The sequence below is a fragment of the Nylanderia fulva genome, unplaced genomic scaffold, assembly GCF_048542155.1.
Source record: "Nylanderia fulva isolate GAGA-0341 unplaced genomic scaffold, ASM4854215v1 Scaffold31, whole genome shotgun sequence".
Lineage (NCBI taxonomy): Eukaryota > Metazoa > Arthropoda > Insecta > Hymenoptera > Formicidae > Nylanderia > Nylanderia fulva.
The window spans coordinates 2,628,400-2,698,244 of NW_028190379.1; the positions used below are offsets into that span (position 1 = coordinate 2,628,400).

At 31.0% G+C, this 69,845-nt stretch overlaps 2 protein-coding genes and 4 long non-coding RNA genes across 6 annotated transcripts; 3 read left to right on the forward strand and 3 right to left on the reverse strand.

The window, feature by feature from the left end:
- Positions 1 to 349: 349 nt before the first annotated feature.
- On the reverse strand, positions 350 to 6,833 carry LOC146722488 (uncharacterized). Its single transcript, XR_014925158.1, has 2 exons — positions 6,594 to 6,833; positions 350 to 3,208 (listed from the first exon to the last, which is right to left on the reverse strand). It is a non-coding gene; the product is annotated as an uncharacterized LOC146722488 (long non-coding RNA).
- A 1,323-nt stretch (positions 6,834 to 8,156) lies between these two features.
- LOC146722489 (uncharacterized) lies at positions 8,157 to 36,106 on the forward strand. Its single transcript, XR_014925142.1, has 3 exons — positions 8,157 to 8,371; positions 21,272 to 21,525; positions 35,586 to 36,106. It is a non-coding gene; the product is annotated as an uncharacterized LOC146722489 (long non-coding RNA).
- On the reverse strand, positions 33,510 to 37,888 carry LOC114933907 (uncharacterized). Its single transcript, XM_029306490.2, has 10 exons — positions 37,639 to 37,888; positions 37,088 to 37,153; positions 36,874 to 37,015; positions 36,518 to 36,754; positions 36,234 to 36,383; positions 35,608 to 35,716; positions 35,374 to 35,532; positions 35,091 to 35,287; positions 34,645 to 34,717; positions 33,510 to 34,570 (listed from the first exon to the last, which is right to left on the reverse strand). The coding sequence occupies exons 1-10, from the start codon at positions 37,737 to 37,739 to the stop codon at positions 34,425 to 34,427; spliced, it is 1,380 nt and encodes a 459-aa protein (XP_029162323.2). The 5' UTR covers positions 37,740 to 37,888; the 3' UTR covers positions 33,510 to 34,424.
- Positions 37,889 to 38,285: 397 nt separating this feature from the next.
- LOC146722490 (SAP domain-containing ribonucleoprotein) lies at positions 38,286 to 40,536 on the reverse strand. The gene is made up of 7 exons (XM_085484753.1): positions 40,356 to 40,536; positions 39,711 to 39,807; positions 39,573 to 39,634; positions 39,190 to 39,429; positions 38,923 to 39,051; positions 38,748 to 38,819; positions 38,286 to 38,646 (listed from the first exon to the last, which is right to left on the reverse strand). Exons 1-7 carry the CDS (start codon positions 40,404 to 40,406, stop codon positions 38,545 to 38,547), a joined length of 753 nt encoding a protein of 250 aa, XP_085340879.1. The 5' UTR covers positions 40,407 to 40,536; the 3' UTR covers positions 38,286 to 38,544.
- Positions 40,537 to 40,950: 414 nt separating this feature from the next.
- Positions 40,951 to 41,623, forward strand: LOC146722491 (uncharacterized). Its single transcript, XR_014925159.1, has 2 exons — positions 40,951 to 41,285; positions 41,431 to 41,623. It is a non-coding gene; the product is annotated as an uncharacterized LOC146722491 (long non-coding RNA).
- An 11,354-nt stretch (positions 41,624 to 52,977) lies between these two features.
- On the forward strand, positions 52,978 to 55,481 carry LOC146722492 (uncharacterized). The gene is made up of 2 exons (XR_014925162.1): positions 52,978 to 53,995; positions 54,090 to 55,481. It is a non-coding gene; the product is annotated as an uncharacterized LOC146722492 (long non-coding RNA).
- The last annotated feature ends 14,364 nt before the right edge of the window (positions 55,482 to 69,845 follow it).

Sequence of the window (69,845 nt, forward strand, 5' to 3'; positions counted from 1 at the left end):
TTCGTCGCACAAACATTGAAGTTTTCTATTAACAATTTATTTCATTATAATCCATCAACTAAAGAAACCGCGTTCCATGAATATATGGAATATATGGAATACATTTGTGAAACATGGAATCACATATATGGAATATATATGACACAAAATAAATCGGGAATATGAATAGATTACATAAATAACATATATAAGAGAATATAGATTATAATTATAAAGCTTCTTTATATTCTATAAATTTCATTCATATTGTAATTCTATAAATATTTTATAAATATTCATATTGTAATTCTATAATATATAAATTTGTAATTCATAAATCCTTTAAAATTACACCACGATAAACGGTAAATGACATATAATTCTCCTTTATTTGAATAATTAATAGCTATACTTATTTAAGAGAGAAAATATAAGATTAAATATATAATAATTCATTTCTTATTTAGGAAAGAAGATAAGATAAGATTCTTAGATAATAAATATGTACCAGTTACGTCAATCTTTTTTAAATTTGCTTCATCTTTGCAATAAAATTATTTTAATAATTCTAACAAAGTACAAGTTAAGATCTCCATTTTTATCCATTCATGATTTCCCTAGTAAATTGTAAATCCCTTTGTTATTTTTCAACTCGGCCAACATTTTGCAAAGTCTACAATTGTGGTGGTTAATATAAAAACCAATATTCGATGTGTGCGTATATATAATCTAGTTGCATCAATTGTAATCACGCTAGTGCATTAAAGAGTCGCGTTGAAGGTAAACAACGAGTTCTCTTTTTCTCTCGATAAATCGCTAGTTCGATTGGTAATAAAGCGTGGGACATGGTTGTTTGCATGCAAAAATCGCGCGTATCGTTCATGTAACGGGTGCAACTTGTTTCTCAAAAGCCGCTTTCATTCCGAATGAGAATTCCTTCGGAACAGAAGTTCACGGAACAACCCCTCGCAAGACTTTCGCATATTCATACATTATTGCGACTGCGTTGTACAATAAATAATTGATAATTTTGCACGTCATTTTTTTTTTATTCAAACAGCTATATAGTCGTCGAAATAAAAAAATATAGCGCTCGTATAATGAAATTTTACGAACTTGCAATTCCAATTGAAACTAACATATCGCGCCGGTTCAATGAAAAAAAATAAAAATATTTTACGAATCGCGCCAAATTTTTCATCGCATCATCGCTTTTTTCCCATTTTACCCCTGACGCCTCCGTCTCATGCATATTCCGGCGAAATCAGCCACGCAGCGGGAAATGTGAATTCGAGAGCGAGTTATTTTCAACGTGATATTTTAACGGGGTTTCGCCGGGGACAGACAAGCCGCGTAAAAAGTTAGTAAGGCATGAAACAAGAGATAAGAATAGCAAAAGAGCGGCATCACGGGTGCCGCACTCTGCGAGAGAAGTGAGCAGCGCAAAAATACGTAGTTCCTCCGAAGCAAAATATCATCGTTTAAAAATCACGTTTAAAAACGTAATCGTAGAAGTTCTGGAAAAGCACGAACTCGTTATGCGCACATCACCACGATGAGGATATTCGCGTGTAATTTTCATCGACATTACTATTTCGGCGCAACCGACGTATCTGATTTGAGGCGAGAAAATCGACTCTCGAAATAACGATCTTAACAATGCCACGTTCGTTCGCAATAATTTCACCCGTCGACAAACTCAATTTTGCCATTATAACGACTTTAACGTTCGGACACTGCTCAAAATTTCGGTTAAAAAGAGCTGAAATGAATTTAGGACGAGTTAATTTACTTTGCTCCAGCTCCGGCGCTCTATTTTTCAATCCAATTTATAATTGCGCGACTTAATGTATGTAAAATAATATGTAGAAATATATGTCAAATATTGAAACATTTGTTTGACAAATTTTAATTACGAAGGAAACAAATTGATAAAAGAAAGGCCAACTACCTTAATTCAGGATGTTAAACAAAATTTATTATTATATACGAATAGAAACATTAGTTTTACCTCTCTTAAATTTAACCTATCAACACGACTAAAATTAAGAACGGTTTAAATATAAAAATAAATCTGAAGGTAAATTCGACAGACGTCATGTCAATAGTAATAATAAATTTTATTTGACATAACTAATAATTGAAAGGCTAATACGAGTTACGATGTATAGATGGAATTAGACTGTTGATCTGTTAACATGTGAATCTCGAATAATCAGGGAACTTCGCAATTCCCTGAGTGGAAATATTGATAACTCTTTTATTTAATTACTTTGATCTAGTGATGATTGTTTTATTGATGTAAGATTTAAATATATAATGGCTGAAGAAGCACAAGTATGTGCGGAAACGTACCACATAATTGCTAATCAACAAGTTTAATTTATTTGGTTTCCATCCATACATCGTAGCTCGTATTAGCCTTTCAATTATTAGTTATTTTTTAATTTAACAAACCTGACTTTCACACTCATATTTATTTGACATCCTGAATTAAGGTAGCTCATTTTAATTGGCCTGCTTTTATCACTTTGTTGAATTCATACGAGCCGAAACTCTTATTATAAATTTAGTTACGAATGAAATATCTGTTTTCGAGTTTTATAACGGACTATTAATAATTTCATAGATAAATTTGGTTAATATGAGTCATTTACATATATTTTGAAAATGTATTTTAATCTAGTTTCGCCAGTCCAAAGTGACCAAACTGATTTACACTCGTGTCTGATTGAAATTCATAATGTTCCGAGAGACTGCTTACGCTATCACTTATAAAATAAACATTTGTATAACACGGGTGGTTAATAGCCCATTGAGCAGGAGCGAAAATGGTTTATAAAATATAAGATTTCCGTTCGAGAGAGCGCTTAATGTGTTTAATATTCAAGTCTGCGGCTTTGTTCATCCCTCTCTCTCTCTCCTTCGAAGTATTTGGCTAAAACCTCAAAATGCCCAGCCAATGTCCGCAGCAATATCTGCAATTCCCCGCGAACCTGTTTCCGGGTCACCCGGTGCACTCGGGGAGCGCGCACGCAGGAAATGTCGAATGCAATTCGAGGATTGTGCTTGTGAAAAAAAGCTCGCCGACGAATATTTGCGAAGCGCGTTTCCGTGTGCTTTTACGGTGATCAGCCCCGGCTCTCGTCGTGTCGCGTCAGGATGAAAAGCCGCGGTGTTAACTCTTTGCGTATTCGGGATAGGACACATCTGACCCGTGCGCTTTCTCCTAAAATAAAAAATTTAAAAAAAAATTTAATCCCATGTTATTTTAATCGCATGTACATTTTCCCAAATCTAATGGCGTATAGATTTGCCCGGCAAAAAATGGCAGATAAATAATAAAAAATAAATAAATGGTAATCAAAAACCAAGCAAATGAATTTTTCAGGATTTTCGCACACGTATACGTTTTTGGAAATTTTAATATAGAAAGATACGAGTTAAACGCACGTCAGTCACGCAAGTCGGAATTACAGCCGAGGTGTAGGATCGACGATGTATGCATGTATCCGAAGCACTTGATGAGAAGCAACAAACTTTGCCTTCTCTCTAAGCGACTCTCTCGCGACGCGTGACGCTCTCAACTTTCGCTGTCGGTGTCGGTTTAGCACACTTAGGGCGGCGCGCGTCTAATTGGCGGAGAAATACCAAATTCCTTGCTTCCGAGCTCATTTGCAGAAATAGCGTTGTGCCCGCAATTACCATAGTCTCGTTTTCATGCGTGCGTAATCCGTCATAGTTACTTTCGGATGCATGAAATGCGCACCGGTATTACACCGTAATTCGCTGATGCAGCTGCAATCGAACGAGACCGCACGTATTCATCCGACTCGATGTTCAATGTATTTGTAACGACGCATTTGAAATATTTTTTTTACGTCTTTTCTTCGAAGCATTTATGGTTAATGGCTCTCTCTCTCTATATATATCTCTCTATGCAAATAATTTAACCTTTATCATTTTTTACGTGGTATTTTAAATCCTGATGACGATCGATGAGCGCGCATTTTATTTTTATATTTATCTCGTAATCATATAGATAAAAAGTTGAAATATCGAACAATAATGAACCAACGTGAATCTCTACACTGAAAAAAATGTATGAAGTTCGAATAAGTATTTATTTTAATACTGCCAAATGAATCATTTATTTGAAACTAATATTAGTGATTTAATACGAAAAATATTTATTTGATATAAGAAAATTCTTTTTAAAACAAATAAATATTTATTTCTTTCAAATCAATGATTTATTTGGCAGCACATCCTTTCCTTTGCCTGGATTTTTTGCATGTAGGGAAATTGTTAAACGAGTATTTAGGTGTCTACGCAGAAATTTGTGCGCATGTATATAAACATCTCGTTAAACGAAACTCTTCCGGGCCTTGTTTATTAACAAATAAATTTTTTTTTGTCGTAAAGATTCTAAAAGTAAGTAACCATACTCATAATTTTTGGCACCAAACACAGGGACGACTATAATAAATTGTTAAACGAGTATTTAGGCGTCTACGCAGAAATTTGTGCGCATATATATAAACATCTCGTTAAACGAAACTCTTCCGGGCCTTGTTTATTAACAAATAAATTTTTTTCTGTCGTAAATAATCTAAAAGTAAGTAATCATACTCATAATTTTTGGCACCAAACACAGGGACGACTGTAATAATAACTACAATTTTATCGAACATTAGAGACTTTAAGAAATTGGTCGAGAATAAGAAAAATTATACAAGAGAACAATTATAGAAAAAAATACAATATTAAAACATTAATTTAATTAAATAAATAACAAATAACAGTATTTTGAGTCAATTCAATTTCCAAAATTGTTCACTAGAATTGTATAGTTATGTTTGATATATTTCTTTAGCATAGATGAGTTATAAATAAAAATGGAGTTAAATGATAAAAAATTGATTATATAAACTAAAGACATAATTTATGAGAAAAATTAAATTTTTTAATCTTTTATTAAATAACAAATTATCTTCAAAATTTAGAAAAATAGAAAGCACATTTCGAATACAATTCATTATTTTCTGATTTTGTATAAGTATATATAACTACAGTTATTATGTTATATAAGTTTTCAAGTGTTGATTAAAGTTTAATTAAAGTATATATATCGAAAAATTTTGATTTTATAATCGATATTTGGATTTGTGTCTTTGAAACACTGTTATTGAGAAATCAGTCATGACCGAGAAAAACAGAATAACATAACGAGAAAATATAAAATCTATTATGTTGTAACAAACGTTATTGAATATTGATGTGTATACTTCTATATATTTAAATTATGAATATTTCTTCATATTTTTCTTTTTTTTCTATAATATAAGGTTTCAATAATTAAAATATGTATTATTCAGAGCTATGTTTGGATTATAGAAAAGAACGAGAACTTAATTGAATTAAAGCAATATTTTTATATATATTTGATAAAACATTAACGACGAAGCATTTTTATAAATATAAATATAAATTTATCTCGAAAAATATTTTTCCAGCAATTTTTACCTCGCTTTACTTTCGCACCTGTTTGATTATGAATTTTTATACAATGAAAAATAAATTTATTGAATTCGAATAAATATTTATTTCAATACTGCCTAATAAAGCATTTGTTTGAAACTAATAATATTGATTTAATGAGAAAAATATTTATTTGATATAAGAAAATCCTTTTCAAAACAAACAAAATAAATATTTATTTTCTGAATTAAAATAATATATCTCCTAATATTTCTGCCGTCATATATGAAATTTGACACATGATTTTCCACATAATATTATGCACAGCTCTCGTTAAAGTATTAATCGATTAGATCGATTCGTCGCGTCTGTGGATGCCCACTATACCAAAAGATACAAAGCATAACTGCAATCTGCAACTGCAGTTCTTTAGATGTAATCTAATCATAAAACGATTAATTAATTAATTAATTGCGACGCTGATTTGTAATAACGCGATAATTAATATTAATTGTCATATCTCCGCAATAGAACTCTAATTTGCCATTTTTGCCCAAATTCACTACGTAATAATTAGCTCTCAAAGCCGCGTGCCCATAATGTCGCATGATCATTTTATGTAATATCCCCAAACCTAATTCATAGAACATATGTTCAAACCGCTAATTGATTTCAAGTTTTCAACAGCATTTACGCATAACATCATCTTCATATTAAATTAACAAAGCAATTATACAATCACATTTAAAATTAAAAAAAGACATTAATTTCATTTAAAATATATATGTATATATATAGAAAAGTGTAAAAAAGTAACACTTAAAAAATTCAAACATCAAGGCAATCTAATAAATTAAAAATTAAAAACACATATATCTGGGATATATATATTAATAATGAAAATTATAATTATAAAAAGACCAATTACATTTTCTCGCGCTGAAAAAAATGGACTCGAAATTGCGCGAATATATTTGGCTGGCTATCACATACAGAGAGAAAGAGAAAGGGAGATCTGCACAGAATTCTCAGGATACACAATCGCCGGATAGATAGAAAACAACGCATTCGCGGAACCAGTTTCATTTCCTTACTCATTTCACGCAATTTCGAATAATGAAATTAGCAAGTACCTGCGCTCTTGAGTTTTGTTTTCGCGACGGTGACACGTTACCTCGTTTCGTTCGTTACTCGAACCAATTATGCCGCACTTCTTGAGACGCTAATCACGAGAAAGTTGGCACAAGTGCCCGTTATCAACATCGGACGAGCGTGGCAGAGCGCAAGACGTGCGATAGAACTTTCCGCGTATCATTATTATATGGCAGGGCATCATTATCGCGAAATGCAATTTGCTGTTATGCCTTTTAGCGTCTCTCGTGAATGCGCCGGAGAGAGAGGATACGATCGCGAAAATTTTATTCAATATATTAAAAGCGCGACCTCCTCCCCGATAATGCCCGCACCTATATATATATATATATATATATATATATAACTATATAACGTGACATGTGCGATATGCATAATCCCATCATTTTAATAGCTGCGCCGTCACCTTCATTTCGTTCATTGTGACGCGAATCGGTCAGCACCCCATCATATTTCCTCGTCCTCTTCCCGGTTCCCCGTTTCTGTCCCACGATACTCCGATAAATACATTAGAGCATACGTGCCTGAAATTAATATTTAGTGGCGACAAAATGCGCTTATAGATGAAAATGTTATTTTCAAGCCGTAAATCGATTAAATTTTGCAGCCTGTTAATTAATGCGCGAAGATTGATATCGAGGTCGGTCAGACGGAACTTGTGCATATTTATTTTGTCGAATTACGAGATTAGAGATTTTTATTTAGATTTTCCTCGAAAATATAAATCAAATCTGCTAACTAATTATATTTAATCAATCTCACTCCGAGATATCAATGGAGAACAGATATATGTTTTTCTTCTCGGCTTTCTAACCGTCTGTTTCTACTTGGATTCATTCTTTCGCGTTGATTGATTGGATCGCATAAAATATTGCAGTCAGATCTCTTAAAAACAAGTTTTTTTAATGAGAAATTGCATATACTTCCTTGAGTAAATTTAAAATCTAAAACGGATGTGCTCATTGACAAATTCTCTGACAGCGTGGATTTTTTTCATATGTCTCTTAGCTTTTTTAAACGTGTATTAACTAATTGTAATTTTCGTTAAGTTTTTATATAATGTTCAATTTTTTTATATATTGTAGTTTGAAAAATTATTTTCAAATTTTTTAACATTTATCTCCTTCCCGTTTATACATATAAAAAAATTAATTTGCCATAATTTATAAAAAAGAATATATGTAAGTAATTCTTTCCTGGCGTTTATATCTCTGAAAAATGCAGAAGTAATCGAAATACAAATGCGGATGTGAACAAATAAAATCAATTTGATAAAAAAAGATTTGAAACTACGATCTTTTAATAATGCTTTTGATTTATGTCAGTTATATGAAGACTATCAATTTTTATTTTGTATTTGTAACGTGGTTGCTTTAATCTTTTAATCTTGATAAATAATGTCTCAGTTATTCAACATTCCCTCATTGCAAAAAAAATCGTTTAATATTTTGACAGCGTAGAGAAGCTATATATATATATACATGCATATGTGAATATAAGTCTCTCTTTCCTTCCCTCTTCAAGATAGTTAAGCGGCATCATCCGAGCGCTCATCGCGCTCAAAAAAAAGCACCGTCTCATCCGGGACACGTGTTTCTAATATCTCAAACTCTTTGACCCTCGCGTCTTAAGATATATTTATATATCTAGAATGTTTTATTACATTACTCATTTTATATCCTTGGTCCTAGTGTAAGGTTACGATGTGTTTTTCATCTGTCTCTCAGCATCTCTCGCAAGAACGAATCGATATGGAAACGTGAGTTTCATATCCCTCAAGAATAATTGTATTCGGAAATATCCGAAAATATTTTCAAATTTATTAAGTTATCACACATTGGCAAGGATATGCATACACTTAAGAATAATCGTTTTAATTTTTACAAATGACGAACTAAATATAAACAATTAAAAAATATATTAATTTTTACTTTTAATAATATACAATCTATGTACATATATATTTTTTATTTGTCAATTTTATAGTCAATTTAATATTTTTTTTATGTACACTATATAGAGAATACTTTGCTTTATTGTGTCATTAATAACTAACTTAAAAAAAAATAAAAGTTAATGTCCTTTCTCGTTATGCTCTCTTGTTGGAATCTCTCCTCGGATATTGTTATTAATTTCCGGTCTCGAAAACGTAAAGCATTCGTTAATGGCACACCACCATTATATAACACCCCGCGCATTAATAAGAAAAATTCCTTCTAATATTTTCGCACAATTATTTTAATCGAAAATATAATCAGAAAGTTAAAATCACAGTTCTGTACTTCAACCATTCGATAGCGGGAAGTGTAGCAAAAGTAATAAGGCCAATCTGCATAAAGAGGGAGGAAGGAAAACCATCTTGGTTGATATAAACGCATTAGCGACAATCACACAATCGAGACACGTGGGAGTTCGAGAGGTTGGCGAATAGAGAGAGGAAACTGCGACATATATCGGATATCGCAATCGCGAACGGGATCTTTACGAGGGCTCGACTTTCTCCATGAGATCGAGTCACGATTAGGACATTGTCGCCCGCCCTTCTTTGATGTCCCTGGAGAACGAGCCAGCCCGTCCCACGTAGAAGAGTTGGAATCAAAACGAGGGAGCGAGGAAAGTGTTGAGAAGAAAGAGGGGAAACGTGTTGAAAAATGTACAAGTAGTGAAGAAATTCATGGAACGAAGGGGCGAAACAGGGAATGGATGGAGACTTTTCGAGACCGGAAACTAATAACAATATCCGGGAATTCCCAGCAGGAATATAACCGAGCGAGAGCATTAATTTTTATTTTAAAAATGATCAGTTATTAACGATAGTAAGCAACGTATTTCATATATTTTACATGGAAAATTATTAAAAACATTGTTGAATAAAAATGTTATATATATAAATTAATATATAAATTTTCTTTAAACATTTTTTTACAATCAATATTTTCAAATTAATAGTTATATAGTCAGTGTTGCGCTTAGATGATTTTAAAATTAGCCGGATAAAGGTGAGATGAAAATATGTAAATTTATCTTAGATAAGATGAAAACGATTTTTCCTCAGCAAAAATGTCGAGACACCAATAATTTTCGAATTATAAGTAGTTGAAAATAAAGGCTTTTTTGGAAACTAAGCCTTGTGGAAATAAAATATTAACAGAACTACATTCTTCAGTTAATTTTAGATAGAGTTTGCTTTAATAGAATTTTAATATTGGGAGCATGCTAAAAATGATGGCCTCCCTTAACATTTTCACTAAGGAAAAATTGTCTTCATCAAATGATACCAGGAATCTGTCATTAAAAACTTTTCCGCCAGTTCTGTATAGTTGATCCGATGCAACGAAAGATTCGCTTGTTACCGAGTTATTCCCTTTCGCATCTATCCACCTTGCCATTTGGTGTTTAATGGATCACGGGTCGCGAATCGCGCGACCCTTATCCTTATAGAATATCAGCCAGCATCCACAAATCGCGCCTTAATCTACTCGAGGAAACGCCAAATATTAGTTAAAATATTAACAGAACTACATTCTTCAGTTAATTTTAGATAGAGTTTGCTTTAATAGAATTTTAATGTTGGGAGCATGCTAAAAACTATGGCCTCCCTTAACATTTTCACTAAGGAAAAATTGTCTTCATCAAATGATACCAGGAATCTGTCATTAAAAACTTTTCCGCCAGTTCTGTATAGTTGATCCGATGCAACGAAAGATTCGCTTGTTGCCGAGTTATTCCCTTTCGCATCTATCCACTTTGCCATTTGGTGTCTAATGGATCACGGGTCGCGAATCGCGCGACCCTTATCCTTATAGAATATCAGCCAGCATCCACAAATCGCGCCTTAATCTACTCGAGGAAACGCCAGGAGCTCTCGCTCTCGGCGCCGAGCTCTCGAGCTTACATATAGGGCGGAGAACGGTAGTTAGAAATCCGTCGAGGAGGACGAGAGAAGGCGGGGTCCCTCATCCGCGGGGACTAAGCCCGGGGTTTGATCCCTCACACGTAAAACTAAGTCTCGAAATAATTCAATAACAACATTAGTAGCAGGGCTACGCCTCCCGCGACCCCTCGACAGGGCCGGAACGTGCCGTACTCGTGTTTCTCCCTGTGTGTATAAGCCTAGAATTCGGATCCTGCGCGAAGAGGTGAATTAGTGCCAGCCGTTTCCCCGAGTCGGTCCGTCCTCTTCCTTCTCTCCCTGCCCGCTCGACTCTGCGAGATGGATCTGATGCTAATACCGGCCGACTAATTGCATCCTCGTATAGCGTAACCTCGACGAGGAACGCGACGCGACGCTCATTCCCTTCGAGAAGAGTCCCGGTGATCAAAGATCGCGGGATGCTTAGGGGAATACGAGACCTTAATTTTAATGACAGATTCTTGCGGGCCAATTTGCAATCTATTCTTCTCTCTTTCCCTTTTGATTAAAAAATTATGATATTGATGATTGTCGAGTTGTGAGAATGAACTCATTAAGAATAAAATTCTTGTGCGCGCGCGGATTCAGTTTTCGAGTTACAATGAAGTAATTATATAAATATATATATATATATATATATATATAAAATTCAATAACTTAATCTAGTAAATTAATTTGTGCGAATTAAGACAGTGAAACTCTCTAAGGATTCTTAATATAAATGGTAGTTTTCTTGGGGAGTGTCGTTCGACGGAAATAAATTACGAGGAATTTGAGGAATTTGGAACACCTTGTAGTATAGGTGACGTGTAATTTTGGGATGGAACGTTTACAATTCGCAAGGGCTGCTTATACCGGAGCGCTTGTTTCATTGTTGCCCAAAATATCTGGACAGATTTAGATTCTTCAATGAAAGCCAATTTTCTCTTAATTTAAATTTATAAGATTCTTTTCAACACATTATATTTAAAATAAAATAACTCATATATATATATATATATATATATATATATATATACTACAACTTGTAATATATAATTTAATATAAAATGTTTTAATAATTAAAACACAATGAAATATCCTTAAAATCAGATAAGATTTAAATACTTCATATAATATTTTTCCATAATTTTCCTTCTCCAATATTAAATAATTTTATATATGTATTTAGAGATAATCGACAATTTGTTTAATATGTAACACCATATTTAATATTAATTATTGAAATATAACATATGAAATATAAAAGATTATTTAATTAACTAAAATATCGATAATGTGTTACATTTAAATATTATTCTTTCATACTCCACATAAACATAGTATGTGGAAATGCATAATTATGCCCATTACGCACTTTTGAAACGCGAAAATGACCAATCATCTGTTACATCAAAATTGACTTGCATATTAATAACATGCCCCTGCGCGCATCCTCTCCTCGATAATGCATCATCGCATTAATGAAAGGGAGCGTCGTTTGCATCTTCTTTTCATAATATCCATTATCGATACCCCAGGCAGCAGTCGCATCGATCGTTATTAACGACCGAGGGCATTAATTTTCGCGATTCGAAAATTTTTCAGAAGCGCCGCGCACGCCGTTTTATAGAGATTGCACCCGAAATATCGGCGCGTGACGTAAATGCATGCATATTCGCGTAGAAATATGAACGGTAATACGGCCAACGCGCACGAGCAATCGCACCCGGGCTGGAATATCGCACTGGAATCCACCGACAAATGTAAGTATATTGTCAGCCACCGCGAACCGCAATAAATCCGGGAGAGATGCCTGAATTTCCACATAATACACATCCCCGAGCTATTCGCAACACACGGGGAGAAAGAGAGAGAGAGAAACATATCGGAATATAATATATCTCTTTCTCATCGTCATCGCGATGCATTCGCCTCGTGTTCATCGGCTGTGGAATTGTTCGTATCGATATCTCGCGCATAAATCCCGAGCTAGCTGCCCGACCGAGAGGATAATAAGGTCTCAAGCCGTAATTACACGGCGAGTTAATAAGCTCTATTGAAACGTCGCACGCGCCCTTTACTAGTGAGACAAATTGTGCGGAAGGATGCCGCTGTTCTAATTTAAACTCGGCGTGAAGAAATAATACAGATACGATCTATAGCCGTATAAATGTTGAGAATCGTGAATAATGTTAAGATTAAAATCCGATGTAATAAATCGTCGCAGATACGATCTTTTCTCTGTACGCATAAAAAGAAAAATTCTCTTCTTTCAAGACGCTTTCAAGCTATTACAATTGATTCATCAGCGTGATATGCGCTGTTCATCCTTATATATCATTTTTCGAGCTTTTTCGTTCTCGACTTTTCAACGAGAATGAAAAGTATTGTTAGTCGTAGCAAATTAATTTCAAGCATTATTGAATATTGGAATAAAAAGTTTATTGATTTCGTGTCTCGAATAATGTTAGAAAATTTAATCAAGAGATGTTGAAAAATAAAAATTATATCATAAGCTTTGTGATAACATTTACAGTATTATTTATTTATTCGCGATCAAAGTGACAAAAAAATCATACTTCATAAAGCTACACAGAGATCATTTTTTCTTAGAATTTACCTTGAAAATCATAGTCATGCGGGACAATATGCTATTGGAACAATTTTAAGAGTTTCTCTGATTAATATTTACTACAATAAAAAAAATTAATATCTATCACAATATAAGATATAAAATATGTTGGATTAATTTTACTGTGTACATATTAATATTTTGTATTGTGATAAATATTTCATCAGAGAGAAACTTATAAAATTCTTCCAATACCATAATGTTCCACAATTATCATGCTTTTCCGGGTAAATTCTAAGAAAAAATTCTCTCCATGTGCATAATCCGATTAATTTTTCAAAGACCGCGTTGAAAAATATTTTCGTCCAATTCGTCTCCCTAGGTCTCTAGATGTCTCATTCGACTTCAACAACTTTCCGACCAACAAAAAGAGGGAAGAAGGCGCCGACTAACCGCCTAATCGTGTTCTACACCAGCAGACGCACTTTTGATCCGCGCCGAGAGATCATTCCCATAAATATATCGTAGACTGGGCGGAGAGGAATAGCACATGGCTCCGAAAAGACACACGTCCTAGGCGGTCGACATCTGGTTTCGCAGTGTGACGATAGCCTCGTTAGTCGCCATCGTTCTCGGCCTCCCGTAATCTTATTATAGGCCGCGTGCTCTCCTTCTTTAGGATTTTATTCCATTGCTGGCGCATCTCGAACCGTGTCTGGTCCACTTGGAACCCGCGATTTACGATCATTATAAGCGTTTCCGCGCGATGCGTTTGTCCCCGACTCGGAAGCGGCAACGATGATGCAGTCGATATCCGGCAGAGACTGGCCACTCGTAATATCAAATTTTCAAGCATTATTAACGATGCTTTCACTGATGCGCTACTCATGGCGGTATACAGGATGTTTCAGAACTGGCGGAAAAAGTTTTTAATCAGATTTTCCTGGTATCATTTATTGGAGACGATTTTTCCTTAGTGAAAATGTTGAGGGAGGCCATTATTTTTAACATGTTTCCAATTTTTGCTATTATGTACCTATATGACTAAGTCTTATATTAAAATTCTATTAAAGCAAACTCTAAAATTAACTGAAGAATGTAGTTCTGTTAATATTTTATTTCCACGAGGCTTTCCAAAAAAGCCTTTATTTTCAACTGCTTATAATTCGAAAATTATTGGTGTCTTGACATTTTTGCTTCGAGGAAAAATCATCTCCGAATGATACCAGGAATCTGCCATAAAAACTTTTCCGCCAGTTCTGAAACATCCTGTATAAGTAATGCAGCAGTATATATCTACTAGTTACGATATAATATTAGAGAGAGAGAGAGAGAGAGAGAGAGAAAAGTAGATTACAAAATAAAGAGAAAAATTTATATCCGCTATATTAGTAGTCATCGCATACAGAAATAGATCTCGCAAGAATCTTTTGGAATAAATGTCTTGACTGCCTTTAACACAATTTTATTTTGTATTATTATTATTGAAATATCAATATTACTGGTGCATCAATATTATATTTTTATATTGTTATATTATTATTTAATTAACTAATTCGTCAATTTATTAGAAACACAATTTTTTAAATTTAACGCTTGTATATTAAACAGGTAAAGTCTTCTCTTATTCACTACGTTGTGTGTATTGTTCTTATGGCACAAAGTACTACGTATCTTCTTCTTTAGTTTGCTTCTGCTTCGTTAGAGAAAACTTCACAAGTGCTCACTCTCTCTCTCTCTCCTAGTTTTGACGTGGATTTTCCTTCATACGCAAGAAGTAAGGAAAATTATTTTAACCCACATCTCCTTTTGATATCAGCTTAGAAGAAGTCAGTTTGACATGGAATTTTTCGTTTGCATAAAAATGAGTGAAAATTAAGAAGAATAATTTCATAAATAATAATCCTTAAGGTTGCCAGTAATAATTAATAAAAAACCACTCCTCAATGTTTAAAGTCGACCAGACTGGCAATAATTTATTATAAATAATTATTTGAAATACAACAACAACGTTTCGGCTGTCATTGCAGCCCTTTTCAAGTACATCAAATTTAAAACAGTAAATCAACTTCTATGCAAACTACCGACAATGTTAACGCTTGTTTTGATGTAGTCTTACATTGTTCATCAAAACAAGCGTTAACATTGTCGGTAGTTTGCATAGAAGTTGATTTACTGTTTTAAATTTGATGTACTTGAAAAGGGCTGCAATGACAGCCGAAACGTTGTTGTTGTATTTCAAATAATTTTTTATAATAAATTATTGCCAGTCTGGTCGACTTTAAACATTGAGGAGTGGTTTTTTAAGAATAATTTCGTTGAAACTCCTTCATTAAAAATTCTACTTTTCCATCTTACTTATCCATATATTCTGTTCAAAGAAGAAGTTCAGTTATCATTGAATTTATTACGATAATATTTCTCTCTCTCTCTCTCTCTCTCTCTCTCTCTCTCTCTCTACCTGAATTATTTTGACGCTTCGTGACTGTATTCGTTTCGCATTACGCAAAAAAGGACCACTCTTCCTCTCTCTCTCTCAAAAAGCTTGCGATGAACGATTGCAACAAGCCGGGCAATTTGTACCGGCGGGCAAATACAATCACGATCGGCAAAATAAAAAAAAAGTGACAGAGAGAGAGAAAGGGAATGTAGAAAAAACACAAATCAACCACGTCTACCTCGTTCAAGCGTCGAATACGAAACAACGAACGAGTCGAAGCGCGCGCGAACGGCGGAGTAATTAGTCCGGGGCACTTACATAATTCAAAAAGCTCGAAAAAAGGTCTCGCCGCAATTTCCCCGGCTTTTTTTCTTCTCTTCTCCCTCTCTTCTATTCGGCACCATACGAGAACACTCAATCACTGTCCCGCAAATAAAGTATTTTAATGCGCGGTCGTTAGCATGCTAATAAACGGTCGGCTTGCATAATTCTCGGCGAGAATAAAGTGGAAGAATGAAGAGGGTAGAAGAGAGAGAGAGGGAGGAAAGGTGAAGGGACCGCGAGAGAGAAAGAGAGAGTCAATCTTCGGGCCCTCGGGCCCCCTTGCGATTAATTACCGCGCGGTCAGACCGTCACGGCCGATGAGAGTCATTAGTTTCTTCGGGAAATCTCAGCGCCGAAGCAGAGCCGGCCTGGAAAATCGCGGGGCCTGATGCAAACTTCAAGAGAGATCTCTCCCATTATTTTCAAAAATTTTATATATATTAAAGAATGAAGCAGGTACAATTTACTTTAACTTGTAAACTGTAGACGGAAAGAATTTATCCTGAAAATCATGGTAATCGTGGGACAATACAAAATATTAATATGTACATATTAAAATTTTGATCGAATATATTTTATATCTTATTGTGAAATATTATATTTTTTATTGTGACAAATATTAATCAGAGAAACTCTTATAAAATTCTTCCAATACTATATTGTCCCACGATCACCATCATTTTCTTTTCAGGGTAAAGTCTAAGAAAAAATTCTCTCTGTGTATATTCGACATATATTTTTTCGTCAGCAAGCCTTTGCTGAAATTAACTCGCAGTAAAAGAGAGAGACAATGTCAGGAAAATTTAAACCATGTCATTTTCAAATCTCGCCGAATGATAAAGAAATATAGACACAGTCGAAAAGTTTTTCGTTGGACGAAATGGACGCTCGATTCAAAACATGAACTGTGTATTTCAGAAATAGTCGAGTTTCCTCTCTCGACAATGTTAATCCTCCGATCCATATTTCAAAGTGACCGATCCATTTTTAATGGACGTAGATGGAAACGTCTATTCTTTTTTTTTTTCGTCGAGGTGATAAAACGACGAGCGAGTATGCGTATCTATATAGCGGGAGATTTTCAACGCGATCAAGCCGCAAGTAGTAGACGGAAAGAATTTTCTCTTAGAATTTAGCCTGAAAATCATAGGACAACATAGTATTAAAAGAATTTTATAAAAGTTCCTCTGATTAAATAATTTTTTCGTCAAAAGAATTTTATAAGAGTTTCTGCGATTAATATTTGCTACAATAAAAAATATTAATATCTATATCATATATTTTATATTTTATTGTGCTAGATATTAATAATTTTTATTGCATAGTAAATATTAATCAGAGAAACTCATAAAATTCTTTTGACAAAGAAATATTAATATATATATAGTAAATTTTACTATATGTACATATTAATATATTTTATTGTGCTAATAAAAATATTTAATCAGAGAAACTTTTCTAAAATATTTCCAATACCATATTGTCCCACGATTACCCCGATTTTCATCTAATTAATATTTACTACAGTAAACAATATTATAATATTTACGACATATTTTATATTTTATTGTGCTGAATATAAATATTTTTTATTGCGGTAAAAATATGAATCAAAGAAACTCTAATAAAATATTCTTCCAATACCATATTGTCCCACGATTAATTATCACGACTTTGAGGGAAAGTAAAATCTGAGAAAATTCTCCGTGTGCGCGTCGCTTCCGACCCTGATGCTGCATCCGAGAGGAGATGAGAGGCGCGCGAGATTCCGCGCGGGCATCATCGGACCGCGCGGTGCGGCTAGGCGCTGTAATTACAGCCGTTAGTTCGCGCATACATCAATTATCGATGACACGACGACACGAGTCCGCCGCTCCGGGGCACACAGCCTCCGCGATGGGAAACGCAGCCGCCACCGCCGCATCGCGCACTATATCATCCGCGCCAGCTTTCCCGAATCCGCGGGATGCTCGATATTAGTATCTGGCAGTAATTTGCACTCCGACTCTTCGACCGCCGAAGACGTGTTGACGGGTTAGGATATTGCTCGCATATCGCGGGATCAGCGCGCACGTATTATATATATATATATATATATATATATATATATATATATATAGATATAGATATACGTTTGTCCATATAACATTATATTCGGAACGTTCCCTCGCATAAACGCGTTATAAATTATCGACGATATATACTCTCGCTCTGGAGAAAACGCGGATGAAAATTTGATTTTCTCGATTTTTGATATGATAGATGATCGAAGATAGAAATGGAAAAGATGAGGAAGAGAAAGGAAGAGAATTGAATAATTTACCGTAGAGTATTTCTTTTCTCTTATAAGATTTATCGACCCGCCTTGTGTTCTTCTAAATACAATTATTTCTTTAAATATTTAAAGAGAGAGAGAGAGAAAAATATTCATTTATTCTTTTTCTATCTATACAATTAAATTTCAAAAAATGCAGTGTCTTAATATATTTTAAGCTATTTTATAAAATACTAAATTTATAAAATATTTATAATATTTGATAAAATACAAAATCATCACCATCTAAGAGGTACATTAAATTACAGATATTTAATCTTCTTTACTAAATAAATAAATGATCCTTTTTCTCATATCTGTCAGAGTGCACGTGGCTCAACGTGGATCAGGTAGCAGCGCGTGTTCGCCACTTTCAAAATATATACATACAGGTACAATGACAGGCAATCGGAATCCCCCTCGGATTACCCGAAACCGATGAAAAGCCCATTAGCTCAAGTAGAAATCAAGCCGGCGTGACTAAAAACGCGTTTAATGGCCGCCGGCACGGCACGGCGGTCTTTTCGTTGTCGAGTCATTAAGAGCCAATCTCTCGCTAGGCTCCTATTAATCATGCGCCATCGGAACACCAGCAGCCTCCACGATCGTTTCCGCGAGCGCACGCATACCTCGCCGCGAATTAATGATCGGTTATGTCGGTACGTGTTATTAAGCTACGAGAGAGCTGCTGGAACTCGAGTACAGATGCTTAATCGTCAACCGTGCACCGTGGTTAAATTTTGGTAACGTAACTACCTATCAAGGATCAAGATGATCCCGATATATGAAGGGTGTAATAACTCATCTTACGCAGAGGAGGCTAATGTTCGCTTTTTTATTTTATTTTAGCAAGCGCGCATGTATATTACTTATTTATTTTTTTAATTATTAACTTGTATATATATTTTGTAGCTTATACAAATTATTATTTAATAAATCCGCAGATTGTTACGCAGCTAACGAAACAGTCGTCGTGCTCCAATAATTTTTATCCGATACTTTTTTCCCACCAAGTAACGTAAAAACTATCGGAATCGAAAGGATTCAATATCGCGAGTACCTAAAGCATCGATATCTCGATGGAATATCGCGAAGTGTCGACGCTTTCGAGGTAGTCTTATATGGATTTTGACGCACGAACACGAGTCGTTTCTATAAATGGAATAGAAGCAACGTAACTTAATATTAAGTTAACCGGTCGGATATAATTCGGAAGGGAAATACAGTTAAGAGAGGAGCGATATCATCAGGAGGAAATAGAGAACATCCAGCCGGATAAAAGTGGCATAAATCTGCTGAATCGAGATATCGCGACTGCCGAGTAGCGAGGTCGTTATCCGGCTCTTTATTTTTCTCTCTCTCTCTTTCTTTCTTCCTCTTTCTCTTTCTGTTTCCTAATAGATCGTAGAAATCTTTAAACTTGAAATAGTCGTCTCAATTCGTTTGTAGATTACTGTATTACTTACCGCGTCTTGTATATATTTCATCTTAATTAATATAGTTTTTTTCGGACTACAAAATTTATTTACCAATGCACTTTATTATCCAAAGTGAGCTTGTAAATTTGTTAAGCGTATATTTGTTACATGCTTAATTTGAAAGAAATTTATAATCCAATCTTTCTTCCTTTACTCGAAAGTAATTCTCTTCAATGCGCTGCACAATGTGCAAGCATAAAAAAATCATTTTAAATATAAAATTTTCAGATATGAAAAATTAATAAAGTGTCAAGTGATAGTAAATTATTACTTACCGCGTCTTATATGTCATCTCAATTAATATAGCTTTTTTCGGACTACAAAATTGATTTACCAATATGCACTTTGTTATTCAAAGTGAGCTTGTCAATTTGTTGAACTTATATGTTACATGCTTGATTTGAAAGATATATTTATAACCCAATCTTTCTTGCTTTATTTAGAAAGTAATTCTCTTCAATACACTGCACGATGTGCAAGCATAAAAAATTCAGTCATCATTTTAATATAAAATTTTCAGATAGACATGAAAAATTAATAAAATATCAAGAGGTAGTAAATCCAAGCCACAGTATCGTAAAAAAGTTAGTTTTTCAACCATTCGCAATTTAATAACAAACCTGGATATCCCAGGATAGCATGTTTATATCGGAAACGCATTTTTTCCATCATAAAAAATAAAGCTCGGTATCAGATATTTACATTTAACGTCGCGAGTGCAACTACGAAACGAACTCTCCCTCTTGAAAATATCTGGAAAAGATCCATTCGCGCTTCTTCACACATGCCGAGGCATTGTCTCACGAAACGCATCATCCACTTCCTTTGCAGATGATATCGCGTCGTAAAAACAATTCCCCAGCATTGGTATCTGGCCGGAGCCAGCCGGCGATGCTCTCGGAACCCAAAAAATCCCTCGTTTCGTAGGAAAAGAGGGCTTAAATAAAGTCGCGCACGCCCCTTTTTTACGACTGATATATGTTGGCTCGGTCGTTAGCAATATCGTGATCAGGCTCTCGACTTACCCTATACGTTGAGCCGCTCGAAACATCCTCCGCCTAGGATATCCGTTGCACCTGGCGAACCGCTATGTGGGGTCGTTCTCTTCGTGGTTGTCAGAGGTGACGGAGATCTCTCGGCGAGATAGAACCAGCATCGTACTTCCGTGATTATGGACCTACACAAATGCGATAAAATTTTAAAAAGCCAGAAAATTATAATAAGGCGTGTGACAGTAGATGAATTTTTTTCTCTAATAAGAGAATTAATAAAATAAACATTTTTCTATTTAATTTATATATAAATATTTTTCTTATAATATATTTATATTCTCTCTACAACATATATAATTTATATAGGAAATTTTATAGAGTAATATAAATTTGTGTGTATGTGTGAATTTAAAGTTATGGTTAAAATTATTATTTATGTATGAAATTAATTAAGAAAAGAATGAAGAACTCGTATTTCCGATTTTCTTTAATGATATATTTTTAGTTACGTTTTTTCTTATGCTTCTACATATGTGCAAATTATATAAAGATAGCTGCAGTTTTGATATATGAGTTAATGAGATGAAAAAAAAGTGAATTGTTTTCATCTTTTATTAACATTTTTCGAATAATTTATGTTTCAGATTCAATTCCGAATCTTTCTAGCAAACTGATACGGCACTGGATGGGATTGTAACCGAGGCTGCAGCACATGGAACAAGGGCAACAAGGGTCGAAGAGTGATGCGCCGCTTGACCGTGGCCTATACGTAAAGCCGACGAAATTAATCGTGCACTAAAAGCTGGCGACCGGGAATTAACGTGTTAGTGCGTCCCAAATTCCGGAAAATATATCGTCGACACCTGCGAAACGAGCAAGGCAAAGCCAGGACGTTAAAGTGAGTTTTATTAGCCTAACACTATCTTTCTCGAACTCAACTTGTCGAGACAATAAAATTAGCTTCTCGTTTGGAAAAGTATGCAGCATATGTGATTGAAATTTTACTTGAATAATGATCATATCTTATATAGATACATAATAGTACAATATTGTGTAAAAAAATGCTACAGGATTTTTGAAAGAAATTTTGAAAAAAAATTGACAATATAAAATAATATCTTCCAAGTATAATCGAGAAAATTATTACACATCATTAATAAGAGAATATCGCGAATGAGTGTTTTAAATTTCGATTCAACAGTTTATCCCCATTAGTGGATAAAAGCTCCACAGTCGGTACACTCGTGTAGGCTTGCAGGGATAATAATATATGGTAAAAAAAAAAACAGATTCTTTTTATTTAATAAAGAAAAGAACAAAAAAAGTTTATTGCACTGACTCTAGTACTCCAACAAGATCAATACAAAATTAATATAGAAATAAAAAATATTCGTAAGCGCAATTATAAACTCCCTATACGCTTTAACAAAATCTCTTACTAATAATCTCGATCGGAGCCCGCTCATTCGTCTCGCGATCTCAATTTTCCTCTCTTCTCGTAACGCTTGCTCTCACTCGACTCTCAGACTACGACTGTGTCCCTTATCGCTCTGCGAACCTTTACCTGCTCTCCTATCAATTTTTCGCAAGTCATTCTAATTCGGCAGCGCCCCTGCCTAATCGCTGATTTCGGATAACTATATCCGAGGAATCTTTCGAAGAATCGATAAAACCTTCCTGCCTTATCGATCTTTTAAAGTACAATTTCAGGATATCTCTAGTTGCCGCTTACAGCTTCGGCCATTCTGACACTTAATAGTTCGTCCCGAACTATTATTATTATATATATATTTTTTTTTCATTATATACATTCTTCGCTTTGTTCGGTCGCTTTAATCGCAATTTTCGCCTATCTTTATCCATGGTTTAATTTTGTCTGCCGACAGAATCGTATTGAGCGGCTTTTGCGTGAGATTAAAACCAGGGATATCGCATACTACAAATCGGTTGTTCCTCAGAATTTTTTAAATTTGATAGGGCCCTTTATATTTTGCCGCTAATTTCTAATTTGACCCAGGTTTGTGTTGTAGAATCCTAATCATTACAAAATCTCCCTCCTTATATTTATTTGGTTTTTTGTGACTCGCATCATATCTAGCTTTATTATATTCTTGCACCGCTCGATTAACCAGTTTAGCAGTGTCTCTCAATTCTTCTCGTTCCTGCTCTATATTCCGGTCTATGTCCGCTAAATTATTAATAAATTCTCGGAGTTCTTTATCGGTGGTGTTTCGCTGATCGTATCCTAAAAGTAATTTACTCGGGGAAGTATTAATTGATTTATGAAAAGTATTATTTATTATAAATTGAGCTCGACCTAATCTATTAGCCCAGTCGGCCGGGTTATCAATTAATTTGGCTAAGGTGGATTTTAAGAATCTATTCACACGTTCTACCGCGCCATTCGCCCAGGGCGAAGCCACTGCCGTCATTGAATGTTTGATATTATTCTCGTTTATGAATTTTGCAAAACTATTCGCCGAAAAAGCTGTTCCTCTATCGCTAATTATTTTTTCCGGGGCGCCAAACAAATGTAATAGAGTCTGCAAGTGCAAGATGACTTGCTCAGATGTCGTCGACACACAAGGGAATAACCAAACGAACTTTGTATATGCATCGACAACTACTAAAATATACTTATATTTTTTCGAGGTTTCCTCTAATGGCCCAAAATGATCGAGGTGAAGCGTATGAAACGGTACGGGGGTTATCTCTACTAATTCCATTGATCCTTCGCGTTTCCCTGCAGCTAGCGAATTACTTAAACATTTAACGCAATTATCGATATATTGTCGCACCCTAATTTTCATTCCGGCAAACCAATAATTTTTTATTATTCCATGGATGGTTTTATCGATTCCAACATGCCCTAATTCGTCATGGTGAATTCGAATTATATTATTTACCATATTTTCCGGTATTACAAATAACTGGCGATCTTGATATTTTCTAAATATTAAACCATCAATTAATACAAAATATTTATTTTCTTTAAATTCTAGCTCTGTTGCCAACTCTTTTAGTTTGATGTCCGCCAATTGTTTGTAGAGAACCTCATCTTCTATCGTAATATTATTTATTAACATTACTTGGCGACTTAAGCTGTCCACGTGTATCATACGGTTAGAGATACGATGTGTTAATTCAAATTGATAGTTTTGGAGAAATATGCTCCATCTTGCTATTCGCGGATTTATATTAATTTTCTTCATTGCAAGCACGAGAGAGTTGCAATCTGTGACTATTTTAAATTTAATTCCCTGCAGATACATGTGAAATCGCTCGACAGCTTTAACAATGGCTAATGTTTCGAGTTCGAAACTATGATAATTTTTTTCACTATCATTAGTCGCCTTGCTATAATACGCGATCGGTCCGAAACATCCATCACTTTGTTTCTGTAACAGAATTGCTCCTAAACCGTGGCTGCTCGCATCGGTATGCAGCTCTGTTTCGGCCAATGGATTATATACACGTAAGGTCGGCGGGGAGGTCAATTCTTGTTTCAGGCACTCGAATGCCTCTTTACATTGAGCATCGAATATATACGGGGTGTCTTTTCGGACTAGAGCATGTAACGGCCGCGCTTTTATTGCAAAATCTTTAATAAATTTCCTAAAGTAACTGCATAATCCAAGAAATCTTTGAATTTCTTTTACATTACGTGGCTGTGGATATTCTAGAATAGCTGAAATGTGCCTTTTGCATAACGTAATTCCGTTCTGTGAGACTAAATAACCCAAATACTCTATTTCGCGTTTAAGAAAAAAGCATTTAAATATATTCAACTCCAAACCATATTTTTTAAGGGTAATTAAAACTTCCTGCAAAATAGTTAAATTTTCTTCGGCAGAATCGGTGCCTATCAATAAATCATCTATATAGACTAAAATTTTTCCCGCTCGAATCATGTCTTGAAATATATGTAAAATTCGTTTTTGAAACTCTGCGGGTGCCTCTGAATATCCAAACGGTAATTTTATATATTCGTACTGTCCGTTATGCGTCGCGAAAGCAAAATATTTGGTCGAGTCGGCGTGTATCGGAATCTGATGGAAACCGTCCTTCAGGTCTAATTTTGAAAAATATTTCTTACCGTACAAAGAGTCTAACTGATCGTCAATAATTGGGAATGGATATTTTTGTTGGTGAATTCTCTGATTTAGAGGTCGGAGATCCACGCACATACGTTTTTTCCCATCTCGTTTCGGAATTAATAAAACCCGCGCGCAATAAGGTGATATACTCGGCTTGATTATTTTTCGATTTAATAAATCGTCGATTATATTGTCTAGATCTTGTTTTTCATTGACCGACATTCGACGCGGCGCGTAACGAAATAATGAATCATCTTTCAAATAAACTTTAGCACAAAAATCATCTTTTACCATTTCCACCTCTAGATTATCCACATAACTAAAAATATTAAACAATCTTTCTTTTATTGCATGAGGTAAGTCCGCATCTAATTTTTCATTTATCTCATCTTGTACACAGCGCTTCTCAGTAACATCAATCGCAAAAATTGAATGTACACATTCTTCCTTATTGATCTCAAAAGTATAGCTTCCATTTCGATAAATTAACGTTAGATCAGCCTTTTGGAAAAATTGTCTACCTAAAAGCAAATCGTATTTCATCGTTCCGTCCTCTACTACCAAAAAATCTAAATTAAACCAATTTTCCAGACCGTTTAATTTTATTTTATCGAAACTTTTTCCCAGTACTTTAATTAATGAGTCATTAACTCCTTTAAGTTTTACATTTTGATTCACCGTATTTAACGCTTTCAATCCGTACAGTTTTTTAAACATTGATTCTCGCATTAAGTTCACGTAACTTCCCGTGTCTATTAGCGCATTTGTTTCTACATTCGAAAAAAAACTGATTACCTCGGTACAGGCGTTGTCCTTTGCATTTGACGGAAATTCACTCACATAAATAGTAGTAGCTGAAGACCCTGGCACCACGTCTGACGCCTGATCCTCTTCTTCTCTCCCGCTCTCCTGCTGGTCGATCACGTGACTCGTTCGTGTTTTCATCGTCGCCGACCTTTTCGGGCATCCTGGGCTGATGTGACCTTCTTCCCCACAGGTGAAACAAACAGGCTTTTTTACTGTACAGTCCTTGGCAAAGTGTCCTGGCTGTTTGCAATTAAAACAATTTTTTGACGAATTGTCTGTTGAGTCAGCGTTTTTCTTCCACTGACGATGTCCTCCCAAGTGACCTCCAGATCGAGCGTTGAAAGGTGCTCTAGTTAGCGTCGAATCCTCCGTGATTCTTCTAACGTGATCTATGAAATCCGGCACGTTGGTTACCCAGGTGCTTAGCACAAGCTTTCTGGTTGTCGGATCCTTCACTCCGTCTGCCAACAGCTCTATTTTCTCTTTCTCTGATAACGAAAGATGCTGCATCAGATTTAGTTTTTCCTCCGCATAGTCTACGAATTTTTGCTTGTACATGTTCCACGTCTTTTGTCCTATTTTCGCAAGGGTTGCTGTGTAGGATTCCTTGACTTCAAAATGTCTACGGATTTGAAATTTGAAATCTTCCCACGTTGCCACTGACTCCATCGCTTGTCGATTGTACCATTCGTAAGCACGATTTTTTAATTGAGAAACCGCTGCAAGCACGATAACGTCGTCTGTTAGCCTGTACATTCTAGCCGCACACATTATCCTGTCTAGCCACTTGACTATATTTTCATCGTCTTTTCCCGAGAATGTGGGAATCAGCTTCGTTGCAAATTTAATTTGCTGCCAATTGATTGCCGACACATTAACTTCCGTTGAAGAGCCACTCTCTCTTAAAACGGCAGGCGAACCTCTCGTTTCCTCCGACGCTTGCTGTCTCTCCTCCATGATCTGCACTACTGCTTGCACTACCTCTTGAATATTTATTGGGGAATACCCTGTGATTGGTGCACTCACCGACGCCCTTATTATATTTGAACTTGCCTGCGAGCTTCCGCTCCTCATCATTGACAGTCCCGCAGTCGGCTGCTCTTCTATTCTTACGCCCGTCGCTTTTCCGTGTTGATCCAGAAGATTCGGCGTACCTTCTCCTCTCTCACTTCCGGTTTCTGATAGCTGGTCCATGTCTTGGGCTGACGGCCACCCGTATCGTATACAATGGTCTAAGATTCTATCGAGAATAGCCAAACGCTTCCCACTTATATTCACCTTTAATCGGGCACCTAACGAGCGCAGTTGATTTATCGTTAATTGTTCTATATATGCGCGATCCATCAAAGACTTCCCGTACTGTTAACAGCCGGTCCCTTTGCCACGTGGCCACTCTCCTTTCGCCACGTCAGCGTCGCTCTCTCACTATCGCGCTCTCTTTCTAATACTCTGCTCTTCGCTAATTTTTTAACAAAAGTCTTATCCCACTTCTGATATGATATATATATTATATCCCAGCTCAGCTGTAGGCTTGCAGGGATAATAATATATGGTAAAAAAAAAACAGATTCTTTTTATTTAATAAAGAAAAGAACAAAAAAAGTTTATTGCACTGACTCTAGTACTCCAACAAGATCAATACAAAATTAATATAGAAATAAAAAATATTCGTAAGCGCAATTATAAACTCCCTATACGCTTTAACAAAATCTCTTACTAATAATCTCGATCGGAGCCCGCTCATTCGTCTCGCGATCTCAATTTTCCTCTCTTCTCGTAACGCTTGCTCTCACTCGACTCTCAGACTACGACTGTGTCCCTTATCGCTCTGCGAACCTTTACCTGCTCTCCTATCAATTTTTCGCAAGTCATTCTAATTCGGCAGCGCCCCTGCCTAATCGCTGATTTCGGATAACTATATCCGAGGAATCTTTCGAAGAATCGATAAAACCTTCCTGCCTTATCGATCTTTTAAAGTACAATTTCAGGATATCTCTAGTTGCCGCTTACACTCGTATATATCTCATCATTATCTCGTGATGTGCATCATTTATGCATATTTGGAATGAAACGCAACGCGTTACCGATTCGAGAAGCAACACGGAAAAAGAGCAAAGCGTATAAATTCAATGTTCGACGTATGCAAGCGGGTAGAAGTAACTGCACGATAACACGGCATTCCTCTGTGAGAGAGGCCAGTAATTAAGATCTCAACTGGTCCCAGGAGAGGCCCGGCCTCTCGATGAGCGGTCGTCTCCTTATGTCTTATCGCATGGCACGCTGGACTGGTCGATATGTTTTCGTGGCTTATTTCAGTGGTTCGCTCGAGAGGAAACGTGTTTTGAAGGACGTGTTTTGCAGAATGTAACACTAGCAGCGATATATTTTTTTTAAATAGTCTCTAGTCGTTTCTACACGAACTCCTCTCCGACTTTGCGGCTACGATTTGGCGCGTGTATACGAACCTTTCATTAATTAGCAATGCCAATCATCTTATTATACGATGCGCGCATGATCGGAATACCGCATTATCCTCGTCTCGATCGTACGTAACGCTGATAAATGCACGCCCGATGGAAACGAGCGCGGTTCGCGGCGATCGACTGCGGTAATAGACAGTTTACATTCAGCAATCCCGGGGAACAGCGAAACGTTTACCGTGACGATAGCTAGTCGTTACATCTACCGTTTCCCCGATAGCGACGCGGGTCCTCTCATGAGTTACTGAATCCACAATCAGCGAGAGAGCACGGCGACACGAACGTTTGCGGCCGCGTCGCGATGAAACGTGTGAGCTACCGAAAGATACTGCGAAATCAGAAGCAACGCGAGTCAAAATTCATTGCCAATAAAAATTCATTGTCGCAAACAAAAGCATTATTTCTTTGAGGTATCGAGAAATTAATGTACAATTCTCCAGCGATTAAGAAAAAATTTTCTCAGAAATCGCGATAATATTTAATATACGAAAAGTGATCGAAAAGATATTTTCTTCGTCGCAAATCTTATCTGCGAAATAGCACACAGAAAGAATATTTTTAGAATTGATTCTGAAAATTATGGTAATCGTGGGACAATATGATATTGAAAGAAATATTAATCAGAAAAACTCTTACAAAATTTTTCCAATACCATATTATCCCACAATTATCATGATTTTCGGGGTAAATTCTAAGAGAAAATTCTTTCGGTGTATAGAAGAATATAAAATCCGATATACAATTAAAAATTATTTTTATATAATATTTTATATATATTTATTTAATATTTGAAATGTCATCAGTCGGAAAAAAATGTTTTAAAATATTTGATATATAAAATCCTGAATCACGATTTTAATCAATCAGAATAAAAAGCTGAAAATATAAGTTTCCAAATAGCAAACAAAAATATAATAAAAATTCATTAATTCTCAATTTAAATCTCGAATTAATGTAAAATCTCATAAAATCATAATCTCGAAATTAATTAAAGAAAAAAATATGACAAATATATGCATTGCATTAAATATACAATTTTCTATTTGTGCCTTTCCGTAACTTCATTTCTTAAAAGAAATATTTTTTTCAAAATTTTTTTTCTGTAAAAAAATATAAGAGATATATAACAGCTTTAAAGAAAAATCTGCGTTTCTCAAAACACCGCTTTTGTTCACATACCCTTTGAAGAATGAGTTTCTCGATTACATTGAGGTATACAAAAGATCGGATACGTTCGATACCGCGCACTTGAGGACTTTTTCTAAAAAATCGGGCATTGATGCTCGCGAACCGCAATCGCGATAGCTGATGCAATCAATGCACGAATCGAGGTTTCGACGATATATATCCCCTTGATTGGATGAGACGCAAATTCGAGAGGGGTCATGAAGAGGAGAGCAGGTGAGCTAGCCCGATGCGCACGCATGCATGAAGTGCGGATCCCACGTTGCACTTGAGATGCAACCAGGCGCGATTAATGCACTCGAAGATGTTGGGGATAGGTTCGTTATTTTGATAGCACGCGCATTTACAGGCATCGTCCGCGCTATAGCCGTGTCAAATTGAGTTAAGGCACCGCGAGCTTCGTGAATGCCCAAGTTTCTCCGCTGCTCGGAATCATAATAATAAATTGCAGTTAAACAGTTAAAACGAAGAAGGGAGCTGCGCACAGTAGAAGTTGGACTCGGTAGAAGCGCGTTAAAATCGCTTTGCAAATTAAGTGCACGTTGCAGAAAATTACAAGAGTTTGCAGAAATTTTCATAATTATTGTATTGTGTTATGTAAGAAACCGTTTTAAGGAATCCTTGGCGGAATCTGATGATATTTTCTCTTCGACTTTCGGTTATTTTATTGCATGTTTAATTCATTTCTATTAAGCACGTTTCCTACCGTCTTCTAGTTATTTTTACACAGCCAAAGAAAATCTATGATTATAGCTTTCAAATTTCGTTATTTTATCCTCACAATGTCATTTTATTATTGCTATCATATATATGTAATTAGACATTTTTATTTAACAATTCATGTAATATACCGCGATAAAGTTGTAATGTTTCATTACAACTTTTTCTTTTCGTGTTTCAATTTATCTATCATTATTCCTGAGAATGAAATATTCAACGATAGCTAATATGTTTTAGCTGTAGCATTCTTCGTTAAACTATAGCTAAAAAATATTAGTTGCCATAATTAAAATTTTACCATGATAACTAAAGTTCAGGTTGCAATATAGGGACAGCTAAATTGAGCTATGGTAGCTAATTTTTTTTCGTGGCAAACATATTATATTAATTTAATATATTGCCATGAAATAAAAAAACATCTTCGTTTCAAATTTGCAAACAATTTTTCATCCGTTATATAACTGTTCCAATAATAAAGGAACCGAATAACTATAGCTAACAAATATGAATTACCATAGCTTAGGCATGATAACTAAAATTCGGGTTGTAATATAGGAACAGTTAAAATTTAGTTCAATTTTTTTTCGTGGCAAACGTATTATATTAATTTAACATTTTGTCGTTAAATAAAAAAACCGTCTTCGTTCCAAATATTTGCAAACAATTTTTCATCAGTTATAACTGTTCCAATAATAAGGGAATCGTGCCGAATTACACGCTTGCCCTCTCGACGAAGGTGCATTTCAGCAGATAAGCCACGACACCGCATCGTGGTTAACACAAAAGAAGCGGAGGAAACTTTCTTTTGGAAAGTGAGCCACGTATAATGCAACGAAGGAGCAACGGCAAGTAGTGTTTGCGTGCGCTGAGAAAACTAAAGAACCCGGAGCATCCAACCGCCCTTAGCTATCACTTCGAGCATGTAATGCACCCGTGCTTACTTACATGCGGTTCCACCCTCCGCCGCGTGCCTTTCTCTTCTTTTCTCCCCGTTGGCAGCTTTTACGGCCTCGTGAACCCTTTCGAACATGTCTGCGATGATCGCGAGCGATGGCGTGCACCGAAATATTTTGACCGCACGATCCCTTTCATCGTGGAGCGAAGTATTTCAGCTTCCCTCACGACGGATGAGCTGAAACAAATTGACAAGAATTCAAAACACGAAGTGATAGAAAATATATTGGATGTATTCTTTCTTTGTTAAATTCAATTTTAATTTAAATAGAGAAAGAGAGAGTGACAAGTAAATTTCTTTTCTCATGCAATATAGCATGATATCACGCTCGATAATAAAAAAGTTTAAAAATTCCTTAGATTGCTGCAAAAATATATATAAAAAAAATTGCCCACAGCAAGGAAAATCCGTTTACACATTACGAAGGGCGGCAGCTCACGTCGCAGGTGATTTTTGCACGAAATTATACGTGAAACTTAAAGCTAGCCGGCAGTTGCGTGAATAGCACGCAAACTCCCCTAAACTGACTAACACACGCTGCACTTTCGTGCCGTCAGCGCGGATGCTCCGTTTCGTAAACGGCGAAACTAGATGCACCGCACAACATCGGCCCGGCCACCTTTCTCTTTGATATTACTTCGGGCATGTAATGGAACTCACGGGAGACCCGAAAGGTACATCCTTTCTGCAGGCAAATACCACCGTTGTACCAGCAGCAGCGACGCAAGAACAAATATTTGATAGAACAAACGATGTATAAACCCGAATTGAGAACTGGAACCATCATCGCACCACCGATTACAAACGAGATCACGATACATATGAACTTATTTAAATAATTAAAAACTAAAATTAAAATTTAAAATATTATTGCAAGATATGACAAGACGTATAACGTTTTAGATGTTATTATAAATAACAAGATGATAGCTTTTTTTTTTTTTGGTGTGTATCTAATTTAAAAGGACCTCGCACTAATTCAATGGAAAATAACTCTCCATCGAATTGGCTGAATTTTTTACATGTTGTAGTTTAAGGCATTCTGATCAGAAGATGTAATAGCTTCAAAGCTAAATAATGGACAATTGCTAAGACGAATTCTTCGTGTTTGATTGACTGTAAATCAGTAATCATCTATTATTTAGCTTTGAGTTTATTATTACATTTTTTTGTTTGGCAGATCATAAGTTACAACATAGGAGAAAATCAACTGATTTTATCAAGATTTATTTCGTCTATGATTTTAGTAAGAGCAGCGGATTTTCTCATATGTTGTAATTTATTATGATCTGCTGAACAAAAAATGTAATAGGTTCCAAGCTAAATAATAAACTGTTACTGATTTACAGCTAGTTAAACGTGAAAAACTCTAGTTTTGCGAGTTGTTGTAACACAATAACTGTCCATTATTTATCTTTGAGACTACATGTTACATCTTTTGATCAGAATGCCTTAAGCTATATAAAAAAATTAGCCTATTCGACGGAAAGCCATTTTCCATTGAATTGTAGGGTCCTTTATTATTCATTAATACAATAAAAAATAATTTTACTAATTTACTTCAGTTTTGTTGGTTGATCTTGAAATTAATTGATTTGATAGAAGTTTTATATAATATTCTTAATTAAATATAATTCATTTCACAATTGAAAGCTTGGCAAAGAAAAATTATTTTTTATTACATGTATATATTTTGCCTCTCTTTTTTTCTCTTTCTGTTTAATATATGCATATACATTTAAAAAATTGATAGAGTACGCGACACATGTATCACAATAAATCTAATAAAAAAAAGGCCGCAACGCATTCGCATTTTCGGCATAAAAATGCACATTTCTGATAGAAACGCAATACCTAAACTCACGACTCATTAACTGATTGATATCCAACGATTACAAACACGGTTTTGATAACGCAAAAGCTTTTAACGTTTCCGAATTCAATGTGCAAACTACATCGTTAAATATAACTTTGGAAAAGAATAAACACGAAAAATTGATGGACAATGGAAAAGATAAAAGAAAAAACAGGGCATAACGGGTCTCCTATTTTTCAGAATTTTTCGACAACATACTCGCGTTAAAAAATACACGATATTCGATACTAATTAGCATATTCTTTGCGAATATTTGACAACAGTTAATGAATTCGCGAAATATTACTGGAATAAAACGAGCAATTCAATTCATTGTCGCATTTGCTACAGTTCAATTTTAATTAGATAAAGACAATTTCATTGTATAATTGGAAAAAGTAAATTATAGCAACAAAATGGAAAGACACAAAAATACACACACGTGTTTTTCCTTACAAATAAATCGTACGTTTTAAACGTGCATATTAAACTTTTTCAATGAAATATATATATTCACACATATAGATACATTAGTTATTGTTATTACTTTTATTATTGTTTACATACGGCAAATGATATTTAATTACATCACGGGTAAAACGGGATAAATGAAACAAGAATAATGTAAAATGTTAATAGAAAATGCATCGTGCTTCCATATCGATAGATATAAACGGAGTGCCCTTTAATTACACGATTGTAGAATGAGAAAAAGAATTCCAATATAAATAGATTACACTAAAAATAAAAGCGCCAAGAGTGTAAACGTTCATTGTAAAAAAATTTAATAAAAAAATCTGATTTATTAATTCTCTAATAAAAGTTTATTCACGCGCATTCTACATTTTATCAATTTTTAATCATCTACTTCTTTCTTCAGTTCGATGATGAATGTGTCTTTATCTAATTACAATTAGACCGTTCATTTGCGAATACGAATGGAATTACATGCGGATGTTACATCTATCAAATTTGACAAATTCTTGCTTGCTCGCGACTAATTAAGTTGAATCGACATAACACGATCGCGAACCTGCTGATCGAATAATACAATGATTTTATTTTTGTCGCATCTGCTTTATTCATTCACGTATTCTTTGCATGATTTTGAATTTTTCTGAATAAATAAATATTTCAGCGACTTTAATAAAACATGTTAATTAGACAATGCATTGTTTAATGAAATGCCAAGATTAATTATACAAAATAGTTGCGCAAAATATAACATTATTCGATAAGCATTATCTTATAATTAAGAAATTAACTATGATATTTATCACAATAAATAGCAATAATTTATAAAAGTACAAGGTACTTTTATAATTCGCAATTACATTCGCCTGTGTTTAAGAAAATAGTGATATTTTAAGCGAGATATCGATAGAATAAATATATCTCTTCATAAAACACTATAATTTTTGAAAACATTTTCGATATTATATAATTAAGATTATTAAAAATCTAATATAAATATATTAATTTAGTATAATTGCGAACATTTTTCTATGTTACAAGTGAGATATATTTATATACATAATAGTAGATCTTCTAATCTTAAATACCACATCTCTCAACATACTGAAAAAAGTTAATAATTATTAATCTAAAAAAATGCTGTAATAATAATAGCATCATAAATAATCAAGCAATCTATTAAATTTCTGTAACAGCACTGTACATATGGCAGTGTGAGAGAAGTTAACAATCGTTAACAATCGTGTCATCTCTCTCCTCTCTTTTTTTACACTTAATACTTTCATCTACATTTTTATTTTTACATTTGCACTTTATATGTTTCTCACTCGGATGATGTATTCCAATGCCAGCATCGCCTCCAGCAGGGTCTAATTTGATAATAATTTTATTTATAAGAGAACATGTATTATACAAACCTTGTTCTTATTTTTTTTAATATTACCTTTATCTTGCTGCTCCCATGTAATTTGCTCCATCATCTCTGAATCATTCAGTCGTTTTTTAGGCGAAGTAACCTTTAATAAAATGATCAGAAAAGAGATTTTATGGATACATTAATCTATTGACATCTCACTTTGTAAAAATTTCACAATTTTTCTGGATACATACAAATGTAATTGCGAATAATTGCGTGTATTTGTGACATTGTTTATTATTATAAAAAAATATTACATATTTAGAATTTTTTCTGAATACTACAATTAAATATTATAATTAGTTAGAACACTTATTATTTGTTTTAGAACTTAGAAGATGACTATCATTTTGATCAATAATTTAATAAACAATGTCTTTATGTATTATTTCTTTAATTGATTTTACCAAATATAATTTATTTAAATTATAAGTAAATTATAAAATTATAAGTGATAAAAATAATTGATATACCTCGTAAATCCGTTCAATGCGTTCTTGTTTTTTATTGGAATTGTTTTCTTTACCCTTTATTCCAAATTTGAAGAATGGTCCCACACCAAAGTTAATAGATCCGCCAATCAAGGAAAATGGTAATAATATTATGCATATGCAGAAAGTTAAGAAAAGAACGAATGTGATGGTAGTTTTAGAAACAAAGTTCAGTTTACCTGTAGAACAATAAGCGAATATTATAATTAATATTTATTAATATTGAAAAATATGTAATTATATATTATCAAAATAATTTACTCACTTGTAGCATTATCTATAAATTCAGACATAACAAGTCCAAAATATGAAAATGGTTGAAAAATGACTGTACTAAGAAAGTATGTCAATGCATATGCTGGTGTCACTTGCAATCTAGGATTCGTCATAATTGATTCATAGTACTTTTCACATTCGTTCGAAGCTGTCAATAATCAAATAATATATACTAAGTTTTCAAATGTAATTATGTTTCAGGTAAGCTGACGAGAAAACTCACCAAAAATTGATGCATATATTTTGTGCCAGAGACCCATTTTATGTGGCTGACAAGCAATTGGCATTTCTGCAAATTGTGCTTGAGCAGCCATTAATTTAATTTCTGCTTCCTGCAAAACAAAACAAATTTTTGAACAACAAAACAATATTTAAGATTAGAAACGATATATTATAGGGAAGTCAAAAAGTAAGATTCATGAGCCAAAACCCTGTCGATAGAAATTGGATCTTGCTTACAAAGAAATTTTTGCATTTCATCCTTGACATCTTTCACTGCTTTCATGATTTCATTTAGATGAAGATAACAGGATAAAGTGTAAAGGGAAGTGCAGAAAGATTCCTACTTTCTAATGGCAGAATTTTTAAATTACTCATCTAGACAAATATTTTAATAAAAAAAAATGTTGAAAATATAATCTAAGGATATATTTTTATAAGATATGTAAACACTTTTGTAAAAATTTAGTATAAAAAACATTAATTAACTGGAAGAATCTTACTTTCTGACTTTCCTTGATATATATATATATATATATATATATATATATATATATATATATATATCATAATTTTATTTATAAGTTTTAGATATCAACATAAAAAAAGATAAAATAATATATAAATTACCTGTATAAGTCGCCACCAAGTTATGAAAAAACTTATTATAAATATGATCTCAATCAATAAAAACATAATTAAACCTCCTGACCATCTTTGTCTTCTCATCAACATCATAAAACTGAATACGATTATTAAGAAGATTATAGTTATGTCCCACTGTAAACATTTAAAAATTTAATTAGATTCACATTTCAACATAAAAATATATAGTTCTTATATATATATATATATATATATATTTCAAATATTATATATATATATGTGTTATAAATATTATAAATTATTCTTACATGATCTTTCATGATTAACAAATAATTCATTAAATACTTTAATAATAAATGACAATAATGAGAAATTTCCGCCATATGGTAACACATAGAGTAATCAGATTGTTGTTTTATGACATTGTCCAGAATTCTATCAACTTCTCTTATAGATCCTTGGCCATTTATAAAATTCTTAAGATATTCAAGTTGTGATAAGGATGCTTCTACATTGATCGTTCCAATTAACTTGTCGTCAACTTTCTGTAATTTGTCAATTTAATGTTATATTATATTTTATAAAGGATTATCATTTCAAAATCTAAAATAAGTAATTTCAAAACTTTTTAAGTATTATCTTCACAATTATGTTGCAAACTAACCTGCATGGCAAGATTTGATAATAATATAGCAATCAAACGTTTATAAAAGACTGCTCCCTGAGTATTTTGTTCGTCTAATTCTTTACAGCTACACGATTGTGCCAATGCAGATTGATCACTCCTTTTTGCTTGCATTGCTAGACTAAAAAAGATTATCTACTTAAAATCGTATGTCAATATTGCATATTTTATTTAGATAAGACAAAATATATACCTAGAAAGATCCTTTTCTTCAGACTTATAAAAAAAATGATGTATATTTTTCAGTTCGTGTATAGGCCTAAAATAAAAACATTTTTAAGTACACAATTGTTACAAATATAATAACAAATTGTAATATGTATACAATAAATAAATATTTATTTCTAGGGTAATCACAGAAGGGTTACATGCAATTTTGAAACAAAAATATACATTTATGATTAAAATTAATATCAATCAAAATTAATATTTGTCGCTAGTGGTGAAAATAAGCTTAAACGACTTGACTACGACGTAACTAGCAATTTTATTTGATTATTTCACGACGTTTCGACCATTTGGTTGTGGTCCCTTTCAAGCGAAACTTCATCAATTAAACCGAGACCAACACAACATCACACCGGTGTTATTTGAAATCGAAAGTTAAAGCTTGAAAGGGACCACAACCAAATGGTCGAAACGTCGTGAAATAATCAAATAAAATTGCTAGTTACGTCGTAGTCAAGTCGTTTAAATTTATGATTAATTTTTCTAGTAATATCAAAAAATCGAAAAAATATTTACGGCGTGACATCATCGAATGCATCCGTCTCGTCGCAATAAACATTCGAGGAAAGTGCATACAAACTCGATACAACATATATTAATAACTTAAATAACTCCATGTCGATGCATCAAATGTTTTCACGTGTTCTTCATAAAAATGTTTTTTATAATGAAATACAAGCTATTCTAAATTCTAAAACAGAGACGAAAAACACGCGCGCCGGCATAAGAAAATGTTTTCACCATTTTACTTTTTGACTCACTGTAACCAACTTATTAAAGCAAAAAACCCTGCTAGGATCTAGTTTCTCGAAATCGTTCGAGCTGGTTCGAGTTATCGATTAGCGAAATGCAAATGTTCAAACTAGAGTGTGCAAGCAAAAAAATTAAAAAAATATTGACCTTTTCTATTATTTTATTAATTAGCGATAAAATATATATTTCCACATATATATAAATATTTCAATTGATATATTAAAATGAGATTTATTTATTCCATGATCAAAGAAAATAAATTTTCTTTTACAGTAATATTTTATTAATTTTTGTTATATTTTGTACTTCCTTGTATTTACTTTTTATACTAAAATTTTGAAATATTTAATATTTATCTTATTAATATCCAAAATAACTGTGTATATACTAAATCATTATTAAATGACATGTTACATATGCAAGAATTTTATTCATACGTCCATTTACATTTTTAAGAGCCTTTAGTTATAAGAAATTTAAATACAATATAAAAAGTCATATAAAGCAAACAAAAAAGTAGCAATTCAATACTGAAATGACAATGGTAGCATGAGCACAGTTTTTTTTAAATAATCTTCATGTTTTATAATAGCTTTATATTGAAAATAAGAAAAACTTAAATTTAAGATTTATAAGCTATGTCTTCATTTTAATATATAACACCGAGTATTACTTAACAATCTTGACTTTATTGTAAGATACTTTACTCTCGTTGGGCTGTACTTCACCAAATCTAGCTTTTCTTTTTTCCAATCGTTCAGCCAATTCAGCCTAAAAAGTCACATAACAATAGAATAGTGATAAAAAAAGTAAATATATGTAAGCCTTCAAAATTTAAAGCATGCATATATTTACATAGATCATTTGCTTACTTTTTCCATCACACTAGATACAGAGGTTCCAAACCTTTCGCCACGTTTCTTCAATGTTTCGTAAGTAGTATTCTATATCAAGAATTAATTATAAATTGATATAAAATAATTTTATATACAAATAAACATTTTGTTCTGATAACATACATTATAAAATAAACTATTAATTCCCTACCACAGGTGTTTTTATAGATGCAGCTGATTTATTATTTTGATTATTGATGTTAAATCGAGCTAACCTAGCTTCCTTTTTTGCAGCCTCAGTTAATGGCATTCCAAATTTCTTAGCTCTCATCTCTAATCTCTGTTAAAGAATTATTATAATTATATATTAATTATATATTATATTATCACAAATAATATAAGAAAAAAAATAATTTTATTATATTGTTCAGACATTTAATATATCTTAACAGATAAAAATGATATACTTTTTAATTACCTCTTTTGTGCTAAGTTCTGATAGTTTAATAATCTTTTTCTCTGGTGGTGCATCATCAGATTCTTTTACAGTTTTATTTTCATTTTTTTCCACTTGATCGTTTTTAATTTCTTCCAGTACAGGTTTGCGGTTCAGGACTATTTTTTTCGCATTGGTATTATTGCTCTCCACAGACAATTTTCGTTTCTCAGGTAGCACCTGTGAATCTGGTTTACTGGATAATTCTTCTATTTCTTCATCCTGTAATTCAAATTTATCGCACCCACACATACACGCACATGAGAGATATATATTTAATATTTAACTCTCAGTTATATAGCTAAATATTTATATATCATTATTAATATTAATATCATATTACATAAATATACAACAAAACTTACTCCAAGTACTTCATCTTCATCTAAAATTTCTTCTGTAGTTTCATCCAAGGATAATGCAGAATCTATTAAATATAAACAAAAATCTTTTATATTCCAAAATTTAAAATCAAAATAAAGAAATAAAAAAATAAAACAGACCTCCCTGGATTGCCAACTGAAGCCTTTCTACCAATTCGTTTTTGTTGCCCACAGAAGAAAGTCCTCTTTGCTTTAATTCTATCCTCAGATCAGCCACCTGATAAAGATACAAAAATTGCATTTATATAAAATAAATAAACATTTATATTGCCCTTATAATTAAATATTAAATAGTATTGTCATATTTATAGAGCCTATTCTAACTGATATATTACTTTATACTGAGAATAAACAAGTAGTAATCTTTGACAATATAATATTTTTTATAACTTTATTGCTGTTCAAGATTAATGACTTAAGTAGAATTTAATTACATTAATTATTATTTAATAAAAAGTTCTAACAATAAGTAAAAAGTACTTTTCAGTTGAGATTATAGTGTAATATTCCAGATCTTGTGGAAAGTAATTTGCAAATATAAGAAAAAGAAATATTAGAGATTGCTGTATATATCAACCGATTGATGAGATAAAAATTTACAATTGATAGCGGAAGAAGATAGATAGATAAAGAAGATGAAGTAATTTTTCGAATCGAAGGACGCTAAGTTGTCGGTGTATTGTCCAAGTTCCAGGGAAACTATGGTTAGGGTATCATCAAACTTACGAATATCACTGCATATACGAGTCGATTTATGATATTTACCTTCATTTTTGACAGTTCGGTCAATCCTTTTTCGTACGACGAGTCAGCCATGGCGTATTTCTCAAATTTATCTTAATTTACACCGTTATTGACGCCTGTTATAACATTTCACATCCTCTCTCTGCAACGATAAATTCTCACACATACAAATTTATATACACACAACGCAACCACATATCGGTCAGTTCCGACTCGGAAATCCAACCAATCAAATGCAAGCCGGACAATCGATTGATCGAAATGTCAAAGTGCGCTGTAAATTTTATAGATGCGTTCAAAAATCTTATTCGTGGACTAAAACTTGAATGGACCAATTAAGATAAAGAAATGTTTGTTCCTTTTTTTCTTATTGGTCAATTAAATGCTATTCTATTTCACGAACATCTGGATGAAAAAAAAAAGAAATATAAGCATAAAGATGCGAAATTTAAATTATATGTGACGAATTATATATTAATTTTATAATTATACGTTATTTTTAAGGTGCCTTTTTATGCTGACGTTAAACACTGAATTTCAGAGCTCCGAGAACTTAGCCGGTCAACTTCAATTTTTTTTAATTTTTATTATTTATACAGTTCATTCTTATATTTGGGTGCATTCGTTTATGCAGTGACTGCCGCAGAATGCCGCAAATGTCGTTCGTTTACTCCACCTGCGCAACCGACTGCAGCGCAGTTTGTTGTTCGTTTAAGCAGAGCTGCTGCCTATCTGCGCAGCCATCTCGGAGGTCCTGCTTAGGATGCTTTGCTCGCAGTACTGCGGACTACTGCGTAAACGAATGTAGTCTTCTCCATTGTTAAGCCAATTGAACTTGGAAACGTTGCCTGAAAATTATTTCAATTATGAGTTATGTTATAAAAGTTCAGAACAAAGAAGGTGGAGAATAACTCCTCCAAATAGATCCTACAAAACTAAAAGTAATGCAAGGTAAGTAATACAATAAAATTATGAAGTCTGTTAATTTATATTTACGATCCAATTAACTTAAAAATGCACTTTTATCAAGAATATAAATTTAAAGTAATCTGTTTAAAAAAAATGTGCTTTGTATAAAGATGCAATTCTGTTACAGTCATTCCTAGCTATCAAGCTACTTCGTCCCCAGTAAGTTTGGAAAAATCTGAGAAGTCTACATTCAGCAACATTTCAATCCTACCGTCATCACTGTCTAAAAATGTTATGTGCACACGTCATATGTCAGAACCTTCAACCTATTTAAAAATTTTATTATATTTATTCAAATAATAATTCATATTTAATATAAATATGATGGTTTCTAAATCGGCCTAAGAGCCATAGCACGAAAAATTACGAAAATTAATTATTCGGAACTGTATCTCTTGGTACGAGATTACTAAAGTTCCATATATTAATTAACCTTGAACTTACATATGGAGAAATAGGCGCGAAAAATATAGGTCCGAAAAGTCGCTGAAGCGGGAATCGAACCCGCGTCTTTCACTTTCCGGGCGACTACTCTTACCACTAAGCTATTCAGACTCTTTCGATCCTATATTTTTCATTTGCCTTTTTAGTAGATGTTAGTAAATAACGCCGTGATTAGGCCAGGCGTGAATAAACTCAGAAATAAATATTTTTTATCGGCTCTCAATATAAACAATATAAATATGATGGTTTCTAAATCGACCTAAAAGCCATATAGCACGAAAAATTACGAAAATTAATTATTCGGAACTGTATATCTTGGTACGAGATTACTAAAGTTTCATATTAATTAACCTCGAACTTACATATGGAGAAATAGGCGCGAAAAATATAGGTCCGAAAAGTCTAAATAGCTATTAGTGGTAAGAGCAGTCGCCCGGAAAGTGAAATAAGACGCGGGTTCGATTCCCGCTTCAGCGACTTTTTAGACCTATATTTTTCGCGCCTATTTCTCCATATGTAAGTTCGAGGTTAATTAATATATGGAACTTTAGTAATCTCGTACCAAGAGATACAGTTCCGAATAATTAATTCTTGTAATTTTTCGTGCTATGGGTCTTAGGCCGATTTAGAAACCATCATATTTATATTGTTTATATTGAGAGCCGATAAAAAATATTTATTTCTAAGTTAATTCATATTTATTTAAAATTTCTTTACTTACGCACTCCAATTACAATCTGAGCAGTCAATTCACGCAGGTGATCGTTCGGTAAATGATGTCACGTGACTCGCAGATAATAGACGCAGTGGATGCGCAGTGGATGCGCTAATCACTGCATAAACGAAAGCACCCTTTAAGATTATCTTCCTATATCTAAGACCTCGTTCAACCAATCAAATGATAGCCGAATGTAGACCTGTGCGCCGTTTTATTTTATATTGGCGGCGGCGTTCGATACTAAATAGTTAGGCGGCGGCGAATTCGCCGACAATTTTTTCTTTCGGCGGCGGCGAAATCGGCGGATGATAATTTATCGGCGGCGGCGGCGAATAACGGCGTCAACATATATATATATTTTTTTTTAAATAAAGGAATTAAACTATAATAATTTAATAAACAGATTGATTATAGATATATAATATTTGAAAATTATCAAGAAACATAAATATATGTTTTATTTTATATTGTTCTCTTTAGTTTATTTTTATTCTCTTTTTATTTAACTTTTACATTTCAAAATCTTTTACCTTTCAATTATTTTAATTGTTTATTATGTTCAATAATGGTAGAAATTATATATTAAATTTCAAAGTTAATTACATTTCTCTAATTTAGAATAAACTTTAATTTTTGTTTTTAATAAGTACAGATAATATAAATAAATAAAAATAGTAAACAATATATAATTATGCATACATATACATATATAACTTACGTACAACTACGTACATATAACAATACATATTATAACATTTATAATAAGATTATAAGATAAATAAAGATGAAACACAATATTTATTTTTAAAATATATTTATTAATGTGAAAAACTGTGAAACTCGTGAAAACACAAAATAACATCATTTTTTAATCATTAATATCATATGTAACAAAAATAAAATATCAATCACTTTTTAACTTTTTACATATGAAAGACTTTTTCATTAAAAATTATACATTAATTAATAAGAAATTGCAAGTAATAATTATATAACTGTAGCAATGTTTTTTGGATAAACTTATACATAACTTATTTTATAGATTTTAAATATATATCTTTTATTAATTTAAAATTATCATGAATAAATAGGATTTTGTTAGATTTTGACGGTTTTAACGCAGAACGTTTTGCTGTGATAAGTAAACCTGCAGAAGAGAATGCACGCTCAGATGCTGAACTTGTGATCGGAATAGCATAAATGCAGCACATCAATTTGTACAAATTTGGCAGTGATAACTTCATTTTATTCCACCATTGTAGAGGATCCTCGATAGATTCTGATATATGTAAATACTTCTTAACTTCAATAAGAATAGGATCTTCAGGAGGAATAATATTTGCGTGTTTCGCAGCTAATTCCAAACGTAATTTTTTGACTCCAAGAAGCTGACATGATTTATTAGAATAAATATCTGTTTCTCTCTTAGATACCTATTGTAAAAAAGCAGAATTAAACATGAAAATATAATTATATTATAAAAACAATAATTTTATATTTATTAGTAAACTATATGATTTTATTTTAATAAAAATTTTTTAAAATATTGTTTGATCTAATTAATTTGATCTAAATAATTAAATATTGTTTAATAACATATCGCTTAATGTTAATTAAAATAATTTTACCTGTTTATTTCTAATATTCAAAGGAACTATCTTGTGGATCATATATACTAAAAATTCCTCAGCAGATTGTTGCTTATCTGCAAGATATTCTGCAACACCTTTAACATTTTGAAGAGTCGGATCTAGAAGTGCTCCGCAAACATGGGCTTCGTGTATTGGAAATCGCTTTTTTAAGTTCTGTAAAATAGTTTTCTTAAATTGTTTTATTATAAATGAATCATCTTCATTTTCACACATATTGCTTTCAATTTCTGCCCTAAAAAAAAATTATGCAACACATTCAACAATTAACTTCTTTAAATTTATAATAAGATACATTTATGATATAAAATATAAAAATATATTAAACCTAATAAATCTAAATAAAATAACAAACCTAAATAAAAGTGCTAAGTTTACTGTAGGATATTCTACTCCAGAAAGAATTTCTGTTGTTGTTTTAATACTTATTAAACAATTTGCTATATCTTCAATATTCTTCCATTCACTATTTGTGAGAATTGCATCATAACGCTTTTGCATTTCCAAGCAGCGTATTACTATTTCTACAAAATAAATTATAATTATATTTAATAGTAAATATATATAATTATATTAAATAATATTTTACAAAAAAGTTTAATATTATAAGTGCAATATTCAAATTCAGATAAATAAATTATATCTGCATTTGAATATATGCATTAACACATTCAACTTACCTTTATTTTTAAGTAAACTCGCTAGCATCTCTAGTGTACTATTCCACCTAGTTGATACATCTTTATGTAATCCTGAAGATGTCATAAATGAAGGAAAAGTCTGCGCATAGGAATGCTCGTTATTACTATTAAGTGTGGAATTAAATCTTACATCAGCTTCTAACATCTCTTCTAGATTTTCAACATTATCAAGTATGTTGTTTATTTCCTCTTACTGTATAATTTCTTTTGTTTTTTCAATTTCTTGAGTTTTAAAAGCAAGAATTTTTATAATACTTCTAGCTTTAGTTATACAACTATTAATTTCTGGTAATTTAAAAAGAGTGTCTACTGTCACTAAATTGTGGAGTCCATGTGCAACACAAGGTACTCTGTCAACTTTCATATCTTTTGCAGATTTGACCATATTTGCTCCTCCATCAGTTACGAGAGTTATAATCTTGTTGTTTAAATTAAATTGCGTTAGCACTCTTTTTAATTCTTCAACAATATTATCCGCTGTATGAGGATGTGGCAAAAAACTTGTTTATAACGTACATGATTTCAACTGTGTTTCTGTAGGTGATATCCAATGTAATGTAAAAGTCATAAATGGAATATGACGATAATTGTCAGTCCATGCGTCCATAGTTATAAAAATTGCACTTGGATTGTCTTCATTTATTTTTGCTTTAACAGCAAATACGCAGTCATTGCACACTCTTGAGAGTGAACTTCGAGATAGTGTACTTGGATGTGGTAGATCTGATTCGTTTTGTATAACACCATGTATTTTTAAAAAATCTCTTAGTCCACTTTTTTCAGTTTCGTAGAATGGAATAAAATCTCTACAAAACCAGATGGTCATGCTATCAAATAATTCTTTTTGTTTGTCAGTAATTTTTGAAGATTTGCTTGATTGTTGAGATTGTTTAGGTTCAAAGAATCTTTTAATATTGATTCTTTCATTTGATAAATGTGTTGTTTTTATATTATGCTCTTCTCTTAAATGAGTAAGTAAATTTCCTGTGCTAACTGCTTTTTTATATCTATAAACTTTTCGTCCATCAGGATGCATAAAGCATATTTTACAATATACATGACATTTGTCAACAAAAGCACCTTTCTCATTATCTTTTAGCATTCCAAAATATTCTCTAGCAATACTTCGAGTACGAGAGGAATTCTCGATGTTCACAACCAGATTTCTATTTTCTTTGAATTCATCGATATCCTGTATTTCAGCTGATTCTTCAATTTCATTGAAAAATGACATTTTGCATATAAACAATCTGAGAACAATAAAATACCAATAAGTCTGATAATTTCATAACAGAATAATCTAAATTAAGTAGCACAAACATACAATAGTAAGGCAGTGATTGTTTTATACTATTTTATTGCTTGACTATGATTAGTTGATACAGTAAAGTATATAAGTATATTTATTACTTACGTAGAATTTTTCTCTTTTTCGTCCACTTTTTCGGCGAAAACTGTGCTGGATTAAGGAAACTAATCGCCCATCAATTTTCATCACTGATTCGATAGCTAAACGGCTATCCCGCTAATTCTTCGTTCATTCCTTTTTCACTGCTTTCACATGAGGCGTAACTTGCGTAAGCGTAATTTATGTCAGCCAATCAAATCATTCAGCTATTATATGCCAAATTTTGCGTATAGTATCTGAACAATTTGATTGGCTAACACAAGATACGCTTACGCAAGTTACGCTTCACGTGACGGCACCCTTACGATCACGACTAAAATTTTTGTACATGTTATGGCCTTAAGAGCCTATCCAGACAAACTTGCATAGTCGCATAAACATATACATAAGAAAATTGATTGGTCCATTTCCTTATGCATTTGTTTATGGGCTAATCAATTTCCTTATGCATATATTTATGCGATTTTACAAATTTATCCGGATAAGGGAGCTATATATAGCATTTTGCTTTTTCTCGGCGTGTCATATTAATTTTCGGCGGCGGCGGCGGCGGCGTCCGGCAAAAATTTCAAAATTGGCGGCGGCGAAATCGGCGAATAATAATTTATCGGCGGCGGCGGCGTGGCGCGGCGGCGCAAAGGTCTAGCCGAATGGCATCTGATTGAACGAGGTTTTAAGGGTCGGCAGGCGACATGGTGGAGACGCCTATCGGCCGGCCGGGAATTAGAGATTCTTATATTCCAGATATTAGCGAAACTACTGAATGAATCTTATTAAATTTATGATATTCTTAATCAGTAAGCTCAAATGCAGTCCGCCAAAGAGTTATTTATTGAAAAAAAGATGAAAATAAAATTTATAATATAACTTGGGGGAATGCGCAGCTAGTAACGGGTAAGGTTGGGTTAGCCAGGAGTCCGTATTTTATTTATTATAAATTTTTCAGAGCAAAAATGCAAAATTCGACTCTTTGGCGGACTACTTTATTATATCAAGAATATATTAAAAAAAAAAAACCAAAGTTATGTCACTTATTTTATGAAATATCTGGACGATAAGATTCTCACTAGATTCATAAGGAGTAGGGGAAATTTCCGTGGTAACATACTGACAGCTAACAGCTTGACAAGGAGAGACTATCATTCTGTCCTTGTCTCTCTTACATCGCATATGTAGTAACATCCATGTAGACACAAACACTAATGCGTTGAACGAATGCGATTATTGGGAGATATCAGCAAGAACCGGTTTTCGTATTATCATTGTTTCTCTGTATATGTATATTATATGTAAAAGAACAATAAGAATAGCAATAATTCTTGCCTAACATTATCTTCCAATTATCGTTTCGTGTACGCAATATATATTTCACATTATGCATCTGTAACAAAATAATCGAATGATTTATTTAAATATTTGCATATAATCTATGTAAATAAAATATGTACAAATAAAATAATATTTATGCAAATATTATTTTATTTGTGTACATATTTTATTTATATACCCAAACAACACCAAGTCCAAAATTGGCGCGTAAGATATCTTTATAAGATGTCTTTTTGATATCATATCATAAGATAGCTGTCTTAAAGATTTCTTAATGCTATCTTATGCGTCAATTTTAGACTTGGTGCTGTCTGGGTAGATAATATGCAAATTAATATGTTTATATATATGCACACACATAGATATGACAATAGCGTTATCATGATTTTTTTCGATTATTAAAGTTATATTGTATAATCTCTCTCTTATCTCTTTCTCTCTGCTACATAAATACTATTATAACGTAAAAGAACTTAAGGGTCGACAGGCGACATGGTGGAGACGCCTATCGGCCGGCCGGGAATTACGGATTCTTATTTTCCAGATATTAGCGAAAATATTGAATGAATCTTATTAAATTTAGGATATTCTTAATCAGTAAGCTCATTTGTAGTCCTCTAAAGAGCTATTTTATGAAAAAAAGATAAAAATAAAAATTTTTAATAAACTTGGGGGAATGCACAGCTAGGAACGGGTAAGGTTGGGTTAGCCGCGAGTCCGTATTTTATTTATTATAAATTTTTAAGAGCGAAAATGTAAAATCCGGCCTTTTAGAGGACTGCTTTATTATATAAAGAATATATTAAAAAAAAATTCACGAAGTTATGTCACTTATTTTATGAAATATCTGGACGATAAGATTCTCACTAGATTCATAAGGAGCAGGGGAAATTTCTGTGGTAACATGCTGACTGCTTGACAAGGAGAGAGCATCATTCCATCTTTGTCTCTCTTACATCGCATATGTAGTAGCGTCCATGTAGGTACAAAAACTAATACGTGAGCACACGGATGCAAATATTGAGAGATAATGTCAGCAAAAAGGCTATCATATTATTTTTATTTTTTTGTATATGTATGCATATGTAAATAAAGAACAAAAATAAAAACTATTTTAAATAATAAGAATCTATTTGTGTGTGTGTGTGTGTGTAATTAAAAATTAATAAAAAAATCAATTTATATACCATATATTTTTTTATATCATATAAAAAAATCTTAGAAATGTACTTAAATTTTTCGTAGATCCTCGATTTTTTTCATTGCTTCTAAACATTCAGCTAAAAGAGCAGTTGAGACTATTCGAATAAAAAATATTTCATCTTATTTTTTGCAAATAATATAATATATTTTTTATTTAGGAGTCCAAAAATATATGTTACGCATAAGTTATTTATAATTTTCGTTCAAATTAAGAGAATATTGTATTGAATATATTGTAATGCATATACACATTAATTTTCATTAATTTACTTGTTTAACAAAAACATGGTTTTTTGATAATAATTTAAAATTATTTCTGCTCAGTGATTTTTAAATAGCCGCAGTATATTGACGGTGCAAAGATAGCATAATCAATTGTTTTTTAAATGAAAACTGGAATGAAGGAATTGATTAAAGCTGTTTTAATTTGTAGATTTAAAATTTAAATTTTAAGTTAAAATTCTTAAAAGAAATTATGGGACGAGAAGACCCTATTAAATTAATATAATTTTTTTATTTAAGGAAATAAATTTTATTTTAATGATTATATTTTATTGGGAGGATAATTAAATAAAATGAACTTTAATTTAAAGATAATTTTAACATTAATTAATGAAATTTTTATAAAGGATTGATTATTAAATTAAGAAAATTTTTTTTTTATAATAATTATAAAAATTAATTACCTTAGGGATAATAGCGTAATATTTTTAGAAAGATCATATTAATAAAAATGATTGCGACCTCGATGTTGAATTAAAATAAAAATTAAATAAAGAAGTTTAATATTTTAGTCTGTTCGACTAATAAAATTTTACATGATTTGAGTTCAGATCGGTGTAAGCCAGATCGGTTTCTATCTATAATAAAATTAAGAAAATTTTGTACAAAAGGACTTTTTTTTAAATTATATTTTTTTTAATGAATAAATTTAATTGATCAAATATATGTAAATAAATAAAATTACTTTGGCAAAATTTAAGTGTATTAAATTTAGAATTTTAATGATGTATAATAGAAAAAAGTTATACAAGTAATAATTTGTCAAAATTTAAGATTATATTTTTATAGTGCGTTAAATATATTAAGATTGTTAATTTTGTTATTAATTATATTAGTTGGGGTAGCTTTTTTAACTTTATTGGAACGAAAAATTTTAAGATATGTACAAATTCGTAAAGAACCTAATAAGGTGGGATTTATAGGATTATTTCAATCTTTTAGTGATGCTATTAAATTACTTAATAAAGAATTATTTTATGTATATAAATCTAATTATAATTTTTTTTATTTATGTCCTATAATTAGATTTGTTTTAATAATAATATGATTAGTATTTCCTTACATTACTAATATTTATTTTTTAAATTATTCTATTTTAATAATAATTGTTTTTATAACTATTAGAGGGTATGTTATAATTTTTATGGGATGATCAGCTAATTCGATTTATTCAATAATAGAAGCAATACGATCAGTTTCACAAATATTATCATATGAAGTAAGATTTATTTTAATTATTTTAGTTATTATATTAATAAGAGAGAGATATTCTTTTTTTGATTTTATTAATTATCAATTTTATTTATGATATATAGTAGTTTTATATCCTTTGTTTATTATAGTGTTTATTAGGATTTTAGCTGAATTAAATCGAAGTCCTATAGATTTTATCGAAAGTGAGTCAGATGATTTAATATTGAATATTTTAGGGGTGGGTTTACATTAATTTTTTTATCTGAATATGGAATAATTATTTTTTTAGATTAATTAGAATTTATATATTTAGGAATTTATTAAAATATTCAATAATTTTAACTTTTATTTTAATTAATATTTTATGTAGAATAGTAATTTTTATACATGGAATACTTCCTCGAATACAATATGATAAATTAATATATTTATGTTGGAAAATTATTTTACCAATAATTTTGGTTTATATTTTATTAATTTTTGGATTTAAATTTATATTATTAATAATAATTTAGTAAAAAAAATTAAATGTTTAAAAGTTAATAGAAAATTAAAATTTCTTTAATATGTTTTCAAAACATAAACTTAAATTCAAGATTATTAACTTAATTTAATAGTAATTTATAAAAAATTTAAATATTAAATATAATTATTTTTAATATTTTAAATTTATTTATAATAATAAATTTTAAAATATTTATTTAAAAATAATTAAATCTCAAATTTTTATTAGGAAAGGTAATAAGATAAAATAAAGAAAGTAACATAATGATAAAATTTGTCTAATAATGATAAAAGGTTGAGCTCCTGCTCATGTTAATAGAATAAAAATATTAATGAAAATTCAAAATAAATATTGATTTAAAGGATAAAATGATAATGAATTAAATTTTATAGAAATTAGAGGTAAAAAATATAAGATAATAATTGATGATAATAATGCAATTACACCTCCTAATTTGTTAGGGATAGATCGGAGGATAGCATAAACATATAGAAAATATCATTCAGGTTGAATATGAATTAAAAATGTATTTTATAAATAAATGAAATATTATATATATATAATATATATATATATAAGTGTATATATATATATATATATATATATATATATATATATACAGATATGAAAGAACTTACGAGTAACGTATGATGGCTCAATGCAAGAATATTTAATCACGTAAAAAACTTGAGTTCAAATATATCAATATCAATTTTTTTATAATATATTAGAATATAGAAAATCATAGAAATATATTTTTTATATAGGCGATTAACTTAAAAATTTGATATTGAAAATATTTTAATCATTTTACAACTACACACACTATAAATATATAAATGCAAAATACTTCCGTAAATAGATTTCAATAAATCAATTGCACACATGCACACAGCTGGTATGTAGATTTTTATTAAATTTATTTTCTGAATTATTTTACACTTATATATATGTAGTAAAAATATTTTCAATATATTAAAAAATTTTTAAATCGCCGAAATATATTTTATCATTTTTCTATATTCCAATATATATATATATATATTGTATTATAAAAAAATTGATATTGATATATTTGAACTCTAATTTACTGGATGATATACTGAACATCCTTGCATTGATTATATATTACTCAACGGTACGTTCTTTCACGTTATAAGTTATTGGAGCAAATTATACAATAGCATCAATAATCAAAAAGAAATCAAGAATAATCAACATATCCCTTATATAACATATATATATATATATATATATATATATATATATATATATATACGCACATATGTGCATAAGGATATATAAAATTTATAAAAAGTAGGTACTTATTAGCCTTGCTACGCTACTGCCTTCTGCTACGGAAGGCCAGAAAGCATTTTCAGGCGGCATCTCGCGTATACCGGCACGGTAGAGGAACAAGGAGAACACGTGATTATCGGTCCTTGTCTCTCTACGGTGCGTCCGCGTGAGCAATGCAATGGTGTATGTACGTGTACAGACATGCACCACTACATAAAACCCGAGAATTGGTTTCTCGGCGTTGGCAACATTGAAATCGGAGTTTCGCGTTGTCACCGCGCGAGGTCTCCAACATCAATTCGGAGTTTGGCCACAGATTAATAGACAGATCGCCAAAGGCCTGCCTAAAGAAGAGACCGCCATCTTCGTGCGATAGACTTTGCCCCTTACCGACACACTTTGCCCCTGGTTCGAGTCCGTGCTAAATTTCGTAGACTTGAACCAAAAGACTTTGCCCCTGGTTCGAGTCCGTGCTAAATTTCGTAGACTCGACCAAAAGACTTTGCCCCTGGTGCAAGTCCAGGCTAAATTCGTTTGACATTACCAACAGACTTTGCCCCTGGTGCGAATCCAGGCTAATTGATCATGAGACCAATTTGAGAGATTTGGCCCCCGTTGTGTGTGTGTGTGTGTGTGTGTGTGTGTGTGTGAGAGAGAGAGAGAGAGAGAGAGAGAGAGAGAGAGAGAATATTTTACATATATGCATATATATATATATAAAATTTATTAAATATAAAAAATATATTTTTTACACATAAAATGTTTTTTTATTGAAATAATCACGATTTTAAATGTGATATAACACAGTGTTCAAAAAATTTTTAATTAAATTTTTTAATTAAATTTTATTAAAGAAAATTACTTGAAATTTTTTACATTAAGAATTTAAAGGCTCCTTATTCTCTTGTAGAAATTTATCACTACGCCAAATAATCACTTATTTTGAGTATTTAAAATACTATAATATACAGTAATTTAAGTATTCGAAATAAAAGTGATTAATTACTCGAAATAAGTGATAAATTGGCGTTACTAGTAATAAATTTCTATAAGGGTTGAAATAAAGTATAAGAGATAAATAGGCTATATGTGAGCCGTATGCGAAATGTGAGATGTAAGACGCATATTAAAATTTAATTTTTCGATATAACTTTCAAAAATGTACACGAGGTACAAAAAATTAGCTTGGACATTTGTAAGACTTAAAATTGGGATTAATTCTCAATTCTATTAATTAAATTTCGATATAACACACCTTACATCCGCGCACGGCTCACATATATATAGACCATTTATTAGTGCAATTTTTAAGTTCCTTATTTTTCAAAGTTCACCTTTTTACGTTATCAAATATTTTTACGTTTTCAAGAATTTTATATTTTTACTTACCGCAGTTTCTTATCCAAATGTAAAATCTTTTATCGCAGTCTATAAAAAATTGAAACAATTTACAATTTTATGATATAATATTATTATTATTACAATTTCTATATATATGCACATCTGTCAAATATCGTGATTTATTTCACATTATTATTATCTATTTTAATAAAAAAAAACAAAAACACTTGCAACAATAAAAAATAAACCGCCTGCCGCGAACGGAAAATGCCAAGAAAGCACGCAATTTCCGCGAATCTCGTAATTTTTTTGAAAAATCAACAATTTCAACGAAATTGTAAATTCTTCAAATCACTGCACAAGTATAATTCACAATAATAATTTTCAGTAACTACGATAAAAAATCGTATACTGAAAACCGCAAACGAAAGTGCAATGGGAGTAAGAGTAAAGTCTGTGATAAAATTAATTGGCAATAGAAAATTAATAATTTTCAAATAGAAAAATTTTGAAATTACCGAGGATTTACAAATAATAAAGTAAAAATATTAAATAATTTATGTGACTTTGTATAGTGAACACATCAACTTGGCGGAATCTTGACTACTCATCAATTTAAGTAAGCAATTCTAAACACAATTAAGATCTTTCACATAAAAAAAAATAACTTATTAATATAAATTAATATACCAAAAAAATAAAAATATACTTAGACAATCACGGTGAAATATACTGCAATGACGAACTTACTCGGAAATATCCTTGATGATGGGGACTAACTTTTTGATGCTGGATAACATCTAATTGTTTTCAATTCTCATATCAAGCGGTTCTGACGATAATTTTAACTAATAATGTTCAAAAGAATTGATGACGTGGAATGGGCCGTCAACCTGTTCTACTAACAACAGGGAACTCGTTTACATGTTTTTTGACATAATCAAAAAGTTTACCATCTTAACTAAAAAATGGTTAGCCGATTAGAAAAAATATCTAATTTAATAAATGTTATAAGCGTAACCCAATTTAAATTCATCGACTTATTAAACCAAAATGTTCATTAAAAAATAGACTCTAATGCGTAATATGTCATAATTTTTCTTAAGAGAATTTTTATTGTTTTTATATTTACTGAAGAAGGCTGAGGTAACAGCCGAAACGTTTTATTATTTTTATTATCATTGTATCTACTAAGAAATAAATCAATTATGTGTTGACATTACATCTCTCACTAATTTAATATGCTCGTTATAGTTGGCCCTGTCTTTCTAAATCTTAATTTTATAATATCACACGAGTCTTGTCTTTAAATATCTAATTGTTTTCCTTATTAAATTTAAATAATTTATGTTTTCGAATTTTGCTCGCGGAGAGGATCTTTAAAACAAGATTTTTAGAAGAGAGGACCTTTAAAATATAAACAGGCAAAAACGTTGGAAAAATTAAAGCGCGCGTTTAAACAGATAAACGCAATGAAATAAATACGCAATTGTTTTTACTTATCGCTGTAAGCTCACAAGCTTCTGACGTGCTATACACTTTTATATAATATATACAAGGTGTCCGGTAACTAACGGACCAATGATTAAGGGCGGATTCTCTGGCTAATTTGGAGACGATTTTTCCTTAGCAAAAATGTTGAGAAGTCAATAATTTTCGAGTTATAAGCGATTGAAAAAAATAGGTTTTTTGAAAACTAAACGTTTTGGAGTTAAAAGTCTAACATAATTACATTCTTCAGTTAATTTCAGGTAGAGTTTACTATAATAAAATTTTAATTTAAGGCTTAGTTATAAAGATACATAATGACAAAGATTGGAAAGTTGTAAAAAATGATGACCTTTTTCGACATTTTTGCTGAGGAAAAATCGTTCCCAAATTGACCAAAGAATCCATTTGTAATCATTGGTCTGTTAGTTACCGGACACCCTGTATATTGGACACGAGTTTCGTTTGTTTCAGATTCTCGAGAGTTGAAGTAGGAACATACGAGTATCATATATCGTTTGTGACTTGCCGAATGAAAGCAAGACAGAGAGCAAACGAGATGATGAGCTTAATAGCTCATAATGTTATAAATAAATAAATAAAAAATTATAACCTGACCTACTAGTTATTGAATCTTTTTTTAATAAAATGTTTCATTATTATTATCATCTAAGTCTAAGTCGTTTAATTACTTTTTAGTTTTTTAATAATTAATTTAATTTATTCTAGTCATTTTTATATGAGAAAAATAATATCACGTATACGTTTTATAATGAATTAATATATTTCGGGAATCGAATTATATATTCTTAATAATATAAAAGTGTTCAAAAATTATATTTGACTTTTAATTTTAATTATTTTATAGCAAAGAGTTCCGAAATCTCTTACACACATAATGGGGATTTTTTTCATCCATATAATTCGCAATTAAGTATATATGTTAATTATTAATTTTAATAAAATAAAAATTAAAATTAAAGGTCAAATATAATTTTTAAACACAATAAATATATTAAATTAATTATAAAACGTATACCCATGATAGTATTTTTCTCGTACAAAAATAATTAGAGTAAATTAAATTAATCATAAAAGATTAAAAATTAATTAAAGAATTTAAACTTATATTTTATATAATAATAATAAAACATTTTATTACGTCAAACCGTCGTGAAATAATTAAATAAAATTTGCTAGTTACGTCAAAGTCAAGTTTTCTAAGCTTATAAAACATTTTATTAAAAAACAGATTCAATAAATATAAGTACATGTTATATATATACTTATATTTATTAAATCTGTTTTTTTTATAAAATGTTTTATTATTATCATATAAAATATAAATTATTTAATTATTTTTTTATTTTTTTATGAGTAATTTAATTTATTCTAGTTATTTTTGTACGAGAAAAATACTATCACGGGTATACGTTTTATAACAAATTAAATATATTTATGTTCAAAAATTATATTTGACCTTCAATTTTAATTTTGTATTTTATTAAAATTAATAATTAACATATATACTTAATTGCGAATTATATGGATGAACAAAATCCCTATTATGTGTGTAAGAGATTTCGGAACTCTTTGCTAAAAATAATTAAAATTAAAAGTCAAATATAATTTTTGAACACTTTTATATTATTAAAAATATATAATTCGACTCTCGAAATATATTAATTCATTATAAAACGTATACGTATTAGTATTTTTCACATATTAAAATGATTAGAATAAATTAAATTAATTATTAAAAAACTAAAAATTAATTAAACGACTTAGACTTAGATGATAATAATAATGAAACATTTATTAAAAAATAATTATAATAGATCAGGTTAATATTTTATTTATTTATTTATTTATTTATTTATAACATCATAAAATTCTGTCCTTTCCGAAATACGCGAACGCTACGAAAAGATAAATCTCGTACATGCCGCCGGACGAGTTCATGAGCATGAGACGCTCTTATCTTGGGAACGTATTAATAGTTACTGCATTGACCACTACTACGATATGGCGCTGAAATCAGTGAGAAATGCTGGTCTCTCCTTCATCCAGACCTTTGGCGATCTGTCTATTAATCTGTGGTTTGGCCATAGATTAATAGACAGATCGCCAAAGGTCTGGATGAAGGAGAGACCAGCATTTCTCACTGATTTCAGCGCCATATTGTAGTAGTGGTCAATGCAGTAACTATTAATACGTTCCCAAGACACAGATTAAGGGTCGACAGGTCGGCCGGCCAAACTCCGAATTGATGTTGGAGACCTCGCGCGGTGACAACGCGAAACTCCGATTTCAGTGTTGCCAACGCCGAGAAACCAATTCTCGGGTTTTATGTAGTGGTGCATGTCTGTACACGTACATACACTATTGCATTGCTCACGCGGACGCACCGTAGAGAGACAAGGACCGATAATTACGTGTTCTCCTTGTTCCTCTATCGTGCCGGTATTCGCGAGATACGGCCTGAAAATGCTTTCTGGCCTTCCGTAGCAGAAGGCAGTAGCGTAGCAAGGCTAATAAGTACCTACTTTTTGTAAATTTTATATATGCTTATGCACATATGTGCGTATATATATATATATATATATATATATATATATATATATATATATATATATATTATATAAGGGATATGTTGATTATTCTTGATTTCTTTTTGATTATTGATGCTATTGTATCATTTGCTCCAAATACTTATAACGTGAAAGAACGTTGAGTAATGTATAATCAATGCAAGGATGTTCAGTATATCATCCAGTAAATTAGAGTTCAAATATTTCAATATCAATTTTTTTATTATATATATATATATATATATATATATATATATATATATTAAAATATAGAAAAATGATAAAAAAATATATTTCAGCGATTTAACAATTTTTTAATATATTGAAAATATTTTTACTACATACACTATATATATAAGTGTAAAATAATTCAGAAAATAAATTTAAAAATAAATTTAATAAAAATCTACATACCAGCTGTGTGCATGTGTGCAATTGATTTATTACTTGAAATTTATTTACGGAATTATTTTGCATTTATATATTTATAGTGTGTGTAGTTGTAAAATATGATTAAAATATTTTCAATATCAAATTTTTAAGTTTATCGCCTATATACAAATATATTTCTATGATTTTTCATATTCCAATATATTATAAAAAAATTGATATTGATATATTTGAACTCAAGTTTTTTACGTGATTAAATATTCTTGCATTGAGCCATCATACGTTACTCGTAAGTTCTTTCACGTCATAAGTTATTATGTAGCAGAGAGAAAGAAATGAGAGTTATACAATGTAACATCAATAATCGGAAAAAATCAAGATAACGGTTGTCATATCTGTGTATATATATATATATATATATATATATATAAACTTATATATTATATATATATATAATATTTCATTTATTTATAAAATACATTTTCAATTCATATTCAACCTGAATGATATTTTCTATATGCTTATGCTATCCTCCGATCTATCCCTAACAAATTAGGAAGTGTAATTGCATTATTATCATCAATTATTATCTTATACTTTTTACCTCTAATTTCTATAAAATTTAATTCATTATCATTTTATCCTTTAAATCAATATTTATTTTGAATTTTCATTAATATTTTTATTCTATTAACATGAGCAGGAGCTCAACCTATTGAAATACCTTTTATCATTATTAGACAAATTTTATCATTATGTTACTTTCTATATTTTATCTTATTACCTTTCCTAATAAAAATTTGAGATTTAATTATTTTTAAATAAATATTAAAAAATTTATCATTATAAATAAATTTAAAATATTAAAAATAATTATATTTAATACTTAAATTTTTTATAAATTACTATTAAATTAAGGTAATGATCTTGAATTTAAGTTTATGTTTTGAAAACATATTAAAGAAATTTTAATTTTTTATTAACTTTTAAACATTTAATTCTTTTTACTAAATTATTATTTATAATATAAATTTAAATCCAAAAATTAATAAAATATAAACTAAAATTATTGGTAAAATAATTTTCCAACATAAATATATTAATTCATCATATCGTATTCGAGGAAGTATTCCATGTATAAAAATTACTATTCTACATAAAATATTAATTAAAATAAAAGTTAAAATTATTGAATATTTTAATAAATTTCTAAATATATAAATTCTAATTAATCTAAAAAAAATAATTATTCGATATTCAGATAAAAAAATTAATGTAAACCCACCCCTAAAATATTCAATATTAAACCCTGAAACTAATTCTGACTCACCTTCGATAAAATCTATAGGACTTCGATTTAATTTAGCTAAAATCCTAATAAAAAATATAATAAACAAAGGATATAAAACTACTATATATCATAAATAAAATTGATAATTAATAAAATCAAAAAAAGAATATCTCTCTCTTATTAATATAATAACTAAAACAATTAAAATAAATCTTACTTTAAATGATAATATTTGTGAAACTGATCGTATTGCCCCTATTTTTGAATAAATCGAATTAGCTGATCATCCCATAAAAATTATAACATACCCTCTAATAGTTATAAAACAATTATTAATAAAATAGAATAATTTAAAAAATAAATATTAGTAATGTAAGGAAATACTAATCATATTATTATTAAAACAAATCTAATTATAGGACATAAAAAAAATTATAATTAGATTTATATACATAAAATAATTCTTTATTAAGTAATTTAATAGCATCACTAAAAGATTGAAATAATCTTATAAATCCCACTTTATTAGGTTCTTTACGAATTTGTACATATCTTAAAATTTTTTGTTCCAATAAAGTTAAAAAAGCTACCCCAACTAATATAATTAATAACAAAATTAACAATCTTAATATATTTAACGCACTATAAAAATATAATCTTAAATTTTGACAAATTATTACTTGTATAATTTTTTTCTATTATACATCATTTAAATTCTAAATTTAATACACTTAAATTCTGCCAAAGTAATTTTATTTATTTACATATATTTAATCAATTAAATTTATTCATTAAAAAAAATATAATTTGAAAAAAAGTCCTTTCGTACAAAATTTTCTTAATTTTATTATAGATAGAAACCGATCTGGCTTACACCGATCTGAACTCAAATCATGTAAAATTTTATTAGTCGAACAGACTAAAATATTAAACTTCTTCATTTAATTTTTATTTTAATTCAACATCAAGGTCGCAATCATTTTTATTAATATAATCTTTCTAAAAATATTACGCTGTTATCCCTAAGGTAATTAATTTTTATAATAATTATTATAAAAAAAAAAAATTTCTTAATTTAATAATCAATCCTTTATAAAAATTTCATTAATTAATGTTAAAATTATCTTTAAATTAAAGTTTATTTTATTTAATTATCCTCCCAATAAAATATAATCATTAAAATAAAATTTATTTCCTTAAATAAATTTAAAAATTATATTAAATTCAATAGGGTTTTCTCATCCCATAATTTCTTTTAAGAATTTTAACTTAAAATTTAAATTTTAAATCTACAAATTGAAACAGCTTTAATTTCATCAATTCCTTCATTCCAGTTTTCATTTAAAAAACAATTGATTATGCTACCTTTGCACAGTCAATATACGGCGGCGAGGGAAAAAGCACGGAGCAGAAAGAAGGGGAAAGGAGCAAAAAACCAGGGGGGGGGAAACAAGGAAAGGAAAAGGGGAAGGGAAGAAAAGAAAGGGGCCGAAGGCGGGAAGGAGAGAGACAGAGAGAGGGGAAAGGGAAAAAGGGCGAGAGAAGGAAGAGAAAGAGACGGAGACGAGCAGGAGGGAGGAAAAGACGGAAGGGAGGGAAAAGAGGGGGGGAGGGAAGGAAAGCAAAGGGGCAAAGGAGGAGGAGAGGGAAAGGAGAAGAAGCCAGGCCAGAAGAAAGGAGGAAAGGGGGAGAAAAAAGGGGGAAAAAGAAAAAAGAGGGGGCGAGGGAAAGCAGGGAGAGGCAGAAAAGAGGGGAAGGAGAAGGGAGAGGGAAGCCCAGAAAGGGGGGACAGAAAGGGACGAAGGAAAGGGGAGGAGGAAGGGAAGGAAGGGGAAAGGAGGGAGAGAGAAAGGAAAGGGAGAGAAAAAAAACGAGAGAGCAGAAAAGGGGAGGAAAAGAGCGGGGGCAAAGAAAGAGGGAAAAGAAGGGGGAGACAGGAACGGGAAGAGGGGAGGGAACGCAGGGGAGGCCGAGAAAGGGAAAGGAGGCCAAGAAACAACAAAAGGGAAGAAGCCCGGAGACAAAAGGGACAAGGAAGAAAAGGGACGGGGAGGGAAGGAAGGAAGGGAGGGGAAAGGGGCAGGGACAGGACGGAGAGCGAGAAGAGGGAGGGAAGGGGGGGAAGACGGCAACAAGGCAAAAACGAACGCGAGGGAAGGGGGGAGGAGAAGGGGAGGGAAGGAAAAGAAGCACACACACAAAGCAGAGGAAAGGGTGCAGAAAGAGTGAAATGTAATTTTTTTTTAATTTTAATAAATCATATTAAATCATTAATCTTTTCCATGTAAATAAAATATTTTTAAATAAACTAAAATTTTTTTTTATTTTAAATACATTTTCCAATATATTTACTTTGTTACGACTTTTCTTACAAATCATAATTAATAAGAACGGCAGGCAATTTGTACATAATTTAAATATAATTCAACTTATAAATTTTTATAAATTTACATTTAAATCCTTTTTAAATAATAAATTTAAATATAATTTACAAAAAAAGTATTTTTCAATATAACTCATCTAAATCTTAATAATTCTACATTTTGATTTGAATTTAATTTATAATATAAATTTATAATTAAAATCTCTTAATTTAATTTTCAACAATATATAAAATATTTATATTAAGTTAATCCATTTGTGAATTATCAAATTACTCAACAAGTTTTTCTAATATAATAAATTACCGCCAAATTTTTTATTTTTAATGCTTTACATTTAATATTTAATTAATTTTATTTTTATTTAAATAATAGGGTATCTAATCCTAATTTCTTTTTAAACTTAATTAGAAATAAATTTTCCAAAATAAATTTTTTTTATTAACTAAAATTATTACAATAAAAATAAAATATCGACGGCAATCGGAGCCTGTGCGGATGACATGCACAAAATTAATAAATTAAAATGAGATCTCAAATCAAACTCATTTATTAAATTCTAAACGTTTCGACCCACTTCGGGTCTTCTTCAGTAGCTGCAAAATACAAAGAAACAAAAATAGAAGATAATCGGTACAATCAGAAAATTATAAAACTCGTATACATACAATCCGCAAATAAATTAAATATCATTCTCCTCCCTATTCAAACCGTCCGGCCGTCGGAGTGTCTCCCTAACGGTGACCATCGTCAGGAAGGAAGCAGAGCCGTGACTCCCTTACCAACACTAATCAACATGGTATAAATTAAACGTAGAACAATTCATAAGAATTAAAAATTAAAAACCGGGAAGAACACTCACCCCGACAGCAAAAACAGAGAGAAGACGATGCTACACGTGACACATCACTCTAACGACTGTGCGGTATTCTACCTCGACACAGTCGATACATATATACGCAAAAAACAAATATAAAAATAAAATATGAAAATAAAAATAAAAATAAAAACAACTAAACTAATCGGCACTCATGTCAAAAGTCTAACAAAAAAAACCCGGCTATGTAAAATCACAAAGCTAGATTTTGGTAAATTTTTCTATTAACAGATCAAGATTCTCATTTAATTTATCAGTGTCGCTATGTAAATTTAAACTATTCCTCTGACGTTTTATGTGGATCATTTCGGATATCAAACGTTTACCTAAAAAAGGCTCCTCGTCTAAGACTTTTACATCCTCCCAATTAAATTCATGGTTCAATAATCTATGTTCCGATATGACTGATAATTGTGACGCGTTTCTTTTTATGTTGTTGCGATGTTCTTTCATCCTAGTTTTCAACAATCTACCCGTCTGCCCTACGTACGACGCATCACAATCCATACAATCAATTTTATAAACTACATTATTATGGAGTTCCCTTGGTAACTTATCCTTGTGTACTTTAATGAATTTACGGAGACTGTTAATTGCTGTATATGATGGAATGACATCCAAATCACGTGTAATGTCCTCGATTCTCTTCGATACATTATTAATATACGGAATATTAAAGTACGAAACTTTTTTCTGCGTTGGAATCTTGTCATTGCATATATTTGCTCTATTGTTATGCAACTTATTATTATAGCGGAAGAACAACTTTTTTAACCGCGCTTGCAAAGTATGAAATATCAAATTGAGAGGATAATTATTAGACAAAAGAACTCCAATCATAGACTCAAAGTTACCTTTATGGAATTTCGGATGAAATAGCCAAAAAACTCTATCTATGAGGCTGATAATGGTGCCTTTTTTATGACAGAGAGGATGCTGCGATTCAAAATTTAAATATCTACCTGAATACGTCGGCTTATGAAACAAATCAAACTCAATGTTCCCATTATTTATAATAATGGTGACATCTAAAAAATTCAATCGGTTGTCAACCCCCTCCTCCATGGTGAACTGCAATCTAGGATGGAAAGAATTGAAAGTGTTTAAAACTATTTTAAGCATGGAGGGTGGGGCCGCCAACGCGATATCGTCAACATATCTAAAATAAAATGGAAATGACAATGGAATCGCAGCAATCGCTCTACTCTCCAAATCTTGCAACGTGATATCCGCAATGATCGGTGAGAGGGGGAAACCCATAGGTGTGCCAAAAGTCTGTTGATAACATACATTATTAAACATAAAATAAGTCGAGTTCATAATAAAACGAATTGCCAATAAAAATTCATCTCGTGGAATAATACACTCTTTTTCAATAAACCCCCATCTGTTAATTAAACTATCAATAGCCATATCCAATGGTACGTTGGTGAACAATGATGCAACATCTAGTGAAACTAGCTTCACATCACTATCCACACATAAACCATTTAATTTGTTCACTAATTGAAAACTATCAGAAATAGCCGAATCAGGTTTCGGAATTGCACGGTTGCGATGAATAGAGATATGTACATGGACAAAATGTGTGATTTGCTGACTGACCGGGATACTTATACTGTTGTTAAAAAAGATCCGACTAGGAACCTAATTAATCAATTACACGGAATTTTAATGAGATGGAAAACGAAGAATTACATTTCTTCAACAACATATAAATCCTTGAACTGCACGGACGGAGTTTTACCGAGAGCGTATGGTCTGCCGAAGGTGCATAAACCGAATTGCCCTTTACGTGTCATCGTGTCATCTAGGAATACACCTCTTTATTACTTGGCAAAATTTTTACATAAGATAATATATAAGGCAATTCCGAAACCTGATTCGGCTATTTCTGATAGTTTTCAATTAGTGAACAAATTAAATGGTTTATGTGTGGATAGTGATGTGAAGCTAGTTTCACTAGATGTTGCATCATTGTTCACCAACGTACCATTGGATATGGCTATTGATAGTTTAATTAACAGATGGGGGTTTATTGAAAAAGAGTGTATTATTCCACGAGATGAATTTTTATTGGCAATTCGTTTTATTATAAACTCGACTTATTTTATGTTTAATAATGTATGTTATCAACAGACTTTTGGCACACCTATGGGTTTCCCCCTCTCACCGATCATTGCGGATATCACGTTGCAAGATTTGGAGAGTAGAGCGATTGCTGCGATTCCATTGTCATTTCCATTTTATTTTAGATATGTTGACGATATCGCGTTGGCGGCCCCACCCTCCATGCTTAAAATAGTTTTAAACACTTTCAATTCTTTCCATCCTAGATTGCAGTTCACCATGGAGGAGGGGGTTGACAACCGATTGAATTTTTTAGATGTCACCATTATTATAAATAATGGGAACATTGAGTTTGATTTGTTTCATAAGCCGACGTATTCAGGTAGATATTTAAATTTTGAATCGCAGCATCCTCTCTGTCATAAAAAAGGCACCATTATCAGCCTCATAGATAGAGTTTTTTGGCTATCTCATCCGAAATTCCATAAAGGTAACTTTGAGTCTATGATTGGAGTTCTTTTGTCTAATAATTATCCTCTCAATTTGATATTTCATACTTTGCAAGCGCGGTTAAAAAAGTTGTTCTTCCGCTATAATAATAAGTTGCATAACAATAGAGCAAATATATGCAATGACAAGATTCCAACGCAGAAAAAAGTTTCGTACTTTAATATTCCGTATATTAATAATGTATCGAAGAGAATCGAGGACATTACACGTGATTTGGATGTCATTCCATCATATACAGCAATTAACAGTCTCCGTAAATTCATTAAAGTACACAAGGATAAGTTACCAAGGGAACTCCATAATAATGTAGTTTATAAAATTGATTGTATGGATTGTGATGCGTCGTACGTAGGGCAGACGGGTAGATTGTTGAAAACTAGGATGAAAGAACATCGCAACAACATAAAAAGAAACGCGTCACAATTATCAGTCATATCGGAACATAGATTATTGAACCATGAATTTAATTGGGAGGATGTAAAAGTCTTAGACGAGGAGCCTTTTTTAGGTAAACGTTTGATATCCGAAATGATCCACATAAAACGTCAGAGGAATAGTTTAAATTTACATAGCGACACTGATAAATTAAATGAGAATCTTGATCTGTTAATAGAAAAATTTACCAAAATCTAGCTTTGTGATTTTACATAGCCGGGTTTTTTTTGTTAGACTTTTGACATGAGTGCCGATTAGTTTAGTTGTTTTTATTTTTATTTTTATTTTCATATTTTATTTTTATATTTGTTTTTTGCGTATATATGTATCGACTGTGTCGAGGTAGAATACCGCACAGTCGTTAGAGTGATGTGTCACGTGTAGCATCGTCTTCTCTCTGTTTTTGCTGTCGGGGTGAGTGTTCTTCCCGGTTTTTAATTTTTAATTCTTATGAATTGTTCTACGTTTAATTTATACCATGTTGATTAGTGTTGGTAAGGGAGTCACTGCTCTGCTTCCTTCCTGACGATGGTCACCGTTAGGGAGACACTCCGACGGCCGGACGGTTTGAATAGGGAGGAGAATGATATTTAATTTATTTGCGGATTGTATGTATACGAGTTTTATAATTTTCTGATTGTACCGATTATCTTCTATTTTTGTTTCTTTGTATTTTGCAGCTACTGAAGAAGACTCGAAGTGGGTCGAAACGTTTAGAATTTAATAAATGAGTATGATTTGAGATCTTATTTTAATTTATTAATTTTGTGCATGTCATCCGCACAGGCTCCGATTGCCGTCGAGATTTTATTTTTATTGTAACACAATAATTCGAGCCGAGATTAACAGTTTTTTTATATTAAAATTATTACATTTCACTATAAATAAAATTAAAAAAAAATATTTAAATCTCCTTTTTATATTCTTTAAATTATTAAAATTATTTATTCTTATCATCAGTTTAACCGCAATTGCTGGCACCTAAATTTATTAATAATATAAATAAAATTATCTATTATAATTTTTATTAAAATAATTATTTTAAATATTAATTAATCATTAAAAATTATTTAAATTTTTAAAAATTTTTTTATAAAAATTTATTTATATTCAAATTTTATAATTAATTTATAGAAAAAAAATTATTTCCCTACCTTATTCACTAATTTATCATATTTATCTAATTCATTTATTTTTTAATCAATATATAATTTAAATTAATATTAAATTTAATAAACATTTAATTTATATATTGACTAAAAAATAAATATGACATTTCCTACCACATTCACTAATTTATCATATTTATCTAATTCATTTATTTTTTTATTTATTTATAAAATACATTTTATAAATAAGTAAAATATTATACAGACAATTTATTACATAAATTTTTTTATAAATATAATAAATTATTTATTATATATATTTTTATTTAATTATTTATATAATAATTATATTTTAATATAAATTACGCACACGGATAAGAAATATTTTACATTTGCTCATCCCATATAAAAATATAAAAGTAATGGAAATTAAATTTTACATTAATTTATACTAGTATTATGAGGTAGTTAATACATGAAAATCATATAAGATGAATTCTGTACATCGATTAGCATAATATGATTACAAGTCAATAAATGATTTTGCTAATATATTATTTTGAATAAAAATTAAAAAAATATAAAAACAAAAAGAATGATTAATAAATTTTCTTCATTCTTTGTTTTCTTCTTCTATTAATTATTTTTTCTATTATTTGAATAAAAGATGTATCGTGTGTAATAGATTAAATAGATAGATAATTTATATAAATATATAATTATACGTTTTGAAATTTATATATATATATATATATATATATATATATATTAATTTCAATATATACATATATATAAATTATTATTTATCTATTACATACGATACGCCTTTTATTCAAATAATAGAAAAAATAATAGAAAAAATAATAGAAAAAAACAAAGAATGAATAAAATTTATTTATTTTATTTTTATTTGTTTTTATAAAATTTTTATTCACAATAATATATTAGCAAAATCATTTATTGCGACTTGTAATCATAATATTACGCTAATCGATGTACAGCATTTATCTTATAAGATTTCCATATGTGTTACTACTTTACAATACTATTATAAATAAATGTGAAATTTAATTTACATTACTTTTATATTTTTATATATAATGAGCAGATGTAAAATATTTCTCATTCGTGTGCGTAATATATTGGTTTTTGTATTTATACTGATTTTACACATATCAAATGCAAGAGAGACAAAGATAGAATGATACTCTCTCCTTGTCAAGCTGTCAGTATGTTACCACGAAAATTTCCCCATGAGTATAGATCTAGTGAGATTTGTTCATCCCAAATATTACATAAAAAGAAGTTACGTAGCTTCGTGAAATATTTTTTAATATATTCTTTATATAATAAAGCAGGGAGACAAAGAGTCAAATTTTGCATTATTGCTCTTAAAAATTTATAATATATTAAATACGATCTCGTGGCTAACCCAACCTTACCCGCTGCTAGCTGCGCATCTTCCCAAGTTATATTATGAATTTTATATTTATCTTTTTTCCAAAAAATCGATCTTTGTCTCCCTGCGGACAATCCTACTGATTAAGAATATCGTAAATTTAATAAGATTCATTAAGTATTTTGGCTAATATATGGGATGAACGAATCCGTAAATCCCGGCCGGCCGATAGGCGTCTCCACCATGTCGCCTGTCGACCCTTAATAGACAGATCGCCAAAGGTCTGGATGAAGGAGAGACCAGCATTTCTCACTGATTTCAGCGCCATATCGTAGTAGTAGTCAATGCAGTAACTATTAATACGTTCCCAAGATAAGAGCGTCTCATGCTCATGAACTCGTCCGGCGGCATGTACGAGATTTATCTTTTCGTAGCGTTCGCGTATTTCGGAAAGAACAGAATTTTATGATGTTATAAATAAATAAATAAATAAAATATTAACCTGACCTATTATAATTATTTTTTAATAAATGTTTCATTATTATTATCATCTAAGTCTAAGTCGTTTAATTAATTTTTAGTTTTTTAATAATTAATTTAATTTATTCTAATCATTTTAATATGTGAAAAATACTAATACGTATACGTTTTATAATGAATTAATATATTTCGAGAGTCGAATTATATATTTTTAATAATATAAAAGTGTTCAAAAATTATATTTGACTTTTAATTTTAATTATTTTAGCAAAGAGTTCCGAAATCTCTTACACACATAATAGGGATTTTGTTCATCCATATAATTCGCAATTAAGTATATATGTTAATTATTAATTTTAATAAAATACAAAATTAAAATTAAAGGTCAAATATAATTTTTGAACATAAATATATTTAATTCGTTATAAAACGTATACCCGCGTGATAGTATTTTTCTCGTACAAAAATAACTAGAACAAATTAAATTACTCATAAAAAAATAAAAAAATAATTAAATAATTTATATTATATATGATAATAATAAAACATTTTATAAAAAAAACAGATTCAATAAATATAAGTATATATATAACATGTACTTATATTTATTGAATCTGTTTTTTAATGAAATGTTTTATAAGCTTAGAAAACTTGACTTTGACGTAACTAGCAAATTTTATTTAATTATTTCACGACGGTTTGACGTAATAAAATGTTTTATTATTATTATATAAAATATAAGTTTAAATTCTTTAATTAATTTTTAATCTTTTATGATTAATTTAATTTACTCTAATTATTTTTGTACGAGAAAAATACTATCATGGGTATACGTTTTATAATTAATTTAATATATTTGTGTTTAAAAATTATATTTGACCTTTAATTTTAATTTTTATTTTATTAAAATTAATAATTAACATATATACTTAATTGCGAATTATATGGATGAAAAAAATCCCCATTATGTGTGTAAGAGATTTCGGAACTCTTTGCTATAAAATAATTAAAATTAAAAGTCAAATATAATTTTTGATCACTTTTATATTATTAAGAATATATAATTCGGTTCCCGAAATATATTAATTCATTATAAAACGTATACGTGATATTATTTTTCTCATATAAAAATGACTAGAATAAATTAAATTAATTATTAAAAAACTAAAAAGTAATTAAACGACTTAGACTTAGATGATAATAATAATGAAACATTTTATTAAAAAAAGATTCAATAACTAGTAGGTCAGGTTATAATTTTTTATTTATTTATTTATAACATTATGAGCTATTAAGCTCATCATCTCGTTCGCTCTCTGTCTTGCTTTCATTCGGCAAGTCACAAACGATATATGATACTCGTATGTTCCTACTTCAACTCTCGAGAATCTGAAACAAACGAAACTCGTGTCCAATATACAGGGTGTCCGGTAACTAACAGACCAAGT

What these genes read in the sequence shown, in the direction of transcription:
- LOC114933907 (XM_029306490.2), bottom strand. Translation starts at nt 37,739, where the DNA reads ATGGAGTTATTTAAGTTATTAATATATGTTGTATCGAGTTTGTATGCA. An exon ending in TGTTAATCATGAAAGATCAT is followed by an intron (nt 36,384 to 36,517) that starts GTAAGAATAATT and finishes AAATGTTTACAG; the next exon opens with TGGGACATAACTATAATCTT. An exon ending in GCATTGAACGGATTTACGAG is followed by an intron (nt 34,718 to 35,090) that starts GTATATCAATTA and finishes ATTTTATTAAAG; the next exon opens with GTTACTTCGCCTAAAAAACG.
- LOC146722490 (XM_085484753.1), bottom strand. Translation starts at nt 40,406, where the DNA reads ATGGCTGACTCGTCGTACGAAAAAGGATTGACCGAACTGTCAAAAATG. An exon ending in ATGAAGATGAAGTACTTGGA is followed by an intron (nt 39,430 to 39,572) that starts GTAAGTTTTGTT and finishes TTTGAATTACAG; the next exon opens with GATGAAGAAATAGAAGAATT. An exon ending in CAGAACTTAGCACAAAAGAG is followed by an intron (nt 39,052 to 39,189) that starts GTAATTAAAAAG and finishes ATTCTTTAACAG; the next exon opens with AGATTAGAGATGAGAGCTAA.